The following is a 72,089-nucleotide window of genomic DNA, read 5'->3' on the forward strand; positions in this document are numbered from 1 at the left end:
TTTATATTTACCAATATATTACTTATACTTTTTTTTCAAATGCATGAATATATTTTATATGTATATATTTATATTTATTTTTATTTTCACAAATGCATTATATATTTTGTTTATATAAATTTTATAATCCAAAATTTTATATGTAAATTCATGTGTATGTCTTTCATTCTTCATAATTTTAATGTATATATTATGTATCTTTTATTCTTTATATTTTTTATTTCCTTCATTTTTTATTGATTTATGTTTTCATTTATATTTTAAAAGCATGTTTTTACTTTGCTCATTTATTTGATGCTTTGCATGTCATTGATTTATTTTATTTGTTTGTTTATTTATTTATTTATGTTATTTCTATACAATTGTCGTATTTATTATTGATATTTGTTATTGCGATATCTATACATGCATTCAATGTAACATTACATCACCCTTTTTACTCAAATTTAAAAATTGAAAATTTTCAAAATAAAGATAATACTCGTATTTAGGATTTTCAAGAAAGTTGAGCCCTAACGTATTGTGTTCCGATTTTCTTCGTTAAATCCAACAATCGAGAATTACTCTTTGATCAAACAAAACTTATCATCGAGAATTTAATATGTTGTGTCCTAACGTATTGGATGTGACACGTTGATTTCTTAAGAAAAGGATTTTTTTTAAATGATAAAGGAAATATTGAATGTTTGGGATTTTAGGAAATTGTACCCTAATGTATTGGGCCGTGATTTCTTCATAAATTTTAAACAATTAAATATTTTCTTAAGTTTTATTACACGAGTTTTTGGACCAACTCGTCTTGGAAAGAATAAAATATTGTGCCCTAACGCATTGGGTGTGATATTTTCTCTTTTCAAAATGAGGAAGTCTTAAGAAATAATTTAATTTAACTAAGGATAGTATTTTTTTAAAACTCTCGACTTTAAGACATTAATTAATCAATTTGGTATCAATTTTTGGGCGTTACGAGGGTGCTAATCCTTCCTCATACGTAACTGACTCCCGAATCTATTTTTCTGAAACTCGTAGACCAAAGCTATTTTTTAGGTAATCCAATCACACCTTAATAAAAGATTTGTGGCGACTCCCAAATTTTTTTTTAAAAGTCGACAACTAATTTTTGTTTTTTTCCAAAAATAAAAATGGTTTCGACAATTCTTACATAAATATTTAATAAATGTATTTTTTCCACATAAATTCTTTTATCCACATCATGGATATATATATATATATATATATATATATATATATATATAACAAATGAAATATTACATATTGTGGTTGTTATACCAACCCATCATTAAAGGCTAAAATTCAAAGTTTATGTGATCTAGCGGTGTAGCCTTAAAACATAGGGTTAGAGTTGTGTGACACAAATTTTAAGAGATTATTTGCAAGTCAAGTTAAATAAAAATATATTTTCTTTCTAGAAGATTTAGTATTTATTAGTATAATATATTTAGCATTTATTAGTATAGTTTATTTGACTTACTAATTTAGCCTATAAATAGGCTCTTTTACAATCTTAGAAAAAAATACCCATTAGATTAGAACTCATAACACATTCAGAGAATTTTGTATTTACGTTTTGAGAGTTCTTTGTTTTTCGGGTTTTCGGGGTTTAGTTTTATCTCAATCTTTTGTACTCTTCATTCTTTTGCCATTATAGTAAAATTATATTTGTCCGTGGTTTTTTATCCTCTTTGGAGGGGTTTTTCCACGTTAAATTTGCTTGTTCATCTTCTCAATTTCTTCTGCTATTTTTACTTGTTTGTTGCTTAATCGGGACAATCCTAACACATAGTTTTAAGGAAGTCGATTTTGTATCGCTATCACCTGTATTAGTCAGGATGCTCCATTTTAGACGCAAACTTGATAAGAAATTCGAGGTTCTATTTTGGCATAAATTTTGATCAATATTGATGTGTATTGATGGATTCTACAGATACTAGTTAAAATAGAGTATATCATTGGTACAAAAAATATATATTTAATTTAAATTTCTTCTTCTTATATCTTTCGTATTTTTAAACGATGAATTGTTATATGTTTAGTATGTGATTATCTTATTTTTAATACATGAAATGATCCTTTATCTTGCTTGTATATTTTAGATTTATTTAATGATGAATTATATTTGTAAAGTTTACTAAAAGAATTTTATATAATTGAATAGTATTTTATATTAAAGATTTATTGAATGTTATTATTTGATATTTATAAATTTTGTTATATGTAATATACAAATATTTTTAAAAAATAATGATTAATTTTAAATGGTACAGTAGACAAAAAGGTTATATCCACTAATATGTATTGACTACCTTGCATAAACTCTTGACAAACAATACAATAGGTAATGGCTATCACTGTCACGATACAGTAAACCTTGCACCCTTGCTAAAGTTCTCAGGTAAGGACAACGAGAATGGATTAATCGCTATGCACTCTAAGGCTACAAGCTAGATCCCCAAATGAGGCATAAGTCTAGGTATTTCGCTATTCCATCATTTATCTATCATCATCTCTACACATACTTGGCTTTTCCCTTTTCTTAAATTCTCTCTATTTCTCTTTGCGCACAAATTTCGATTCATAAATTGATTTGAAAATATTGGATTCAAATTTTATTTATTAATTTGGAAAGAGTTATAATTCTAGATTTTTTTTATTATAAAGAAAAATTCATTTGATTTTTCTCATCAATTAGGCTTTTTGATCTAGGGGTTGTTTGAACTTGATCTCGAATGAGTGCAAGTTGCTTCAATTGTTGTGGTGACTTGCTCTTGAAATGAGTTTAGAGAGATGTTTACTTGAGAATTTGACTTAATTTGGATTCAAGGGTCTTCGAGACTTATCTTGAATCAATGATGTCCACTTCAAGGGTCATAGAGACTTAATCTTGAAAACAGGTTTGGAAAGAGTTTGGATCCATGGGCCTTCATGACTTGATCTTGGTGGTTGAGTCCACTTCAAGGGTCTTCGAGACTTGATATTGAAAACAAACTTTGTCTTCTTTGTGTTGATGTAACTAGATTAGAGAGAGCTTAGATCCAAGGGTTGTGTAGACTTAATCTTGGACTAATGCAAATTGCTTCAAGTAACTTGGTGACTTACTCTTGAAACAGGTTTTGATCTCATTTCTTCAATTGAATCGAATCAAAAAGGGGCTTTATTCATAAACGACTTTTTACTTCCTCTCCTTAGTTGAATTGGACCCAAAGGCGGCTTTCTTCAAATGGCATTTGTCAGAACTTCTAAACTTGTGAATGTGTAAAATGACTTGAAAGTGACCCTCTTCTATAGTGTCAGTTCTTCAAGAAAGAATGAGTTTTCATGGAATGGAACTCTTCATTTGAAGTGATGCACAAGGATAAACTCTTTTATTTTAATTTAGTGATAAACTAATCATTAATTATTTTAATTTAATTAGTGAGATAATATAAAATTTCATTACTTACCTCTTAATTAAAATAATAATTATGATGTAATATATAATGTCATCATTTTTATACCCGTGACATTTTATAATTGATCTAAAATTTTTTTTTCATAAATTTCATTTATTTAAGCATTGGAGTGCAATTAGAGTGGAAGTAGCAACTCCAATGCCTCGTCACAAAACCATGAAAATCCCAATCCAAATCAAAAGCCCATTAATCACCTTCCCAAACCCAACTACTTTAAAAGACCCAAACAGTGAATTTTCTAAAAATATAATATGCTGCCATAAATTTATAGTTGGAAAAAGTTGATTTTTCTTAAATTATCCATAAGAGGGAAAAGGAAAAAGAAATCCATGGATGGTGATATTTAGATTATATATGCAAATGTTATTTGGTTTATGAAAACCTCCACAAATGTATGGTATTAGTGATAACAACAATTTTATTTAATTATGTCTCCTTTTGAGAATGACGTTTTACCTGTGCATAAATAATTGTCATAATCAAATATAAATGCTCCATAGGATTAGATTCTTTTATCTTCTTTTTGGTGGTCATACATTTTTTTTATTAACTTTAGAAGTGTTGAACGGTGGGACGAGTCGGAGTTTGCTTCCAGCTTATTATTATATATAATTATTTAAATTTCGGCTCTTTTTTTTGTCTAAATTTATTCATTTATTCATATTTTTAAATGTTTAATTCAAGTTCATCTATATTTGTTTGTATTATTTTTAATTTTTAAAATATAATTATTTTAATTTACCATTTAGTATTTACATATATTTTTCTATCATTATATATTTTTATTAAATTTCTGAATCTAAACAACTTAACATATAATATAGCATATTTAATTTTTATATGATATAAACAATATAATATATAAAAATAAAATAAAATAACATATTATAAATTTAAAAGCATGTTGGGTTGGGTTGCATTTGAGATTTAAAATTGGAGCTTAAACCTAAATCGTGTTTTAAATGAGTTTAATTTTCAACCAAGCTCATTTTTGAACATAATATTTTGGTTAAAATATACTATTAGTCCTTGTACTTTGATAAAATTTGAGATTAAGTCTTTGTGTTTAAAAGTTAGAAATTAAGTCCTACTTTTTTTATTTAAATCTCAATCCAGTCATTAAAATCATAAATATTTTCATCAAAATTTGTCAACTTAGAATTTTGATTAGATTGTCCTTATATGAAATAACATATGATTGCCAGAAAGCAAACACGTTAAGATGATGAATTTTAACAGAAATTACCAATGACATAACGATTGGACTCTGATTTTTAAATTAAAAAAGTAAGAAGGTTGAATTTTTAACTTTTAAAGTACAAGAACTAAGTCTCAAATTTTATACAAGTACAAGAACTACCAATATATTTTAACCTAAAATATTTTCCAAACCTTCTTAAATTTCAAGCTGATAAGAAAACTTGTAACCCCCCAAACCCGGCGTAGACGTTAAGACCAAATTCGAAAAATTACATTGGCCATCAAAATGGCCTGGCAGAATTATCGAAGTTTAAAAAAAATTGTTTAAAACGTTTACTTCAATTTTAGAGAAAAACTTAGTGTGTTTCAAAAGGGTAACAATTTAGTTTCAAAAATTGGCTGATCTTAATCATTATTTTCCAAAAGTTGAAATCTAGAATTATAAATGTATATATTTTTCAAACCTCATTTCCTTGGTCATATAATGAAAAAGTGATATCGAACATAGTTTTAATAAAAACCTTATTTCATGCATAATTAATTAAAACTCATATTCCTACCTCTTATAACCAAAGTAAATATCATGCATGCTATATAAATCCCAAAGCTTAAGTCCTATGCTACAGTTCAAATAAACTAATATACTCTTTCAATAGCAAAAATTGCAATCAATGAATTTAAAATATTTTTATTAAAAAACGATCCGTGTCGAGTCCTCCGGATGTCGAGTCCATGTCCTAGCCTGATGGGTTATCTGTAAAGATGAAAATTAAAAGAAAGCGAGCTTTAGAAGCTCAGTGCAAGTCCTCTCACAAGTAAACCAGTGCAAAATAGTAAACATACATACAACAAATAGTTTTCAGAACAAATGCAATCGTATAGCAAAGCATAAGCCAACAATTATTTTGAGCATTTATGCGAATGTTAATGTATGCAAGAATAACAGGAAAGAGCCTACCCATACTTCACTACACTCCACAGTAACAGCTCCCTAGAACTCTTCTAACCAATACATTCTAGTTTTTGGATAAACCACCAGTATTTTTAGATAAAACCATTTGCAGATAAACTACCACTTGTTATGGATGCAAAACATATTTACAGATAAAAGTTGCTAGTAATTTGTGGATGAACCACCAGTGTTGTAGGTTATTAAACTGCCAGTACTTCTTCCGTACAATCGTCTCACCCCATGCAATACGGTATGTGTAACACCTCAAATTCGATCTAAACGTTATGACCGAATCTGGCAATGTCACATTGTAACACCCCTTACCCGTATTCGACACCGGAATAGGGTACGAAACATTACCAGAATACATACACTTAAAAACATGTTAAACCGAGTTATAAAATTTCATTCAAATTTAAAATCTTCAAATTTTTAACATGCTTTTATAAATATTCACGTTATAACTTCCAAATACTATATTTGTAACAAATAGGCTTCTGAGACCTAATATATACTCATGCAATTCAATACTTCATTTCCATTTCATTTAATTCATGATTCTTATGTTCACGATTCAATTCAATTTCTCAATCTGATATACATTTCAATACCACAATAATTCATTTAATTCAAATCATATCATTTGCAATTTCCATTTAATTCACGTACAATTCAATTTCATTAAGTTCAATACCAATACATATTTATCGTTTAACTTAACGTCCCCCTTTTGCATCATTTTACACTTCAAGCATGAACCTAGTATTTCATTTCCTTTCCACTCCCGCTTCCTATGCATATCACACAAGATATAAACATTACACTTAACCATAGTCGCAAGCTAGTCTTTTTGAAGAATAACCACATGATAAACCATTTTAATAAAGATTACAAACTTTAAATCTTACCACCCTTTTATGATCACAAACATATTTCCATCTAGACATTTACCATCTCACTGCATAATTTTATAAATTTAATGTGGCGTAATCCAGCCACAACTTGGCCAAAGCCTAAGCATACACACTAAACATGCTAGCCAAATAAACATATAGTATAAGCATTATAAGCATGGATAAGCACCACATTTATTTATGTATCAAACTTATCAACATGAGTTAATTCATAAACCATTTCTGACATTACTACATACCAAATCATATACCAAGTATACCACATACACATACTATGAAACTTTATTTTCTCACATGAACTTTAACTATAACTAATAATGCATAATTATAAACATCATTTCTTTTCAATTGTTTATCGATTATAATCGAGCATATGGCCAATTATACACAAATCATTCATATGTTCTTCCAATTTTCCTCATCCTCCTCTCTATTCCATCTCCTTAATGTGTATAACACACTTAAACAACATTAACTACAATTTTACTATTCACTCACATGTATATTCAAAGCTGTCTATTCGAGTCACTAAATTATTTTTACCCGGAGCTATAGAACTTCAAATTAAGATCCGAAAATTTTCCCCGAAACTAGATTCACATATATTCTTACCATAAAATTTTCAGAATTTTTGGTTTAGCCAAATAGTACATTTTATTCTTTAAAGTTTTCCTTGTTTCACTGCTGACAATTCTGACCTCTCTTTACTAAAAATTAATTATCTCATTGTACAAAATTTGGATATTGTTTCTGTTTGTTTTTATTGAAAATAGATTCACTGAGGTATCTAAACATATAAACTTTATCCCATAATTATTTTTGTACAAATTTTTTAAAATTTTCCAAAGTCAGAACAGGGGATTCCAAACTCATTCTGACTCTGTCTAACTAAACTTCAAATATCTCAAAATATATAACTCTTTTGCTTGCTCTATTTCTTTTATGTGAAAATAGACTTATTCAGCTCCAATTTCATATATTTTTCAGCCTCTAATTCAATCTCCACCACTTTTGGTGATTTTTCAAAGTCACACAACTGTTGATGTCTAAACTGTTTTATTGCTAAATGTGCTCTTTCATAATTTCACTTTTTCACTTTCAATCACAATTCAATTCAAAATTCACTTTTCCATTTCTAAGTCGATATTCAATTCAATTCCACACCTATATTCATTATTCAATTACACTTAGTCAATTTCCGATGAACACTTGAATAATAATGATACTCGGTGGATTCAAAGACATAGCAACCACCTTATTAATCAATGATGTCCGGTGGAATCAGCACATAGCAACCACCTTACTAATCAATGATGTTCGGTTCACATAGTAGCCTGCACATAGTACTACACACGTGATCGAAACTATTCGGTACGCATAGTAGCCTGCACATAGTACTACACATGCGGCCTATCATTCCGGTACACGTAGTAGCCTGCACATAGTACTACACACATGACCATCACTTTCACTTTTACATAGTGGCCTACACACAATCCGTGCAACAGATGTGATCATTTATGTCACTTCATTCGTATCCCTTTTTATTCCAAATGTTTATTCGGGAATTTTTCACTTTTTCTCACTTTTCTTTTTATCGATCAATTTCAATTTATCGTCTTTCTTGATTTATAACAATACATTTAACTTATATAACCTTCACATTTTTCATTCCAGTCCAAAAATCATACTTTCAGAAAATTACATTTTTCCCCTAAAGTTTCATAAAATTATGATTTTGCCCCTAGGCTTGTAAAATAATTTTTATTCAATTTCCTTGCATTTTAGGCCTAGCTAAACCATTTTCATAACTATAGCAGTCCACAATACTCACTTATTCACACACTTGTGACATATTTTATAACCTTTACAAATTAATTCTTTTAGGTATTTTCATCGAAAATTACTTAGTACAAATCGTTTATCATACTCTAAACATTCATATTCTTCCATAAAACATAAAAATACATGCATATCATTCATGGGTAAATTTTTAAACACAAACCCTAGTTCAAAACAATGGTAAAAATAGGTAAATCTTGTTACGAGGATTTTAAGAACGTAAAAATCATTAAAAACGGGGATAGAACGGACTTACAATAGAGCTTGGAAGCTTGAAAAACCCTAGCCATGGTTTATCCATGCAATTTTCGGGCCTAGGGGTTGAAGATGGAAAAAATTGGCTTTTAATTTTGTTTTCAATTCATTTTAATAACTAAATAACTAAAATGCCCTTAATGAAAAAGTTTGGAAACATGCCTAACCATACCCATTTTTGTCCACCAACTTAGCCAATGGTCTAATTACCATATAAAGACCTCCAATTTAAAATTTCATAACAATTGGACACCTCTAACATATAGAACTCAACTTTTGCACTTTTTACAATTTAGTTCTTTTGACTAAATTGAGTGTCCAAACGTCAAAATTTTCGAACGAAATTTTCAGGAAATCATTTTGGGAAATTGTAGACCATAAAAATATAATAAAAATAATTTTTTTCTCGTAGAATTTGTGGTCCCGAAACCACTATTCCGACTAGCCCCAAATTCGGGCTGTTACAGTATGACATGCTTGTAACAATATCATGTAAAAACAATAGACATGCTTTATCATGTATTCAATTCACTCAGTAGTATTAGACATGCTTAACCTGTATTAGGTTCAATAGTAACATTAGGCATACTTAACATGTATTTGGTTCAACAACAGTAGGCATGCTACACATGCAATCAGTAATGCAATGGTAAAAATAACAATAACAATTCATCATAAATACAGTGCCAGTAAACATGTCAAGTTCACATATCATCATTATTACAGTAGCAATTCAATTATCAACTCACAGATTCTGGCATGTTCATAATATTAGGGACTCAATTGAGTGAATAAAAAATCTAGAAATAATTTGAGGGGTTATATAGGGACTAAACTGAACAATTCACAAAATATTGAGCAATACTATAAAACATGGGCCACATGGTCATGTGGCCAGACCGTGTAAGGACCTATAAGTTGCGTGGAAGGGTTACATAGTCATGTGGCCAAGCCGTGTAATAGACTGTAGCCATGTGACAAATGCAAAAGTTACCCTACAAGAGAGACAAGGTAGTGTGGGAGGTTTTGGCCCTATGGTCCACACGTCTATGTGAGAGATCGTGTGGCCCTTAACCTACACACAATTTGTCTTAATTCACTTGGTAAAGAACACACACATTTCACTAGGATTCCAATTGAGGTTCCTCATGATCAAATCCGATTCGATTCGCCTAAATTCGGTCCTTCAATGACATTTATACACGAGTTAACTATTGATTTCAAGATTTGTCAAGATAAACAAAAGATTTGGCAAGAACCGTAAAAAATTGAGTAATTGAACTGAAAGATTAACGTGGAACGATATTATTTCAGAATTATGTGTTCTACTTATCGAAACGAATGCACTTACCGAATTTTGATGAAAATACGAAGGCTATCGACGATGAATTCAACAATCGGTAGAAAAATGATTTAACGAGGATTGATTTGATATGGAAAAGAAAAATATTCAACAGTAAAAAGATGTGAAATGTGGTGCAAAGAAGAGGAAATAAAAGAAAATGAGAAGAGATAGAAAATATAAAGAGAAGTCTTACTAAGATTTGGAAAGAAACAAACCTAGTCCAATTGGGAAAAGAATGGTTAAATAGTTAGGGTTTGGAACCTTAGGGAAGGCAAGGGTAAATAACCCAAAATTTTGGGCCGAAATAAAAAGGAAATGGAAGGGAAGAGAGTGGCTCGAACCTAAAATCATTTAGGGGAAAGCTAACTCTTAACCATTAGGCCTGAAGCCTATTTTTTTATCTAGTTTTAACTCAGAACTGTATATATTTTAGTTGTGGCTTTTACCTTAGGTTATTGAAAATAAAAGGAAAAGAAATGGAAGGAAGGAAGTTCGAACCTAGGACCTCTAGGATAAGGGAGTAGCACTTAACCATCAAGCCTATTAAATTTTCTTGTCTATCCATTACAATTGACTCCCTATATTTTGGGGCATGAAAACTCTCCCCTCATTAAAGAAATTTCATCATCAAAATATACCTGGTTCGAATATATGATGACATTGTCGATGAAACATCTCTTCTAGTTCCCATTTGACCTCCTTCGTGCCATGGTTCCATCACAAAACCTTAACAAGTGGGATTTGTTTACTTCTCAGAACCTTTACCTTATAATCTATAATTTGGATGGGTTCCTCCTCAAAGAAAAAATCTAGTCTCACCTCATTCTCTTAAATTGGTAGAATATGAGAAGGATCAAAATGGTATTGTCTCAACATGGAGACATGAAAGACGTCATAGATGTGGTCTAGTTCAAGAGGTAGTTTTAATTGGCACGTCACTGGATTGATTCTCTTAAGGATTTTGTAAGGTCCGATGAACTTAGGACTTAACTTGCCCTTTCGTCCGAACCTCAACACTTTCTATCATGGGAACACTTTCAAAAAGAATTGGTCTCTAACACTGTGTTCAATGTCCTTCCTTTTGAGGTTTGCTTATGACTTCTGCCTATCTGAAGCCGCTTTCAGTCTATCCTAAATCAATCTAATTTTCCTTTCAAAATCTTATACCACTTTAAGACCCAAAATTTTTCTTTCACCCAGTTCGGTCCAACACAGTTAAGTTCGATAGTTATGACCATACAAGGCTTCATAAGGTACCATTTGTATACTTGATTAAACAAATTCAACTAGAGTCAAATGATCTTCCCAACTACCTCGAAATTCGATAATACAACCCCTTAGCATATCTTCTAAGATCTAAATAGCTCGCTCGGATTGTCCTTCAATTTGTGGATGGAAGACAATACTAAAATTCAAACGAGCACCTAGTGCCTCATTTAGCTTTTTCCAAAATCGAGATGTAAAAAGGGGATCTCGATTTGAATAATTGATACAGGTACACCATGCAACCTTACAATCTTCGAAATATATAACTTAGCCAGCTTTTGTAAAGAGTGATCCATACGGACAGGTAAGAAATAAGTTGACTTAGTTAATTGATCTACAATCACCCTAATTAAATCTTTCTTAGTGGGTGTTAAAGGCAACTTACTAACAAAGCCCATTGTTATTCACTCTCACTTTCAATAAGATATTTTAATCGGTTGTAAAATGCTTCAAGGCACTTAGCTACAAATGCTGCCACCTCTCATTAGATCCTTATCGTTTGGCACATAATACCTCCATTGGAAGTATAAGATTTCCTCATCATTAAACCTATAGTCCTCAATTTTTTTCATCCTCTACTTACTTAATCCATGGAATTAAGGACATATCTATTGATTGTTTAGCCTTAATGTAACACCCCTAACCCCTCTTTGTCGTCGGATTAGGGTCACGGGCATTACAACCAATCAGAACATTTAATTACATCATAAGCATTTGTGTAAGTTAACAATTAACATTATATTATACATGGGCAGATCATGCCAATCTATTACTTTCATATTAGTGCCTTATATAATCAAATAATGTATCATACTATGCAATGCTAAACTTGGTCTTCCACTGTCTACACTCTTATCACTATTTATCCCCTCTAAAAAGCTAAAAGTTGGATACATAACAAGACTATTCCAATTATTAAAATCGGAGTATTGAACCTTACTCCAACTACTACTACCTTTGATGATATTAGTAGAATAACCTACTTCACCTAGCTTAGGTTTTCTATTTCATTCTAAATCAGAGTAAAAATGGTCTTACAATCCTTAATACGAGTCTATAGGACTCTAAAAATAGTCTAAAAGCAACCAGGGACTAATTTGAAAAAAATCTAGAAGTTTAAGGAAAAATCACAAAATCCAAAAAAATAGGGGTCACACGACCGTGTGTCTAGGCCGTGTGGAACACCCCAGACCATTTGACTTTCGAAGTTAGGACACACGACCGTGTCCCAACCAGTGTAACTCACTAACTTGGGTCACACGGCAATGTCGCAGGCTATGTGCCAAACCGTGTGGCTCTTGACATGGGCATGTGACTACCCTACACAATCGTGTGCTATATCACACGTCCGTGTGTTTGGGCCATGTACCTATTGAATTAATCTCACACAACCGTGTCACAGGCTATGTAGAAACTGCACCTATACTGTTTTCAACACGTTCAAGGCGCACGCCCGTGTGTGACACATGACTGTGTGACAAACCGTGTCTCAAGTCGTGTGTACCTAAATGTGCCTTAAAACTCAATTTTACAATTTCATGCTTACTTGGACACTAAGAAACTCAATTACCAACCATTTAATCTATTCCAAACACCATTAAACATGCACAAAACAAGCCAAAACAACCATCTTAAGTGCCTAACCAATGTGCCCTAATTGGTACCACATTTTCTATCTTTAAACATATCAACAATACATCAACCATTCAAAAACTTTCATTCATACCAAATTAGTCAATATTGAACTAACATTTAGCTACTTAGGCTTCCAAGCTTTAAGCTAAAACACATATCAACACATTAACTAGACCACATACCAAAACATAGCTTCAACCACAACCATATATATATACAAGTAACCATAATTTCACTTTAAACCAAAATAACATCACATTAACAAACCAACTATCAACAAAAGACTTCCTAGGTACATGCCATTACAATTTAGAACATCACCACACTTGAGTCCGAGATTCGTTATTGGATGTTGAATCGACGATAGTTTGAAAAGTACCTAACCTGCGCACAGAAAACAAAATCGCACACTGAATATAACTTAGTTGTATTTTTATAATCCAAACAATTTAAACTTGATATAAGTATTTAAAAGGTAAGAATGCAACAAGTAATGTTATTAACATATGTTTCAATTCAATAATATAAATTTGCTCATTCTTTATTCACATCCACTAGATTCCACATGTTTTAGTACATGACAATGGAATTTCATATAGCATTTGATAAATTTGAACTTATGCAATGGCATGATTGATCTATTTGTTCAATACATGAATTCATTTCAATATTCATATCCCATTTCATCATTTCATATTCCATTTCCAATCTCATATCCATTTCTCATCCTTCTCATCTCAATATTAACACAAATTTTGTGATTTAATTTCCCCTATTAACACAACTCAGATTCGGACAGATACACGAATCCAACCAACACACCAGTTTGGTACCCAATGCCTCATCAGATAAATCTAAAGTAATAATTGTGCCCAACGCAATATAAGTTGACACCTAGTCTCATCGATTAAACCGAAGCAAATTGGCACCCAGTGCCTCATTGACTCGAGGCCGAAGAAATCCCTGAACTCTTCTTATCCTATGGTATGCCATCTATATCCGAATCATCCCAAAACAATTAATAGGGTTTCATTTCACTTTTCAATACAACCAATGTCTCAATTTCATATGTGTACATTATCATATATAAACATATATTCAATTTTGATAGCAAACACATTTTCTCAAATACACATATTCAAATCAACCCAAAATACAATAATACTCACCTTAATTACTAATCATATGCAAATAATTTAATATGTAACAATATGTTTTTTAATTCATATTATAGAAACACAAACTGTATATTTCGAGCAACTTGACGTCGACCTTGTCTTTCCCCTTCTTACTCGAAAATTTCGAAACGACTTTTATAATTTTAGATTTGAACTCCAAACCCATCTAAGTTGTGCATTCTTTCTCTTCTTCTCTTCTTTCTCTCTCCCTCCACTTACATTCTTATTTCATTTATTTGTTTTCATTTTAATTCATTATTATATAATATATATGCATTTCATGTTATTTATTATAACATATATATATTAAGTTATCATATATATAACACATATCATTAATGTTGTCCACTACTATTAATTAAATGCATATTTACTATTTTAGCCCCTTTAATTTATCTCAATCTATAATCCAACTTTTAACCCTTACGCGATTTAGTCCTTATTCCTTAATAGCTCCTAATTCATCATGCAAATCACATATTCAAAATTTAATTTGTCTCTAATATAACTCCATAAATATTTATAGTAAATATTTAAATATTTACAAGTCCGATTCATAGGAACGGAGTCTTGGAAATACATTTTTCGACACCTCTGGCTATCGGGTCGTTACACTTAATCTCACTAGCTAAGGTGGGTTTCGCTTGTAGTTAAGCTAGTAAGCCTCCATCATCCACTAGACTTAACCTAGCAAACATTGCTCTTAGATCGGTCATCTATTTTCTACTTAGAACATCTGCCACCACATTGGCTTTTTTGGGGTGGTATTTAATTACATAGTCATAACTATTTAACAGTTCTATCCACCTTTGTTGCCTCAAATTCAACTATTTTTAGGTGAGAAATACTTGAGACTCTTATGATCAGTATATATATAACACTTCTCACCATTCAAATAGTGCCTCTAAATTTTTAATATAAATACCACCATTGCCAACTCCAAGTCATAAGTCGGATAGTTGCACCATGTTGTTTCGACTGCCTCGACGCACAGGCAACTACTTTTCCACATTGCATCAATTCACATCTAAGGCCAGTATAGGATGCATCGCTGTACACCACATACTCTTTTTCTAACTTGGGCTCAATTAACACGGGAGCTTGTGTCAGCACCTCATTTAGCTTTTCAAAGCTAGCTTGTTGATCTTCTGTCCATTTAAACGGAACATTCTTCCTCAACAACTTATTCAATTGAGTAGAAATCAAAGAGAACTCTTCAACAAATCTACAATAGTATCCAACTAAACAAAGGAAACTTCGAATTTCAAAGACATTTTTAGGTTGTTTCCATTCTAGGATGACCTCTATCTTTTTCGAGTTTACACAAATACCCTTTATGGATACCACTTGACTTTTTTAAGCCAAAACTCGCACTTGCTCAACTTGATAGTTTTTTTTCGTGGAGGATTTGTAGAACTTTCTTAAGGTATTCATCATGTTCGGTTTTGATTTTTGAATAAACTAAGATATCGTCGATAAATACTACGATGAACTGATCAAGAAAGGGTTGGAACACTTGATTCATTAAGTTCATAAAAGTTGTCGGGGCATTGGTCAATTTGAAAGGCATTACAAGGAACTTGTAGTAACCATATCAAGTCTTAAATGTAGTTTAGGCAAATCCGCCTCTTTTACCTTTAGCTGATAGTACCCCGACTTTAAATCTGTCTTAGAAAACATCGGAGCACCACGAAATTGATCGAACAAATCATTGATCCTAGGCAGGGGATATTTATTCTTTACGGTCAATTTATTCAACTGTTGATAATCAATACATAGCCTCAAAGAGCCATATTTATTTTTAACAAAAAAGGTCAGAGCTTCCCACGGAGAAACATTAGGTCTAATAAACCCATGATCCAAAAGCTCCTAAAGTTGAATTTTTAATTCTTGAAGCTATTTAGGTGCCATGCTATAATGGACACTAGAGCAGTTCCAGACAATAGTTCAATTCTAAATTCTACTTCATGATCTGAAGGTAACCCTCACAGCTCTTCAAGAAATATATTCAGGAATTCCCTAACAGTTCGAATACTATCTATGACAAAGCTACTTGCATTCTCATCCATAACATAGGCTAAATGAGCTTCACACCCTTTCGGAACTAATTTTTCGGCAACCATAGTAGAGATTACATTCAATAAATAGTTTTGTTGCTCCCCAACCATAACAATCTCACTGCCCTTAGTCGTTTTCAAAGTTACTTTCTTAGAGGCATAATTTAGACTAACTTGATGTTCCACTAAATAATTCATACCCAAAATTAAATCAAACTCCCCAAAAGGTAATTCCTTAAAATCCATCGAAAAAAATACACCCTAAAATTTTAATGGACATCCCTTATAGATCTTATTCACAATAACCGATTGTCCTAAAGGGTTTACTACGATAACATCAATAGTGTTTTCTCTACCCCAACACTCAGTTTATCAAGCATATTATAAGTAACATATGAATGTGTAGATCCTATGTCAATTAAGGCAAAATATGGAACTGGATAAATGGTGAAAATACCTGCAATGATATTGGGTGCATCTCTATCCTCGAAACCTCTAATGGCAAATAAGGGCAGATTGTCTAGCCTCAGTTTGGTTCGTACTAGTTGCTACGGTATTTGTGGCCCTATTCTAGCCTCGACCTCTCAGAGGTAATTGACCCGCTCTCTGATTTTGGGTTGGAGCTTGCATTTTCCCATTTTGACGAGGACAATCTTTTACCAAATGCTCTACCGACCAACACCTCAGGCAAGCACCTAACTTTTTCCAGCACTCACCCACATGACGCTTATCACAGTATGAACAGTTGGGTGTACTACCCCCTGAGTTAGCCACAACAACCCTTTGCTACAGTCTTCCCTTTCTGGCCCATTTTAGGGGACGAGAATTCAAATCAGTGGAACCAGAATCTCTTTTATCTAGGACCTTACTTTTCTCTCATTTTCTGCGTTCCACCTATTTGATCTCCTCCATAATTTTGGTTTTCTCCACTAAGGTCTCAAACACTCATTCCTGGCGTGAAACAACCCGTATCTTGAAGTCAAAACGCAACCCATTTTTGAACTTCACACACTTATCCTGTTTTGTGGCAACCATACTCTGAGCATAACGGCTAAGTTTTAGGAATTCAGCTGCAGTTATATCTCCTTGTTTCAACTCGATAAACTCGAGTCTGTGGGCTTTCGTATATCTAGTTCCCACATACTTCTTTTGAAAGGCTTTCTAGAAATATTCCCAAGTTAAATGTTTAACATGTGTACTCTCCTTACAATAGACTGCCACTAATGATAAGTCTTTTCCTTAATAAAGACATAATGCCATTCAATTTTTATTCTGGATTACAATCTAGATCCTCCTGAATCCTCTTCGTCAACTCCATCCAATATTTTTGCCACAGTAGGAATCGTTCTAACAACACCTTTAAATATTTTCGCCCCATTTGATTAGAGTCACTCCAAAACAGATCCACGACTCCCTAATCCAAATTGGGCTCCAACAACCCGCAGAACCCTCAGCATTGCCTGTGACATTACGTCATCTCTATTTTCGTAACCTCCGCCACCATTGGCGGTACAATCCTCTATGTAATCCTTCCCAAAGATTAGGTTTTCTCCCTTAACAGTGAGTGGCTTTACGGGTGCAACTCTACGTGACATACCCTTACCACGTCTACCTTAAGTGTTCATATTGTATTCTTGCATGTTTAAATTCTAAAGTATATCTACAATTTTCAAACAAAAAAGTTCAAGCATTAGCTATTTGTCTTAAGTGTTTATAGTTTAAATATTACAATTTATCTAAAGTATCAATAACTAAAGTAGTACCGACATCGGAGTCTCAAATTTATCTTCTTGTAAAAAATCAACTTTTCAAAAACTTGTGGCATGGCTTTTCCCAAAAATACTCCTTTATGACATCCATGCAGACTCATTCAAAAATCTACAGTTTGAGTTTAGAAAACCTAGGCTCTGATACCACTACATGTAACCCCCCAAACCCAGCCTAGACGTTGAGACCAAATTCGAAAGATTATATTGGCCACCGAAATGGCCTAGCAGAATTATTAAAATTTAAAAACAATTGTTTAAAATGTTTACTTTAATTTTAGAGGAAAACTTAGTGTGTTTTAAAAGGGTTACATTTTAATTTCAAAAATTGGCTAACCTTAATGATTATTTTCTAAAAGTTGAATTCTAGAATTATAAATGTATATATTTTTCAAACCTCATTTCCTTAGTCATGCAGTGAAAAAGTGATATCAAACATAGTTTTAATAAAAACCTTATTTCAATCATAATTAATTAAAACTCATATTCCTACCTCTTATAATGAAAATCAATGTCATGCATGCTATATAAATCCCAAAACCTAAGCCCCTATACCACAGTTCAAGTAAACTAATACAGTTTTTCAATAACAGAAATTGCAATTAATGAATCTAAAATATTTTTTATAAAAAAATGACCCGTGCTGAGTCCTCCAGATGTCAAGTTTGTGTCCTAACTTGGTGAGTTATCTGTAAAGATGAAAATTAAAGGAGAGTGAGCTTAAGAAACTCAGTGCGAGTCCTATCACAAGTAAACTAGTGTAAAATAGCAAACATGCATACAACAAATAGTTTTCAGAACAAATGAACTCGTATAGCAAAGCATAAGCCAACAGTTATTTTGAGCATGTATGTGAATATTAATGCAATGCAAGAATAACAGGAAAGATTGTACCCATACTTCACTACACTCTACAGTAAGAGCTCCCTAGAAGTCTTCCAACCAATACACTCTAGTTTGTGGATGAATCACCAGTATTTGCAAATAAATTGCTAGTAGTAAAAATTATGGATTAACCACCAGTATTTTTAGATAAAAACATTTGCAAATAAATTGTCACCTTTTGTGGATGCACAACATATTTGCAGATAAAAGCTATCAATAATTTGTGGATGAGCCATCAGTGTTGCAGATTATCAAACTGTCAATACTTCCTCCGTACAATCATCTCACCCCATGCAATGTAATAAGACATGCTTGTAATAGTATTATGTAAAAATAATAGACATGCTTTATCGTGTATTCAATTTAATCAATAACATTAGATATGCTTAACCTGTATTAGGTTCAAAATTAATAGTAGGCATGCTTAACATGTATTTAGTTCAACAATAACAGTAGGCATGTTGAACAAGTAATTAATAATATAATGGTAAAAATAATAGTAACAATTCATCAGAATTACAGAGACAATAAACATGTAATGTTAGCACATCATTATTATTACTGTAGCAATTCAATCACCAAATCATAGATTCTAGCATGTTCATTATATCAGGGACTCAATCGAGTGAATAAAAACTCTAGAAATATTTCGGGAGTTATACAAGGACTAAACTAAACAATTCATAGAATTTGGGGCAATATTGTAAAACAAGGGTTACACGGCCATGTGGCCAGGTCATGTGAGGATCTATAAGCCGTGTGGAAGGGTTACATGGCCATGTAACAAACTTTGTTAATGCGGCAAACGTACAAATTACCTTATAGGAGAGACACGACCGTGTAGGAGGTTCTTAGCCGTGTGATAGTTGAAGGTACCCTAACATAACAAAAGAACGTGATCATGTGATGGTCGTGTGGTCCATCCGTGTAGTCCACATGCCCGTGTAAGAGACCATGTGGCCTTATATCTACACACGGTTTGCTCTGATTCACTTGGTAAAGAAGACACACCTTTCACCGGGAGTTCGATCAACGTTCCTCACGATCAAATCCAATCCGATTTTGCTAAATTCGGTCATTCAATGACATTTATACACGAGTTATCAATTGATTTCAAGATTCGTCAAGATTAACAAAAGATTTGGCAAGAACCGTAAAAGATTGAGTAGTTGTTGTTGAATTGAAAGATTAAAAAGGAACGATACTATTCCAGAATTACGAGTTCCACTTATCGAAACGAATGCACTTACTGAACTTTAATGAAAATATGAAGGCTATCAACCAGTAGAAAAACGATTTAACGAGGATTGATTTGATAGAAAAAAAATTTCAACAGCAAAAAGATGTAAAATATAGTGCAAAGAAGAGGAAAGAAAAGAAAAAGAGAAGAAATAAAAGATGAAGTGAAGTCTTACTAGGATTTGAAAAGAGGCAAATCTAGTCCAATTGGGAAAATAATGGTTAAATAGTTAGGGTTTGAAACCCTAGGGGCGACAAGCGTAAAATTTTAGGCCGAAATAAAAGGAAAATAAAAGGGAAGAGAATGGCTCAAACCTAAAATCACTTAAGGGGAAAGTTAACTTTTAAGCATTAGAACCTAAAACCTCTAGTATGAGGAAGTAGCACTTAACCATCAAGCCTATTAAATTTTCTTATTTATTTATTACAATTGATTCCCTATATTTTATGTCGTGACATAACTCAACTTTAAACAACTCTCATCAACTTCTTAATTATTTAGAGTTAGATTTTTCAGTTGCTAACAATTTTTTAGCCATTTTCTAAAAAAAAAAAAAGAACATTTTTTTTCTCCATTATCCCTACGGTGGTTGTTGGCCGACAGTTTTCTTGCAAGAGTACATATACGATTTTGATTAATAATGCAGCAATTCTTGCTATTAGTTATAAGGTACACATTATAAATTTTTTTAAAGTGTCATTATCCATTTTAACATATGAAACTAGTTTTATTTAAGTTGATTTTCACTTTCTCTAATCAGATGTTAATATTATAAATAATTCTTTGAACTAAAAAGTTTGGTAAAAGAACCTAACGATGAGCTTAAAATGATAGAAAGAAAAATAATGATAATAATACAACTATGTAACTTGAATGTTTTTCTTTTTCCTTTTTTTTTTCTTGAAAAATCTAAAAAAGAAAAAAGAAAAACAAGCTATTTGAAGAATCAATGATGTGGGTGTTTTTTTATCCCTAGGAAACTAAGCAGCTGCCATATAATGTGGGTCCATATAACAAAAGACAAGTGCTAGCTATTAAGGGAATCAATCATAAAGAAAGTCATAAAAACACATTTATTATATAAAGAGAATAAAACGGATATATAGGTTATGAGAAGTAATATAACCTAGGTAGGAAGAGGGGGGATAAGCATGGAGAAATTCATATTTTCATAAGTAGGGCCCCTTGTCATGTTGTTGGGGGTCACTATTCACACATATATTTTGTCTTTTCTCTCTTGCAACTCTTTGTAGTGCTTTACTTTGAGCTACCCTTCTTTTTTTCTTTTTTATTTTCCTTTACCCAATAGTATCCAGGAGATTGCCAAAATGGCATTGGTTGGAAAAAAGGGAATTTAAAGCATAAGAAAAAAATAGTCAAAAGCTCTCATCAATTTTTCCTTATCTAAGATTCTGTTTTTCGTGGTGGTGTGTGATAGGGTAAGTGGGAATCAAAAAGGTTTGAACTTAAAGCTGCTTTGGTTCATTATGATTAACTTTTCTCAATATCATTTTCAGTTAGATGTATATGTGCACCAGCAAGCACCTTTCAGTTCTCCACAAAGTATATTCAACAAAAGCAATGTGAAATAGTGATTTCTCAGCAAATGGAAGCGGTTGAAACTAAAAGAGGGTATGGACCCTCTGGTATCATATGTGAGAGGGGAATGGGATTGAAAACCACAGTATCTTCATGCCTACTTAATTTTGCTTTCTTATACTAACCACTTCATAATCAAGGATCTAAAAGCCCTAAATCCCAAAAAATACAAAGATGGCATTATATTGATGGATAATAATAGATAGTTGTCGAAATCCAGCAATTAATAAGGAGACTAGAGACACAATCTCATTTAACTAATGACGCATGCTCAACACGTTGATACTTGTGTACTCTCAAGAACGATGATTTTAAGAGTGTGCTTTGTGTAAAAAAGTAGAAGGTTGGGAGGAGAGTAGAAGAGTGAAAAAGAAATTAAAATGAATTTTTAATATGATTTGTTAAGAAAAAAAGTGAGAGGAAAGAAAATAAAAAAAATATTTTTTATTTTAATGTATAAAAATTAATTCTTTCAAATTAGAATGATGAGAGAGAGATGTATTTAATTTAATATTATATATTTTAAAATGTTTTATTTTTTTTCTTCCATTTTTCAAGTTTATGACAAAAATAGAAAAACAATTTTCTTTTTAGTTTTTCCTTCTCCCCTACAAATATACCTATGAAATGAAATCTTATATTTTTCATCCTACCAAGCAAAGCAAGAGAGGGAGGGAGCACAGACATCATCATTACTCAGGCTAAATATTCTCTTAAGCTCTCAACACCTTTCTCTTACCGACTTAAAGCATCAGAGACGCTTCATGGTTCTTCCTTGCAGGTCCTAAGCTCTCACAAGCCCAAACCCATCTTCAATCCATCTTCTTCCCAAGAAAACTCTAACATGCTTCTTAGAATATGCTTTTGGATTGAGGTTGGAAAGGGAATCAATTAAAGGGGTATATAATGAGACTTTGTTTCCAACCAAAAGTAGATCATTAATGAACCTTCATGGTCAAGAATCTGAGAGTATATATATAAACAGTTTACACCCACTATAGATATCAGCTTTTTTATCAGTTAAAGGTGTTGACTCTTTTTATCACTAAAAGTTGAAAGTGTAACAAAGTTAAAATTTAGAAAGTAAGGCCGCCACTTGCTTCATTTCAATTAGATCAAGGGTTATTACATTACATGATTACAACTTACAGGCTGGGGGGTTACAATGCAATAGAAGAAGTTCCATCCAGATTATTTAATTTCCCTAACAAATGTGAGCAGTAAGCTTTTTCCGACACCGATACAAAGGGGTAGAGTTACAGAATCTGATCTGAGTACCAAGTACCAAGTACCAAGTACCAATTGCATGCGAAAGAATCACTAATGAAAACATAAAACCCAAGTCTGTTCTTTTAAGCTGGCCTGTTTCTTTTATGGCCACCTTTGCTGCCATCTGAATATTTCATAGCACCACCACCACCACTGGAGTCACCACCCTCAGAGGAGGCAATATCCGTGGATTTGGTGAAGGAAGTTGAAAGATCTGCGTAAAGGTCAACCACTCTCCTTATGTTGTTGTTGAGCTCCTTAATCAGACCAACATTCCTTCCCAAGTTGTCAGGGATCTTGGACTCATGGTTCTGGTTTATCTCATTGATTAGCAGCCTATTTTGGTCCAATATATTCTGAACCTGAACAAAGCTCTTCTGAAATGTCTGCACCACCTTCCCATCTATCTGACCACCACCTTTGCCAAGCCTCAATGTGTCACCCTCCATTTTATTTTTTTATTTTTGGGCCTTACTTTGTGGAAACTCGCAGTTCTATCAAATCGAAAACCAGTAATGAATCCAAAAATACAACAAAGAAAGGAAAGAATATGATAGGGAAACAATATATGAGACGGCAGTAGTTAGAAACTTAATATACATCGATGATGTATTGTTTTTACTAATAAAATAGCCATAATCATACATAGTTAAATATAGCAAAAAGAAAAAGAAAAAAACAAGAATTGTTTAAGGTGTAAGAGACAAAGGCCTGCTGTAGAAATCATGTCCATCACCATGCATGCTACTTTCAGTTCTTTCATAGAAAGATCAATAAACAAAACATGAAAAATAATAGTTGATATTATTGTTTATCTTTTTTACTATTATTATTACTTATGATGAGATGTGAAAAAGCAGATCCATTTCCATAAAAGGGAAACTTTTTTTAATGTACTCAGAAAATACCCAACTCAAACTTGGAGTAGCAAGGAAGCATCTCAAACACACCCAAAATTTGTTATTAAAAAAGAAAACTAGTCAATGATGCAGATAAGATTACTCTCATAGTTAGTACTATGCTGCAGAGAGACAGCATTATTAATGTTTTTAACAGCAAAAATGACAATGAGAAATATATATAGATATATAAAACAAATACAGAAAAAATTAAATTTATTTATAAAAAGTAAATTAAAATTAAGAAAAAAGAGAGAAAAAAGGATTTTGCATCAAATTCAAGGAATAAGAAGCATAAAACCCCATCACTCACTCAGCTAAACAAGATTTTTTTAAAAAGAAAAAGAAAAAAAGTGTTAAATAAAAAACAAGAAGTTATATTGGTAAGATCCAAGTGTTTTACAAAGAAATATAATAAATTAAGAAAACCCATCAGCTGAAAATGAAAAGAAGAAATCAATAAATTAACTACACAAGACAAAGATAGAAATATTATTACATGTTTTTATTTTCTTTGAAATCATTTGCTATAGAAGACATAAATAAAAATTCAAGTACATCAATGATATAGTAATTACTTTTGCATATACACGTACCTTGTTGGAGCATTATATTCTGGGAAGCAGACACAGGTTGAATGAAGGAAAAAAGATGGGCGATTAAACCGTACTCAGGAGGAAGCAAGAAGGAAAATGAATTATTTGAGAGAGAGAGAGGGGGGGGGGGATATGTAGCTTAAATATTTTTAGTTCCATATTTGCTATATGTAGAAGGTACAGTATTCTTGGAATAAAAATTAAAATAATGACGAGATAGTAAGTAATTATTAAGAAGAGTTTAGGGGATGAGATTGGATTGGATTGGATTGGATTGGATTGGTGTTTGGGTGTAATACTCAGATCCGGGGGCATGATGAGTGGTTCGAGCTGGTGTTCATGAGTCGCCACGTGGCATATGGACATTGATGGAAAATCCCAATCTACCGATGAACGGGGGTCCCTCAATCCAAGATATCTTATAACATTCAGGTTTCTGCTGGAAAAAATAAAATAAAAATAAGAGCTTGATGTTGATTATTATTTTTATGTAGTATTGCAGAAGGAATATTTTGAATGTCATTTTCAGCTTTTAATAAATAAAATGGATTGGTGACAATCATCAATTTAGTTTTTGATTTTTGTGAAGAATGTTACTACTACCATGTTTTTAAACCAAAACTGGAAATCTTATCAATTACCCACTTTCGGTTTTCCATCTTTTTAATTACCATGATTATAGTTTTATTGTTTGTTTAAATGTGTTCTTTGTCTGCTAATTTGGGTCTTTTGTTTTGTAAATTACAACCTTAGCCTCTACTTCTTCCAAACAGGATTGCTAAAAAAGATTGAGCTATTTAATAACTAATCAGTCAACATGAGTGAAATTTTAATCGATTTGATTTAAACCAAATTTTATCTTAACATCTCAATTTTGTTATTCATTTTTATTTTTAATTTCTTCTTCAAAACTCATGTTCCATACACAATTATTATTATTATTTACCTTCAACACAAATTTATGATGTGTGTTGAAGGACATGTTAACTCTGGTTTTTTTTTTTAATGTTGGATGAGAATGAAAATCAGATTAAAATGATTAATATTGTATTGATGGGTGCATCATTTTCAACCCAATTTTGTACTATTTCGATGTACTATTTTGAATTTATTATAAATACAAATTAAATTATTAATTACTAGAAATGGTAAAAGAATAATTTAATATATTTTAAACATGAATTCATGCATTAGTTAATGCATAATATTTCAAATGATGTGATCAGAATTAAACCGATACAATCAATACAAATACTTTTTTTTAAATAATTGACTCTTAATTTAAGATAAATTATAAAAATAGTCATTTTTGTTTGTCTCATATTACATTTTAGTCACTTACGCTATTGTTTTGTTACGAAGTTGTCACTCTACCGTTAAGTTTTGTTACCTCCCTAATGGCAGTCTTACGTGGCAGTCTAATTGAGTTTTAAATACCAACTTAGATGTCCTATGTGACAGTCTAAATAAAATTTATTTAATTAAAAACCTATTTTCATATTAGTAACTAGACATTTAAAATCTATTTGGATTGCCACTGAAAACTACCGTTAGAGAGATAACGAAACTTAACGATAAAGTGACCGTTTCGTAACAAAATGATAACGTAAATAACTAAAACATAACATTTTAAACATAAATAAATAAAAATAAAAATCACCATTTTTATAATTTACTATTTAATTTATTACTAAAACTAATCGCATAAGCTAATTCCACCTAAACAGCAGAAGCCATCACTCAATATCCAAATTAAAATCCTGTCACAGTAAAATCTTGGGAACAGCTGTTTGGAGCGAATCAAAGATAAGACACGTGTTGGTTAAAGGTGGGGAGATGTAGAGGTTCGGGTGTGATTGCCGAGCCACGAGCTGATAAGATTAAGAACAGGAGGAGATCACGCCTCAGTAGGGAGCTGTAGGTAAAAGAGAAAATGAGGGTGAGACAGTGTAGAAACGAAATCCGAGGCTGATATTTTTTGGCCACAATTACTCCCTCTTCTTACCTACATGTATTTCAACTTTTTCTTTATAATAATCTTAACAGAGGAGATGAAATCATTGGTAGTAGATACTGTTTTGGAATCATTCGTATTAATGGGAATAATAAATTTTAGATTTTATTTTAGTACAAATTTTGATCGATGTTGATTGTATAGATTGATTTTATCCGTACAAATCAAAATATAATATACCAATCGATACCAAAAAAAATGTTAATTTCAAAATATATTTTAAATTTTATTATTTATTTGTAAAAAAATTTAAATTTAAATTTTCTATTTTTGTTTTGAATTTATTGATTTATGAATTATTATATGCATAGTATGCGATGATACTGATGAGTTGTATTTTGAAACTTATTAAAATATTTTATATAATTGATAAGTATTTTTATCTTAAATTTAGCTATTGTGAGATTTGAACTCATGCCATTAATATTTTTTTTAAAATTCTTTACCACTTCAACCAATATTTTATTTTGATTAGTACTATTTTAGATTTATTTAACTTCATTATTTGATATTTGTAAATACTTTTTATATACATATATAAAATATTTTTAAAAATTGTGATAAACCTGAAATTATACATCGAAATAGATTGATATCAATACTAATACGTACTAATACTAGTAGGAAAATGGTACATTCATTGATACGATCTTGACTAGCTTTCATGAAACACTCGAGACTTTAAACTAAATTCATTTAATTGAGGTTGGGTTAGAAACTAATTAAAAGGATTCAAATCTTAAATTAATTCAATTGTGTTGTTGGATTTTTAAATAAATTTAAATAAGTAATTTAGTTTTTATAATTCAATTTGAATTAAATTTTTACTACTTAGTAAATGTCCCTTATATTTATTACTATTTTGAAAATAAGCAATTTGATTATTTTAAAAAATTATAAAAATTCAAAATAATCTTAAAAAATAATAAAAACCCCAAGTTTTTTTTATACAAAAACCTTATAAAAATTCAAACAAAGAATTATTTGAAATTCTATAAAAAAAATGAAGTTTTAAATTTATGTGCTCTAATTTGACTTAGTCATATTGTCATTAAGTTTTATTTTCACATGTTTAAATTATTTTAATTTAACTTTGAAAATATTATTTGAATCAAATCTATTCAAATTTCATTTCACTCAATTCAATTCATAAAAAAAATCAAATTGAGCTACACTATCATACTATATCTCATCAACCCGACTAAGTGTAACTTCTTTCACTCGATTCAATCAAATACTTACCCTTAACTGAAATTTCCAATCCAATTCTATTTTAACAACCTTGGGTGCAATGTATTATTCTAAAGAACAATTAAATCAAAAGGAAATTTTATCGTAAATTTGCAAAGCATAGTGTTCAACTTTAGGGCTTAGGAGTTTATAAGTAGTTTGTAAAGAAAATATTTACCATTGTGGATCAAATTTCAAAGAAAAATTATATAAATCAACATATCTACTATATATCTAGTTCACAAAGATACTTGTTATAACAATTAAGTTATATAAGGTTTTGGAGTAAACTACGGTGCTATTACAAAACATGTGTGGTGTGGAGAGCCACTAAGGATGAAGATTTACGGTGGTGTTTTAACAAAGTGATGGCTAATGGTTTTGTTTGTGTTCCCTTTAATCTTGGAAGAATGAGGGTTTGGAGTAAGTCCCTCATATCATGATTTCCTTCTTAGTAGAGTCCAATTTAGACCCAAATTAGGTTATGGTCTAGATGTACTCTGATGTGAGGCTGGTGAGCTTGAGAAGTTAGAAACATTAATGAGATTTGATTTGAAGTGACAGGTAACCTTGATGGCATCGTAGTGAGGCTCTCCCGGTGGTGTAAGGTGTCCAAGCAATGAGTATAGCAATAGTCCCTCCTCCAGTTAATGATAATTTTATAAAGTGATTTTTTTAAACAATAATTTTTGGGTGATGGGGTACTTTATAGACAAAGGTAAAGTTTATAACCATGATCATCTATTGTTTATGTTTACCGTAGTGAGGTTAATGATTACTTTACGATTGTTTTGAGATGGAAAATAAAGTTTTTAAAGGGTATGATTGTTTGCTTTTAGCGCAACGTTGGTTCATTAGCCAACAACTACTTCACTTGGAAACACATTTTTCTTCACTTTGTTTACGTTTTAGAGCTTAAACCCTTTCATTATAAATAAGAGTCTTAGGTGTTTTGAAATGGACTTCACTTTTATTTTTTTGAGTAACCTTTCTTATGTATTTGAGTTTCTTACTTTTGATGCTCGTTTTATCTTTTCTTTCAAAGTATGTCAAATTCTTTATTTCCTTCCTTAGTAAGTGTCAATTTCTTTATTTCCTTCCTTAGTAAGTCTTTTTGCTACATTAATGCCACCTTTGTAATTTTTGTTAAGTTTTTGCCTTTTCGTATATTTGTTTCTTTTTTCTTCTGTTCTTTTGTTTTATAATCAATTAGTGGTAGGTTCATAAAAAAAGGTCAATAAAGGGAAATTAGAAATCTAATAAGATGATTTCCTTACTACTGGTGATTAACTTTCTAATGTGGCCTCCACGGAGGATATGTTGTGTGTTATTTAGTTTAGTGGAATTAGGGATCCCCATAATAAGAATAAATTCATAGATAATGTTAACGTTCATTAATTGAGTGATGTTGTTGACAATGTGAAGGGTATTTTTTTCCCATATATTTTCGAACTAGGTTTCCATATGCCTTTGCATCCTTGGTTCGTGGAGGTATTTAATTCTTTTAACGTGGCCCCAAGGCATTTGGCTAAAGGTTCATGGTTCCACTTGGTGGCCTACTTCTTAGATTTTCATAAAAGGGGGAAATGTCAAGATCTAGTGCTCTTGGTGTAATTTTTCGTCATATGTAATTGTAAATTTTTGAACAAATTGATTTAATAAAATTCTATCATTCAAATTAATATCTTTTGTATTTGTCCTCAATAATTTTTGCATGCAAAGGAAAATGAAAAAAACAAATATTGACTCATTGATTTCCTAATGATGTTTAACTAATATTAAGTTGCACTATGTGGTTGAATCATAATGTGATAAAACAACTTATATTAGTACGTAATCTAAATGGTCTATAGTCTAATCAGAGTTGAACAAAATCAATTAAAAGAGTATTATGTTGTCTATCAAGTCAAGTGGGAGATACCTTTTCTTGGGTATCAGAGTGGATAACTCCCAAAAGATAGAGGCATAGGTGTGATTGTCTAGATTGACAATAAAATGAACATGACCCAAGTAGAATAAATCCTAGGCTCGTTTATGAATTATTCACTTATGACATTTATAGTTGACTTACCTTAATCCTGAGTTAGAGACATTTATAGTTTGGTGTATTAAAAAGGTTGAGTTCAATTGGTAATAAACCCAAAAGTTGGTGTTGGGTATACGACTTCTACATGGCATAACTTCCCTTACAATAGTAGAATTCATAGCCCCTAATAAATGATAGGTCATGTCCTCTCATTGGTATTACATTATAGATGGAAAACTAAAATGACTACAAGTCATTTGTCTGGTACAAAAGATCTAATTACTATGTGTTAATAATTAACTTTTTCATGAAGGAAGACTTAATGGTTACCATGAGATAAAATAGGATTAGATTGGGTGAATTAATTTAATCTAAATAGATTAAGAATATCCTATGAGGGTAACACACATATGATAAGGCTATTGGACGAGCACTTCGTAAGTAACTTTCATAATGGTCTATAATAGAGAGAGCTTTGTCATGATACTTTAGTGGAATGACAGCATGACTAAATAATGTTAATTAATAGATGAGAGTTGTAACTTAATTACAAATTATTTGAGCCCTAATTATAAATGTCCAATCAGTTCCTTTGCTAGCTCAGAACAACCTTGATGACTTGCATTTGAATCGATGAAATGAATAAATGAAAAAGCTGAATTAGAGAAATAGATCGCATGTATCATTATTTGCAGTGAATACATTTTCTCACTATAAACAAGGGATGGCTTAATGATTAAATTAATTTCTTCTAATTATTATTTATTTGATTGTAATTAAATAATTGACTAGTCATCACACCTTGTTGAAGAAGGTAATTAAATTTATTTACTCATATATTCTAGTATGGTAAAGTCGTTAACCGGTTGCAATTCGTTGTGGCAAATTAAGGTCTTTCTGACACTTAACGAGCTTGTTTTATAGCATTTTTATATGTTTTTATTTTGTTTACAGTTTTTATTACCTTGTGTTTAATTTATGCAAAATAAGCGTTTTTACGCAATTTTGAGGTATGTTACAACCTAATGGGCCACTATGGGCTAAGGATGATCTAATGGCTTTATCTAGTTTGTGAGACACTATTTTTGGGCTTAGAAGGCAACGGACGACTGCAACGTCATGGCCCCAAGAAATGGTGTTGCAACATCGAACTTTGAAGATAAAATACCCAGAAAATGAAGGCAGTGTTGCGACACCAAGTGACGAATAGGAAAAATGGATTAGGGGTATTGTAGTCATCACAATGAACCTTAATCAGATTTTTGGGTTATTTAGAAACCTTAATTAGCTTTGAGCATAAAATCTATAAATAGACATGTTAAGTCTCATTTTGGGAGGCTTGGCCAAGTGAGCCGTTTTAATATTTTTAGATTTTTAGTATAGTGTTTTTTTCTTTTCAGTTTAGTCTTTTATTATACTTTTGTTACTATTTTAACTTGGAATCAATTTTGATCCAAGAATCTAATATATTAGTTCTTCATTATTTTTTTGTGGATTCCAATTGCAATTTAGGTGATCTTCGCAACTGTTAAAGGAGATTTCACTTCCGAGCTTCAATCGATATCGAAAAAATGAATTTCTTTGTCTACTTCTTACTTTTATTTAATTTGTTGTTTTGCATGTTAGATATGAGTTTAGGAATTTTTGTATTTCGATCTATGAGTAGCTAATTTCTTTAGGGAGTTTCACGAAAGGATGTGTGAATAATTAACTAATGAATGAGGGTTGAGATCCGGGTTAGTTAGTTTAAATTATTAGTGATTAAACCCTAGAGAGTGCACCCCTAGGAAGTAAGTTAGGATAAACGAGATCAAGAGATAAATTTACCGAGTATTTCATAATTTATCCCGGTCAAGAAAGTGAGGCTGAGAATTAAGCGTGTATTGTTTGATTAGTTAATTAGTAGCTAACTCGATAAACCTGAGTTCTGAAGTTAATTAGGATCACTACAGTGAGTTAAGCTCCGGCCTGTGTTAATGGATTACTTTCATTTGGTAATTGGTTGATTTTTAATTTAATTAATTTTTAGGTTAATTATTTTAATTGGTGTTTATTTTATTTTTTGAAATATAATTTTAAATCAGTACTATTTAGACTTATTAGTGTAGAGAATTAATTTCGTTTTAATTCAACCTCCCTTGGGTACGATCCTCAGAATACTTCTAAGAGTGTTTTGTTGTAACATTCTTCTATATTACAACTTGACCCATATATTTGCGGACACTACTGTTTAGTTGATTATTTATTTTCCTGCCGTATTTCTAATTAAGACATTTGCCTCTTCTGACGGTAGTTAGTTGTCATGACTATAACAAAATTAGAATTGAGGTTGATATTATTTTTAGGACAATTAGGACAACACCAACTCCTACTCCTTTAGCTATTACTGTGTCAACTGTTGCAATTCCTTATATCCTACCTACGTTGACTCTTGATACTCCACCTTCGACCATACTTCTCAATCATTTCCCTTGGTGATCATCATTGCACTAATTCAATTTGAAGGCATTGCTAGGGATAATTTTTGCTTCAGAGGCCTTTCTAATGTTAGAAGGGTCACAACAACAGAAAAAGAAAAAAATTTTGAGAAAGAGAAACTTTGAGATGTCTCTTTTATGGGTATTACTAAAGTGAAACAATTTGCCTACAAAAAGGGATTCCCATGCATCCTTCATACTGTAACATCCCAAAAATTGGGGGCTAGTAGAATCAGATTTAGGAATCGAGAGAGAGTGGTCATGCCTTAAATTTTGAGGTTATCTATGAGTTTTTAGGAATAAATGAGGTATTGGTTTGTTGGATAAGTGTTAGTGAAACAATTCTTGAAACCCAAGTTCAAATTCCTTCTCTTTCACCATTTTTATTATTTTTGCTAACTTTGCCTGAAACCCTACTATGTGACACACCTTGTTTTGAAAATAAATATTGAAAAATTATTTCAAAAATAAGGAAATAGCCTAGTGGTTAATTGATAAATGCAAAAACATGAAAATTAAATTGAGGTCCCAAGTTTGAATACTTTCCCATGCAAAATAACTATTTTCTTTATACAAAATCCCTTGTTTTTAATGTGTGTGACATCCATACCCTTGTAACCCTGTATAAATGTTAATTTTACATAAAATAATCAAAATTTATTCTATTTCTACTCACCCTAGTCGTTCCTCCCCTCTTCTATCCTTATTGATCTTCATTTTTTTTCTTTCTTCCTCCATTGTTGTCATCGCCTACACCTAATTTTACCATCTCCTTCTTTTTCTTTTTGTCTCAAGATTTGTTAACATCTTCTCCACCATCTTTCTGATATTTTTCCTTATTAAAATCAGCCTCAAATCTGAAATCTTGAACTCCAAGATTGATCCCAAACATTACCAAGAAAGTGCCATTGCCGTTTCTCTCAACTAGCTTGTGTAAGATCTCTTATTTCTTCAATTTGTTGATTAATCTTGTCAATTAAAAACCTAAATTTCTATATTTTTAATTTAGGGGAATTTTAAATATTTTAAAGGTATTTTTCCATATTTTTAATGGATCTTTAAATCAACTTTAAATTAGCCCCGAATTTGGCCACCGCGGTGGTGGTGCGTGTGCCTATATGCAAGAAAGGGGGTTGTTTTGTTTCTTGGTTCTTGACCATTTTGTCCCAGTATTAATTTGAGTTATTGAACCCTCCTAATCAGCCTTTAATCACATGTTAATTAGGGAAAGATGTTCTTGATCAATTAGCCATCCGAATCTCACAATTCGGGAAGTGTAAGTGTGGTTAATTGTAAAATAGTTTGTTGTTTCGACAAAGTTGTTAGGAAAATATTATGGATTGATTAAATGATAGATTTTAATAAATATTAGCTAATTATTTTCCGGTATTTAGTTGTGTTAGGTGCTGACCGGAACACCCCAAATCAACCGTAAAGCCGAAAGATGATCGTGCACATGATTCACAACAAAATAGTGTAAGAAATCTAACTAGTTTGGATTCGTAAAATAGTAGTAATTTTGACGATTGGTCGAAACCCATAAATGGGTGTTTAAGGGCTGATTAAGAGATTAATTGATGAATTTTATACTGATTTTTGACTTAGGTTTGTTTTAAGGTTTATTAAGGAAAATTGGAAGATTCACTAGTGTGCTGTGAGAAAGTGAAAAATAAGGTGTGGGTCCTAAACTGAAAAACTTAATTAAAAATGATAACTTTTTTGATATACTTGATGATTTAGCTTGTTTATTGGATTGAATTAATAGCCAAATAATTAAATTTGTAAGTGGCCAAACCAGGTATGTTTCGAGCCCTAAAAGATTGATATGTTAGCAAAGTTGCTACTTTAACAGTGTGACTGTGTGAATGGTATTGTGGTGCATGATTGTGTTTTTGGTATGATATTGATTATATATATAGCATGTTTTTCTGAGTTACGAGTTTATGAATTATATAATTGCATGGATAGTTTGCTATGTTATATTGGAAAGGTTGTTATACATGCACATTGGAAAATCATAAAAGTATGTGAAATTGTGTAATGTTGAATGCTATCATCTTAATGGTAATTTGAAAGTTGGAACACTGTTTCCATTTACTGAAAGTATGTGATTATTGAGGGCATGTTGAACAGGCCAAATAAATGTGAAAATTATTGAGATATGATTATGTATGAGTTTGTCTAACATATTTCCTTCGCATTGGGATGAGATGTCTTGTGGTTGACGGAAGAGTTTCGTGGAGTACCAGGGGCATATTAAGTCCGAATTTATATGTAGCCAGTGCAGTGCAGTACCGAGGGGATTGGCGATTTTATCACATATTATATGTTATTGGTGATTGTATTGCACTATTTGATATCCGATAGATTTTTTGCATCATTGATTATTTGGCGGTTTTGCCACACCGAGCTATGCTCTCATTTTTTGGAGTTTGGTAGATGGGTTCTAGAGAACTTGTGGTGTGTAACGGATGATATAAATAGGAACCTTTTTACATTGCATCATGCTTACGACATATTCGGATATTATTAATTTATGCTACGTATTGTGTTGTGTTATGTTGTGTTGTATTGAATGGTTTCGAAATTAATGATTGTTACTCGAATGAATGATGATCCATGCTTATACACTGTTTGACATCAATTTGATAATGGCTATGTAATGATATGAAATTCCAATGATGGTGTTGTGTTCTTCTGTTAAAGCTAATATGTTTCATTGTATTCGATATTTATGTTTGTTTAAATAATTTTTCCACTCACACTGAGCTTTCGTAAGCTCACCCCCAGTAATGTTTAACTTTTCAGGTATAACTCGAAATTAGGATCGAACTCGGCATTCAGAGAATTACCTTGGACCTCAGACTATTCTTGATAAGTATTATTAAGTCTTTATTGGTTTTGATTTGTAATTTTTAATTATTTCTGGTTTGTATCTTGGCAACTTTTCTTTTGGGGATTTTTGCATGCATGGATTACTTAAGAATAATAATAAAAAAATGCATGATATCGGGCTTAAGTAAAATTTGACATTGTTCCCTAATTTTCGCTGCATTGTAAATGAACCGTTTTTGAAAAACACATTGATAAGGCAACTAAGTTTTCAGAATGACTTGAAAAATGATTTTTCTGCTGCATTAGTTTAACATCAAGTTTTTTCAAAGAATAGTGACAAGCAAATGATTTTTTCTTAAACAACACTATCAATAATACAATCAGTCTTAAGTATAGATTATCAAATAAATGAACTCTTTTAAACTAACCCAAAGTGAAAATACGATTTTTCTCTAAAATGAGTTTATTTAAAGTATTCAAAGGTAACGTAAGTTAGCTTAGCCATTTCGGTGACTAATGTAGCCTTCTCAATCTAGCCATAACGTCTAGGCTAGGTTAGGGAGGTTACACATACATCCTATACTTTCATCATAAATCCATATTAAAGATTTTCTTGAAGAAATTCTTAAACATTCTAATGAAACATTGGTCTAGAAAAAGGCATCCTTAATAGCAAAAAGGGTTGATAATGCTTGTAATAATGAAACATCATAAAAAAGTTGAAGCTACTATCACATAGCAAGAAAAGGTGTAACGCCTCAAAAATCCTTTATATATCTATTTTTGTATGTTTGTGACACAAATATATGTCTGCTTCAGTGGTTATGTGTTCTGGGAGTGTCTGATAAGTCTTGGGTTCAAGCATTGACTTGGGAAAATTTTTGTTTTAATTGAATAAACCTCTATCCCTAACCAGTAGGCTTATAAATAAATATTGGTCAAATATGTCAGAATAGGCCTACTGGTCTAGTGGTTAAGTGAAGTGCTAATGTTGCAAGAGGTCTAAAGTTCGAGTCCCTGCATAGGCAAAGGGGATAATTTTTGCTCTTTGTTTCGGCAAGAGGTTTTTTTGACTGGGTTTCTGAGTAGTAGTGGCGTGGTGGGGGAGTGTTGGAGTGATTTTAGGAGGAAAATATGGGATTGAGGAGTTATCCCGATTTGGTGGACTGATAATTTCAGCTCTCACATCTCTTTCTGTCAGTTTTTTTCTTCTGCTTCTTTATTTTCTCTACAGAGTGTTTTTCCCAAATCGTTTCCACCGTTTTCTTTTGTTTTTCTTTCCCATTTTTTTGTTGTTTTTCCTCCATCAACTCCTCATTGTTTCTTCCAAAATTTCAATTGGTATTCTTTCTTCCTCTTTCACTTGCGTTTTTCTATTTAATTGTTCGGGATTGCATATCGTTGTGTTGTGCGTGGTGTTAATCGAGAGGCTAAACAGTGGTCTTCAACAATTTAAGTGCTTAGGATCTCTATTGATTAACCGAAGTAAGAAATTGGGTGGACTGGGGCTGTTATAGCATTGGTTTGTAGTTGGATCGTTGAAGTGTTGAGGGGTGCTGGAGTGATCGTGGTGGTGTGTAATCACATCACTAAAAATGCTAGTCGACGAAAAGTCGAATAATGGGACTATCTACGCCACACAAGCGTGGGACCACTCATGTGGTAGGCCGTGTAACCGAACACGAGGGTGAGATCGATGAGGCTGGCTATGTGCGATTCATGGGCCGGGTCGAGTTGGACCGTGTAGGCCTCATGGGTGCGTGGGCCCACACGGGTGAAACACATATGCGTTTGGAATATATCGTGTCAGACCACACGGCCAAGGCCATTTTAAGCCGTGTGGGGCACACGAACGTGTGGGCCTACATGGGCCTATGGGCCCATTTTCACTATTTGACTGCTAAGGTTGCACGGGTCGCCCAAGTCGACTGTGAACCTACTGTAGGGTCGGTAAGGTTACCTAGACTCCTAATTGACTAAAACAATTGAAAGACTATTATATGCCTATATGTGATAGATAGGTATGTCTATATGTTGAACATGCTATATACACTTTATTGATTATACATGATACCATGACATGACTGTATGATGCATTGCATTGGGTTGGGGATTGATATTGATTGGAGGAAGTGTAGTGAAAGGCTTCAAGCCTAACTTACTGGCAGCTCAGCTGCAACTACTGTCTAGTGCCGCATTCGGTACTATTTAGAGTGTAGGGTTGGGTGGGTTGATTATATCCCCACATAGAGTGTATGGTTGGACAGAGATGGAGTGTAGAGGTTGGTTTGGTAGGATTTTATAATTGCATAACTATCATTGTTACTGTATTGTGATGGGCTAAGGCCCTAATGCTTACTGATACTAAAAAGGGCTTAGGTCCAAACGGAGAATATCTATTATTGTCTATTTGTTTTCATGGGGATTACACACTGAGTTCTCGCAAACTCACCCCTTCTATTTAATCTGTACAGGTAATCCCTAGAAATAGGCGGATCGGTGCGACAGAGAATTCAGCGGTGGCCATACGACCTATTTTATTTTATTTAGTACTTAATTATGATTTGATTTTATTTTGGGGTATTTTACTTTATCATGGCCTCTTTGGATTTTTATTTTTAATTTGGGATTTTTATCATTTTAGTTTATAACTGTTAGTGGTAGGAATAATTGTGTTTTCAAAATAAATCAAACGTTTTAACAAAATATACACAAATACGCAAACTGTTTTAAAAGGTTCCGCATAGAATAAACGTTTTGAAAACTTTCGACTGATTAATTAACACGACTTTAGAATTAATAAGTAATAACGAAATTTTTCTAAGTGGAAATTGCTTTAAGCAAAGTTATATTTTTCCAGCACAACCTACAGTTTTGAAACACACTACCATGCGACATTTCCAGATTTGGCTATAACGTCTAGGTCGGGTTTGCGGTGTTACAAAAGGCATTCGCTAAACTCAAGAAGCTGGTAGATAAAAAGGTAGTGGTAAAGTTAGAAATGAAGCTGGTTACTACGTATAAGAAGGTTGAGTTTACAAGTAGAGAAGGTAGTTTATCACAAACAATAGTAGACTTGAAGGGTAAGGTTGTCACTTCTTCTTTGGAGTCTGAGGACTTGAAGAAGAACGTTGATGCATTATTGAAGGATGTGGAGGATCTTTCAAATGAGTTAACTTATATGTTTAAAGAAAAAAAAAGAGTCAACTTACTTTAAGGTGAAAAACAACATATGTTAGGGGAATATCACAAGCCCTTGATGCTTATTCTTGTGAGGCCTAAGAAAGTTCCAATAGGAACATTATAAATATTTGGCATCAAATTTAGCAAGCATCCAACTGTTGCATAACCTTTTTGATTTTTTCAAGTCCATACTATTGTTGTTTGAGATTGTTAGATCTGGTGCCCTAAGTGTAGTATTTTTGTCAATATTCACTTGTAAATTTTCGAATAGATTAGTTAATAGAACAAATTTATTTATTACGATTAATATACTTTGTATTATTTTCCTCAAATAGTTCTTGTACGCAAAGAAAAATAGAAGCAAATGTTGCTCATTGGTTGTCTAAATGTTTAACTAATGCTAAGTGGTATTACATGGTCAGATCATAGTATAGAAAGACAACTTATATTAGTATATGAACCTAAACATGTCTTTAGCCTACTTAGAAATCAACAAACTGATTGAAAGACTAATATTTCACCTATCCAGTCCAATTGGGGAGATGCATTGTCTTGGGCATCGGAGCGGATGACTTCCAAAAAATAGGGATATAAATGTGACTGACTGGACTAATAGTACATCGGAACTGGCCCAAGCAGAATAGATATTGAATCTATTTATGGATTTATCCACTTGTGATGCTCATAATGTAGCATGCCTAAATCCTGAGTGGATGGCGGACTATGTATGTGTGAGTCGTCAACTTTGGTGTAACTAAAAGCCTGAGCTCAAATAAATAAGGAATCAAAAGTTAGTGCGTTGGGTGTACAACTTCTGTATTATGTAGCGTTATTCACAACAGTGGAATTCATAGCCCAAAACATGAGTAAATGATATCCTCTCATTGACATTATATGGTTGACGGAAAGTAAACGTGGCCATAGGTCATCCTTTTTTGTGATGGATGACTTGATCATTATTTGATAGTGATTTACTTTTCATGAACAATGATGTAACGGTTATCATGAGATAAAATAGGATCATATTGGGAGAACGAATATTATCCCAAAGAGATTAAGGATATCCTATGAGGGTAACACACTTATGACAATATCATTTGACAAGTACTGAGTAGTTGCTTTCGTAAAGGTATGTTGTTGAGGAGAGCTCAATCATGATAGTATAGTGGAATGAATTCATGACTAAATGAGTTTCTAATTAATAAGTGAAAATCTAGAACTTAATTATAAATCATTTGAGTCTCAACTACATATGCCCAATCGGTCCCTCCCCTAGCTCATTGAAACCAGAAATGAATTGCTTGTTTGAATAGAAATGAACGGAATGAATAGAAAAAGAGAAATGAGAAACATTCATGAATGGCTATGGTTTTCTCTGAAAGGGAGAACTGAAATCGTTTGTAAATGAATGTAGGTTTCCAAAAATGGAAATAAAAATGAAAATGAAAATTTTGCAATCCTATATCAGATTAATTAAAAAATGATGGAAGAATGAGTTTATGTTTTTGGACTAATTTGAAGCCCGAAAATGAAAATAAACCGTTCGGTCATACTGGACATGTTGAGTTGTGACATATTACCAGGAGTAAAATTGTCAAAAAATTAAACCCAATATTAAAGTTTATTTTGAGAAATAGAAAAACTAAATCGGGTTAGATCACATTACAAAGTACTGGGTCAAAAAGTATGAGGAAGTACTTGTAAATTGAACCCGATGTGAGAAAGGCCCAAAACCCCTAATGTAAGGGGGTGGGATGACAAAACCCTAGTATCGTTAAGTAGGGTTGCCGACCTTATATCCTAGTTAAACTAGGATATCATTTTTCTAGTGGAAATAAACATTTACAATTCTAAAAGGGTTTTACCTTCCCTTCCTTTAAATAGATGGCACCAGTAGAGCTATGTAAATAACTTTTGAGAGATTTTTATTTTGCCGAAAAATAGAGAGAGCTTATTCTCAACTTATAAACACTCGAAGCAGTTTGTGGTACGAGAGTAGTGAAAAAGATCGTTTGATTAAAAGCCGAAAAACATCAATGATCCTCTTATCCAAAAACACAAGTACGAATTTAGTTAAGGTTTATTGCTATAAATATCACAAACCGAGTCAGTTTTCAAAATTTTAATTTTTTGCTATTCAAGAAAATTGTTTTCAAATCAGATTTTTTTCCAATATAGTCATTCCAAGTTTCATTAACATAAGGATCCTATCTAGTGTTGAGTAGGAATCCTTGAGGCATGAAATGTTAAAATCAAGAGCTAATATCCTTTTCCTTCCTCTTTTTGTTCCCGAGGTGACTACACCTGCTAGCGGAGAAGACCTTGTTAGTCTTGCCTTCACCATCACTATTGATGCCTTTCACATTCCTCTTACACCAATGATGGATACTCTTGCTTCTCATCAATATATTTATTTGAGTCTTTTGCTTTAGTCCCTTTATTTTTTCACCTCTTATGTTACTAAACTCAATTACAAAAAAAAAAAAAATTATTTTTATACTTTTTCTTCAACACCTTATGTTGGATCATTGCCTTATTCTTTTACTCTTATCTATATAGTTTTACATTTATTCACATATATACAGTTATATCAATAGCATGTGTTTCTTTAAGAAAGTTCGAGTATGAGATACCACATTCGTTGTTGGAGCAACTCAGACTAACTCGTGGTTGAATTCAACAAGATAAACAGACCTTTATCCATTCTTTCAATCCATTTGCTTCGATTTAAAGATTTTAAGTTATTTAAAACCATTTAATGACATTTTAAAATAACTTTTAGGTGATCAAAGGTATTCGGGACAAAGTTCGGGTTTACAAAGGGCAAAATAAGTCAAAGCAAGAGAGGAGCCCTGTTATGCCACACTTGTATTCGTAGAAGTTTGGACTTCTACTCCTTGCCGCTATTCATTTTTGGCTACTTAATTGTTCCAGTACATCTGGCCACTTGTATTTGTAGAAGCTTGTCAAGACCTAAAAATGACCCCAAAATACACCTAGTTTGATACAAAACAATACCTATTCAATCCAAAACATTATGCAAAAAGAAAATCATATTCTAAACACCATCTAAGCACAGTTTAACACATTCAATCATAAACTCAACATTTCATATTTCATGCATCATTTTCCCTATCATGGTAAGCAAAACCCTTGATTATGGCACATTACATTAGGATCATTCATTTCATCATATTTATATAACTATTCTTTTACACTTCTTTAAACATGTATGATCACACTTAAATTACAAATCCATAACATTCCAATTACCAAAATATCAAGAAAGTCTCTAAGCTAAGTTTTGACACTAGATACATGCCAACTTAAACAATACTTTCAAATGGCTTTATCAACTTTGTTGAGCTAAGAAATGATTCCTGGATGCTACCAAGCTTCTTCAATCCTCAAGATCTAGTCGTTACCTAGAAACGCTGATGAACAAATCCGCACGTTGAGCAAGGAAACTCAGTGGTGTTATCATGATTTGAATTAAAGCATATAATTATAGAACAATGAAGTTTACCAATAATATTAAATTTTAATTATCAAATTAATTCAACAACTATATAACACATTATAATTCCTAATTCAGATATTAGCTTATCAATGTGCCCCTCTGGCTTTGTATCTTCATATCATATTTAAAGTAATTTGAAATGTTCAATGACGTTGTTCATATTTCATTTCCATTCTTTCATGATATCAAGCATTCTTAAAGTCATTAACTTAAATCAACATTATTGCGTTTCTATCATAACTTCATATAATTTATTTAACCAAATATAGAACTAGTAATCATTTTAATTCCAACATAGCATAAAGCATAGTTGCTTGCCTTATTCACTTATCATACCTTGAATTGCCATTAGCTTTCAAACTACTTTGTGACCATAAATAAACATAAGATATAGGTCATGCTTGTAACAACCCATTTTTCAATGGTGTCAAAAATGGTAGTGTTGGAACCCCATTTTTGATGTTCGAGTTCGTAAATATTATTATTTAATATTTATGAGGTTAGTATAAAATTTAATTGAAGTTTATTCCTTTAATTTTTTTCAATTGGATAGTTAATTAAAGTACAAAGACTAAATTGTAAAAGTGGTAAAAATTTATCGCTATAGATTTTTAATTAATCAGAGGACCAATTTAGCAATTGGTCTATTTTTAAATGGCTGTTCTGTGGTGGATGATTAGAAGTTCTACAAACATGGCTTAATTAAGTTTAAAGTATTGTTAATTAAGTTTAAATTAATTAATTATAAAAGTTTAGTTTAATTAAAAGTATAAAAGGCAACAAATGTTTATCATCTTTATTTTTCTCCAACTGGTATTTGTTGTGGGTGATACTTAATCTTCCAGAGTGATGGGAAAACTTAACTAGTTACCCCAGAGGATGGGATGACGGTAAGTCCTTCGGGACTAGGGAAATGAAAATAGTTTGCCATAGGCTAATTAGATTTGGAAAGGTTGCTTCCGGGTAGATACCCAAAGGAATTTAGAAAGTTAGACCGTGAAACTAACTTATAAGAATAGGGTGGAAAGAAGATTTCCACTCCAAGAATAAATAGGAGGAATACAAGTAAGGGTAAAGATGGAGTCTCTGAAAGTGCAACACGTCCGAGGAATTTTTAGAACTGATAGTGTGTTGATAGGATTGCTCAAGCGTAATTCACTTAATTAATTTTCCGCAAATGGATAAGATTGGGAATAAATTAGAGGTTGCTATGACAAGTTTAAGGGAATTTACTCGCGCTAGTAGGGAGTTTATTTGCATTTACCCTTAATTATTTATACATCTGAAAGATGGGGCTTCTATTCGTAGAAACCTACTAAGTTCATTCGAACTTACAAGGGTTTGACTTGTGTTGCAGGATTTGAGTGCCAAAGGTACTCGGGAAGGGACTAAGCCAGACTGAGTTAATTCAAGGATTTGATGTTGTAGAGGTGTTGTGCACATAAGAAGTGGGTACCATGAGAGACTTTGCCTCGGAGTCAATTATGTATAGCTAAGTAGTTTCTTAAGAATTCTGAATTTCTGAGATAGTAATCTTTTATTTGAATATTAAGGAGTTTTTTTGTAAGGTATACATATTATTTAAAAAAAAGTATGTAATATGGTATTTACTTTGAGTCAGGTTCAATTGTGACACTCCATACCCGAATCTGGAAGTCGGGTTGGGTGAAGGTGTTACATCAGAAGCATTTCTCAGAGGCTTCCAATTCAAAATTGCAAATATCTTACTCAGATCAACCCTTATGCCTTTCGTTGAAATCACATGACCAAGAAACCTAACTTCTCTGAGCCAGAACTCGCATTTACTAAACTTTGTGTATAGTTGTTTCTCACGTAACTTCTGCACTATAGTTCTCAAATGTTGAGCATGCTCAAACTCATTCTTTTAGTAGATCAAAATATCATCAATGAATAAAAGTACAAATTTGTCTAGATGTGGCTAAAAAACCCAATTCATTAAGTCCATAAATACAGCAAGGACGTTGGTCAATCCAAAATGCATCACAAGAAACTCATAATGATCGTAATGAGTTATGAATGCGGTTTAGCTACCCGTAATCAATACACAACCTCATCGACCCATCCTTTTTTTTCACGAATAGTATTGGTGCACCCAAAGGTGACAAGCTAGACCGTATGAAACCTTTTCTAGTCAAGTCCTGTAACCACGCTTTAAGTTATTTTAGTTCTATTGGTGTAATTCTATACGGTGCAATAGATAACAGAGCAATCTCTGGCACTAAATTAATCACGAATTCAACTTCCAGTTCTGGCAGTAATCTAGGTAATTCTTCTGGGAATACATCTGTAAACTCTTTAACAGTCGGTACTTGATCAACCTTCAATCCCGATTCTTGAGTATCAAGAATGTAAGCAAAAATGCTTCACGTCCCTTTCTAACCAATTTCTAAACGGAGATTACTAATATAACATTAGTAGCACAGTAACAATTCCGACGAATGAGTTCATAAATATTATTACTAAATATTTATGAAATTTTTCTAAATGAGAATTGAATTATAGTTTGAAAATTTTAGTGGTATGATAGTTAATTAAGGTATAATGACTAAATCATAAAAATCGTAAAAGTTAATCGATATTGATTTTTATTAGTTAAAATGATTAATAGATAAATCATTGAAGGTTTATGTGGAAAATTGACCCATTGTAAATGTCATGGACGTTTAATGCTTGCATTTTCATTAAAATTAGATGTTAATTAGTTATTAAATAAATGGCATAATTAGTTTAATTAAAAGGAAACAAAAGTGTGTGGAAATATAATTTTTCATTCTCTTCTTCCCCCGCCGTTCAAACTCCATGGAAGCAAAGAAATGAAAGCTTCAAACTCTCTTGAATAATCGAATTTTCATGGTAAGTCCTTCTAGGTCGATTTTTCATAATTTTTATGTTTTTAAGATTATTGTAGCTTAATCTAACTAACCTGGTGTTAAATAAAAAAAGTTAAATGTTTAAATGTTGTCCATTGATGATTTTGAGAGCTTTTAGTGTTAAATTGTTATATTTAGTGCTTGGATATGAATAGGGATGAATTTGTAAAGTAAAATTTGTTAGTTTTGATTATAGGGACTAAAGTGTAATTATTTCAAAATTAGCTTGAAATTTCTGTAAATATATATGTTTGAGGGTTGTGGAAGGATGAAATTGAAAAAGATTGAAAAATGAAGCTTAAATTTGGAAGTTATAATTATTTCGTTTTAGGGATTAAATTGAATAAAATGTAAGATTTTAGGGAGCACTCAAAAAATGAAAGTGAGATGCTACACGTTTCTAGTTGGATGAAATTAGAAGGTTGGAGTTGATAAATTGAATTTAATAATTGTATAGATCAAGAATTGGACCAAATCAAAGTTAATTGAGGAAAAAGGTAAATTTACTGATTAGTCCTTAAAGAATTGACTGTATGCTATTTTTCTAGGTAAGCTCACACAGTATGATTGTATTTAAATTGTTTTACGTTTGATGTGTGAATTTTTACTTGTTCGATAGTAGTTTGAATTGTTCACAATTTAGTACAACGAGTGAGTTATGGACTAAATCGTAGAGAAATGATAAACTAACAGATAAATTTGAATATGATGAATTGAATCTGAGATAAAAATGAATTGATAGTAGGTTATAATTTATCAAATTGTACAGGTATGAAATTGATTGATTGTTTACAGTAATGACTAAATTGAATTAAATAGATATTTTTGTATATTGATGTAAGTGCAAAATTGATTATGTATTGAGAAGAATTATGTTGATATATTGATATGTATTGATGATTGGCTATTGAACAAATATATTGAATTGAGAAATTGACATAAAATGGAAATTGAGAATGGTTACCCAATTAACTGTTCGGGCAGAGTCGAAGATAGTAGGCATGCCATAACATTTTGATCTACACGATTCTTGATTGTTACACGACCTGACCATATGGCCATGTGACTATTGGAAGGCATGGTCGTTTTTATGCCAGACAGTTATAAAGAGTTACACGACCTAACCACACGTTCGTGTGACCACTATTTTGCGTACTTACATTTAGCTTTTAAAAATGTTTCAATTTGATCCTTATTTGTGCTCGAGTCAAATTAAAAGCTTTCATATGCTTGATTATGACTCAAATCTAATTATATATTATAATACTTGAGTTTTTATGTCATGAATGATTATTTTGAAGGATTTATTTATGATATGATTGATCTGTAATTTTGGAAATATTGCAAATTAGTCCTAGTTAAATTTCAAGTGATACTAGAGTATATTTAAGCTCGTATAAAGCCTAATAAATGATATATTTGGTGATTATAAATTGAATTGGTTATGATTTTATGACTTCTATCTAATTTCTAATTGTGTATTTATGAAGTATTTCATGTTTATTTGAAATAATCGATGTGAATTGAATACGTTTTGTTCTGGTTACGACAGTAGCATTTCGTAGCTCGGGTCCGATGATCGGACCGGGTAATAGGTGTTACAAGCACAGTCTGATCTATCAAACTCAATAGTAATCAATTCTCCACTTTGACATCTCAGATCAATCCGTTTCATTTTATAGTTCACTAGTACGTCATGTAAAGTCAATCACTCCATACCCAGAATAACATCAAATTCATGAAAAGGCAATAGCATCATATCAACAGGAAAGTCAAAGTCCTCAATTCTCAGCGGACGCTTTCTACATATCAAATTAGCTATAACACTTTGACCTAGAGGATTTGTAACTCTAACATCAAATTTAGTTGACTCAATAGGTATGTTCGTATCTATTACTAACAATGCAAATATACGAATGTGTTAACCCAGGGTTAATTAGTGCATATACAGTAAGATCAAAGAGAGAGAAGATACCAACAATAACATCAGGTGCAAAAGCTTTCTCTCTAGCTCGAATAACGTAGGCTCGGGCAGGCAACCTAGCTTCAAATCTAACTGTCATGTCCTAAGTTCCATTACGTTTTTGTAACACCCCTAACCCATATCCGTCGCTGAAATAGGGTTACGGAGTATTACCGATCAAACAGACATAATTTCAAGCATTTCATATCATATAACATTAAAGAAAAAACTAATCAAACTCATACATATTGTCCCTTATTCGAGCCATCGAGGCCCAAATTATGTATTAGAAACAAGTCGGCACTAATTCTGAAACTCAGAGAATTTTTCAAAAAATAATAAAAATTTTCTAAGCTGCAGGGTTCACACGGCCATGTGGCCAGAATGTACCTTAAATAATAAGTTTACTATTCCCTGCAAGCTTACACACTAAGTAACTCAAAAATCATTCATTTAACCAAATTAAAATACGATCAAACACATCCAAATCATGTCAAAACATTCATCCTAGGTACCTAACCAATGTACCCTCATAGGTATCACAATTATATCATCAAAAACATCATTCTAATCCAATTTGTAAACATGTCAAATTCAATCTATTTTACCTAAATCATGTTCATTTTAGTATTAACTTAAAAAATGTCATAATATGACCTCAAAAATAGACATATGTTTATATGTATATATATTCTCAACCAATATTAACTTATAATCTTATTTACAATCAATCCACAAAATAGTTAACATTTCAACGTCCTAGGTACATGCCACCACAAAAAGGAATAACATCACCACGTTTGAGTTCCAAATCGTTGTTGGATGCTAAATCGGCGATCAAAACTTAGTACCTAACCTGTATACGGAAAACAAAACCGTACGTGGAGTAAAACTCAGTGATATTTCTATAATCCGAATAATTAAAACAAGAAATTACAATTATACATTTGAAATATAAATACTTATTAATATTTAAATACTATAACAATCATATCATATTCCATTTGTTTCACAATATCTCAATTCTCATACTTGATAAATAAATAACTTTTCACAATTTATTTCACATTTCATTATACATTTGCAATATCCATTCCACATTCAACTCATGAGTATATAACTCATATATTCCATGTATTTGCATCATATTTCATAATCTATTTTCAATTCACTATTTCACTTCCATTTATCATAACATTCCATTTCAATACCAATTATAAAATTTTATTATTCATTTACCCCTATTAACACGACTCAGACTCGGACGGATACACGGATCCAACCAAAACACACCAGTTTGGCACCCATTGCCTTATCGGATAATTCGAACTAATAAGTTGACACCCAGTGTCTCATCGGCTAAACATAAGTAAATTGGCACCCAGTGCGTCATCAAATTAATCTGAAGTAGTAAATTGACGACCAGTGTCTCATCGACTCGAAGTCAAAGTAACCCCTGAACTCTTCCGATCCTATGGCATGCCATCTATATCCAACTCAGCCCGATACAGTTCATAGGGTTTAATTTCGCATTTCAGATATAATTAATATCCAATACTGATTTTTCATATAATCACATAATTACGCACATAATCATTTCAATTCAAAAATCAATCCATTCAATATATATATCTACCAATTCAATTCATTCAATCAATTATCAAAATATCAATTACTTACCTTAACACTTACCATATACATTAAATAAAAATTACAACAATTAATAACTAGTTTCGGATTATAGAAATACGAACCAGAAATTTCGAGCAATTTCTTGTCAACTTTATCTTTCCCCTTTTTAGTTGAGGGTTCTGGTACGACGTTAGCTGCGGAATTAAAACAATTAAAATTCATCAATACAACACAATTCAATCTCATATTTACAATTTAGTCCCTGAACCGAGACTAATTTTATTTCTTCACAATCAATCTTATATTTTCATACAAATTCAACTTTAGACTAGATTTAACTCCCTAATTTCACTTAAATCCCTAATTTCAAATTTTCACAATTTAGTCCCTATTACTCAAAATTTACAATTTATTCTACAATTCAATCCTTTTCATTTCTAACTTAAAATCTATCAATTTAATCCATAATACTAAAATTATTCAACATAGACAACACTTAAAAACTCAATAATTTCTAAAATTTTGACATGAGTCGGGTAGTATTTAATATCGGGATTCCATAAACATAAAAATTACAAGAAAATGGACTAAATTGACTAACCAATTGAGCTTGGAACTTTGAAACCTTAATTTTTCCTTCCTTCTTTCTTTTTCTCCCTGTTTCATTTCGCTTTCTCTATTTCTATCTTTCTTTCTTTCTCTATTTCCTTTTTATTTTTACTTATTTATTTTATTATAATACTATAATATATTATTATATAATAATATAATATATTTACTTAACATTTAAGGTTTTTTTAATATATATAATAAAATTTTCACATGTTTTAAATCTTATGCTGCCTCATTTAGCGCTAATGGCATAATTGCTTCTTTAATCCCTTAAATTTTTCTTTAATCTATAATTCAACTTTCATCCTTCATGCAATTTAGACATTTTACCTAATTACTCTTAATTTAAGCAAATGCACCTAACCAAAACGTAATTAACTACACAACTAGCTTCGTAAATATTTATTGTCCAATTTACGGTAACAGAGTCTTGAAAATACACTTTTCGACACCCGTCACTATTGGATCGTCTACCCCTCTGAGAAGTTAACACAGGCTTAATGCTCTAATCTTCAGTAACACCAATCTTTCTTCGGCATGTTATCAAGAAATGCTCTGTAGAACCACATCGAAAAAATGCACCTATTGTAATTCTGCATTCACGAACGTGTGATTTCCCACAATGCTCGCAAATAGGTCCAGGAACATTACGAACACTACCAACATTGTCCACTGAAGTAGTTTCAAATATCGAATAAATCAGTCTCGGCTTATTTCTTCCCGAGAATTTTGATGGTAAGGTGTGGCGACGAAAAGCTTCCCTCAATTTCTTTGATGGAGGAGCTAAAAGCGGTCTAGATACACTTCATTTACCCTAGTCAATCAATCTCATTTCTGCCTATTTCTTCTCATTTCAAATTTCCTCCAAATTTTGAGCTCTTTCTGATAAAAACTACAAATTCTCATAGCTCTAATGCCTTGACTAACATTCAGATCTCATAATTCAATCCAGATTCAAAATGGACATATATTTCATCCTCTATCGGTACGATTTCACGTGCATATTTACTTAGTCACACAAATTCTCTCTCATATTCGAACACAGATCAATTTCTCTGCTCCAATTTGAGTAATTCTTTATTGTTCTTGTCTAATTATCATTTGCTAATATATTTCTTCCAGAATTCATGTCGAAAAAAGTCATAGTTAACTCTTTCCTACAGTACCATAGCTGCCAACGTCGACCACAAATGGTAAGCTTTATCTTTTTATAGTGATATAACACACTTCAAATAATCATCAAGTAAACATGCCATCTTATCAAAAACCCTCTGAGTGTTTTCAAGACAATATTCAGCCCTAGCTGGATTATCGTCCATCTTACCTCTGAATTCTTTGGCCCCATATTTCTAAATCTTATCTATTAAAAGTCTATGCACATGTACAAGAGTTGAACTCTGAGGACTAAGAGGAGCTGGGAAAGGCATAGTAGGGGAAAGAGGTAGCGGAGACATAGGATTGGCTAGCATAAACTCTGAAAACCACTAACTCTTTATGTTGAAAAAAGAATTTTTTACATCATTTTCAAACATTTGCGGGATCGGCATACTGTGACTCACTTCTTGCTCAGAATTTGATACATTATTGTCAACCTTGTCAGTGACAGCACGGTTTAACTCTGCCGATAACTTTGAATATATAAGAAACAAGGTCAGACCGGATCAAATAGCATCATACTATCATAGGTTAAAGTGGCATGTATTTTCTAAACTCAATCCTAGAATCAACTCAACTGTAGCTTTGATACCTCTAAATTTAACACCCCTTACCAGGTCCAGTCGTTGGACCTGAGTTATAGTGTAACAACCCAATTTTGACCCTAATCAGACATAGTGGTTTCGAGACCACGAATCTGAGTTAGGAAAATATTTTAATATTATTTTTAGTGTCTATTGCATGTTAAGTTATATGTAAGGAAATTTCGTGTGAAAATTTGATCGTTTGAAGGTTCAATTTGATAAAAACGGCTTAATCGCGTAAAATAAAATTTAGAGGTTAAAATTTGAAAGCATCTATTTGTTGTTGTCTTTTTAGTTAGGAGGTCTAAAGATGCAATTAGACCAAGATATAGTTAGTGAGTGGCATATGACAACATTGTCCTTAATATATATGTTATATATTTATTATAATAAGGTTAATTTAGTAATTTAGTAATTATAATGTATATATGTTAAAATAAGTTGAGAAAAGATGATTTTTATCATCTTTGAAAGCCGAATGTGGAAGAGAACTCATCCATGGTTTCTTTTTGAATGTATATATGTTAAAATAAATTAAGGTATGGTTTGGTTTCGGTTTTTGATAATTTTTACGTTTTTGAGATCGTTGTTTTGTCTACTACAAGCCCATGCTTGAACTTTTGAAATTTTTGATTATTTTGTGTTTTTCCATTGATGATAGCTTGTGATTTTTGATGTTTGATGATGAATAATGAAAGATAGGGGAAAGATTAACATGTTTTATCTTGGGATTTTTGGTGAAATTGAGTAATTAGGACTAAATTGTGAAAATTAAATTCTTGAGGGACTAAAATGTGAAATAAATGAAATATATGGACTTGTTTGAGCATTAGGGATATTCGGCCCTTGTATGATGTGAACAAATTTTGTGTATTTTGTGTTTTATGCAATAGGGACTAAATTGCAAAAAGTGTAAATGTCTGGGGAAAAATGGTAATTTCACCATTTATGTGTTTTTGGATTAAATTGAATGTGATAATATTTAAATTAGCTCATTTTGGATATATTTAGATCAAGAACTAAAGAAATCGGAGTTAGATCAGGGGAAAGCTAAAATCGTCGAATAATCGTCCGATTTTGATTTTTCATCGTCCGAGGTAAGTCTACTAGCAATTTAATGTTATTAAATTAATATATATATATATACATGTATATCTATTGTATTTTGATGAGCTGAAATTGAAAGTATATAGGTTGAATTTAGTCAAAGTATAAATGATATGTATATATATAAATATATGTTTAATGTTCGAATATATGTAATAGCCCGATTTTAGGCTTAGTCGAACAAGTGGTTTCGGGACCACAACCGAAAAAAAAAATGTAATGGCTTGAATTTTCAGAGGTGTCGAACGGTGATTCGAGATCACTAAATTCGACAAATGGGTAGAAAATATTATTAATTTAGTAAGTATAAGTTAAATATGAAGTTAGGAAAATTTTTGAAATAGTGAATAGTGCACTAGAAATAAATATTAAAATAATTAGAATCAAAATGAGGTATCAAGACCTCGAGGATTTTAAACTGAGCCATAAATATTTTATAAATATTTATGGAGTGTTAAAAGTTAGTATTAAAGTTTCGTTAAGAAATTTTAAAGTTCGATAATTAATTGAACAAAAAGGACTAAATTGTAACAAATGCAAAATTTTGGGAAATGATTAAATAGCTTAAATGATAAAAGGAAGAGGGCTTAAAAGGCAAATAGACCCAAGGTCTATTTGGGCTGGACGGCAGAGGCATGAAATCAGCAAGAAAGTAAGGAGAATTAAGGGCAAAATTGGAAAATTGCAAAATTTGCTTAATAAAGTTAGGACCCAAGTGGAATTATCTAGATTTCTCTTCATTTTTCTGAATTCTCATCAGCTAAAACACCATGGAAGGGCTTCTTCAAGCTGGTTCTTCATATTTTTATTACAAGTAAGTTCAATTCTTGACTATTTCTTGAAATTTTGTATTTTATGACTTTTACAACTAGGCCCACTTGTTAAATTCATTAGTTTTTGATTTTATGAAAGAAGTTGAAAGTTGATATGAATATGTGCTGGAAGTATATGATGATTTAGCATGAAATTAGAGCTTTAAATTGTTCATATGCTGATTTTATTGAAAGAATTGAATAGAAAGTGAATGTTTGGGACCTAATAGTAAAAGAGTTTGAAGATAGAGTTATATGTGGAAATTCTAAATTTCAATAGTTGTGTAACAACTTATAATGTCTAGTAAAGTACTAATTGAGAAAATTAGATTAATTGAGGGGTTAATTGTGAAAGGACCGAATTGTATAAACTGTGAAATTTGGGGCAAAATGGAAATCAACATTTTGCACTAAAGCAGTTTTGGACAGCAGCAGTAGTGTAACTTTGAAAAATCACCAAAAATTGTAGAGATTGAATTAGAGGATGAATAAAATATGAAACTAAATCTTATTGAGTCTAGTTTCAGGGAAAATTAACGGATCTTAATTTGGAGCTCTGTAGCTCCGGATAAAAATAATTTAGTGACTCTGACTCGGATAAACAGCTTTGAATATACATGTTAGTGAATATTGAAATTATGGTTAATGTTGTTTAAGTGTGTTATACACATTAAGGATGTGGAATGGAGAGGAGGAGGAGGAAAATTGGGAAATATATGAATGATTCGTGTATAAATGGTCATATGTTTGATTATAACTCATAAACGATGAAATATGAATGATGCTTATTTTTGTGCATTATTGGTCATGGTTTAAGCTCATGTGTGAAAATAAAGTTTCATAGTATGTGTGTATGGTATATTCAATATATGATTTGGCATGAAAGAATACCATGAATGGTTTATGAATTAACACATGTTGGTAAGCCTGATATATGAATAAATGATCAAATTGAGCGGAATGCCGGATTTGAGTACTTCTGATCAAGTGACAAAGTGATAAGTGGTAGCTTTAGCTACACTTATCTGATCAAGTGACAAGTGGGAAGTGATAAGTAATAGCTTCGGGTATACTTATCTGATCAAGTGACAAAGTGATAAGTGATAGCTTGGCTATACTTATCGATCAAGTGACAAAGTGATAAGTGATAGCTTTATACTTATCCGATCAAGTGACAAAGTGATAAGTGATAGCCGATACACTTATCCGATCAACAAGTGAAAGTGATAAGTGATAGCTTGGCTACACTTATCGATCAAGTGACAAAGTGATAAGTGATAGCTTTAGCTATACTTATCGATCAAAGACAAAGTGATAAGTGATAGCTTTAGCTACACTTATCTAATCAAGAAACAAAGTGATAAGTGGCTACACTTATCTGATCAAGAAACAAAGTGATAAGTGGCTACACTTATCTGATCAAGAAACAAAGTGATAGGTGGCTACACTTATCTGATCAGGGACAAGTGATAAGTGATCATACGTAAGACCATAGTTATACTATGGCAAAGTGAAAGTGAAGTACTCAATTTTTCCGTGACCGTTCCCTAATTTGATTAAGGATGGTAAGTGACAAATGGGCCCAAAAGAATTAAAGTAAATGGATAAGTGGTAGTGTATTTATATCAGGACGATGTTGTTATTCAAACTAAAGTGATATTTTCATTGCTAAATTGAGAATTTCATAAATGTGTTATTGAATGGTATAATCAATAAACATTGAGTTAAATGGTAAATACGTATTAGTTTTGAATTTGATGTCATTGAATTGTACGTGAATTAAATGGAAATTGCTAGTGATATGATTTAAATTATGAGCATGAGAAATTGCGAATTGAATGAAATGGAAATGAAGCATTAAATTGCATGAGTATGTATCGGGTCTCGCAGAGCCCTAATTATTATGATTATAATATTTTGAGGATATATTGTGAAAAGTTATAGAAACATGTTAATTATTTTGAAAGTTTTAATATTGATGAAATTTTATAACACATAAGGTTCAAGGTTAAATACGTACAAATTGTTGGATTGATTAAAATATATATGTTTACAAGTGTATGTGTTTTGAAATTTATATGTAATGCCTCGTATATGTTCCTATTGAGTTTGGGTATGTGTGGATACAAATATAATTGTATATGTTATTGTTTTGAGTTTAGGTATGACTTTTATATAAGTTTATATAGCTTTTGGATGGAATTCAAGGTACAAAATTGTTAGCTTGGATTACTTTAAGATGTTCGAATGTATGGTATTAATAGTAGGCCATAATGTATTAAGTTATATATATATATGATCATATGTATAATTAAGTTATTGAGTTGGATCCAATATCTGAACTTTATATACCTATGTGGTTTAAAGGTATAGTTTATATATATTGAGTTAAATCTTTATACATGGAATCTTTTATACATATACATTTCGAAAGTGATTCGTATTTATGTGAATTGAGTGTTCGGGCTCAGTGCCTAGCAGGCTTGATGCCAATGATATGTTTCAGACTTTATGTCTAGCAGGCTTGATGCCGGTGAAATATCTCAGACTATACGTCTAGTAGGCTAATTGCCGGTGTACTGAATCAGGTTTTAAACCTAGCAGGCTAAGTGCCGGTGAATTTGTTTAGACTATACAAATGTTCGGATTTATGTGTTTGAAAAAGTAATGTATATAATCAGCATATCCGGTTAGTAATTATATATATATATATTTATAAACGGATATGAAATGTGGTTGATATATTTGTACATGATCGAATATATGTACATAATAAGTACATATATGCATTCGGCTATTATGTTTAATATGTATGTACATTCGGTGCAAATGGAAATTAAGTGTTAATAATTATGTATGCATTTGAATATAAGTAATTATTAACATATATGGTATTTGCAATTTCATTAAGGATACCAAGAAATTTATAATCATTTTTATATTTTGGTTATATTATAGACTTACTAAGATATTAAGCTTACTTTGTTTGTTTATGTCATTCATTTTATAGACTTAAAGATCAAGCTTCAAGATCGGGATCATCACTAGTTCATCACCTTGGAAAGTAGTACTTGATATATATTATGTATATATATATTAATAGCCATACGTAAATGGCTTATATTTTTTTATGTGTTAGTGGAATGTGATATTTTCGTTTTATTATAAATGATTAAATGTGTAGTTTTAAAAAAATTTGCATGGTTAATTTTAGATCTAGCTAATTATTTGTAATGGTTAAAATTTTTGAGTTATATTGAATGTCTGTTCTAAGTTGTGTTTTATTTAGTAATGCCTTGTAACCTTAATTCGGGGACGGATTCAGGTTAAGGGTGTTACATATAGGATGCTACAACAATTAACGGAACAGTTACATCCAATTCTAAAATAAAAAATTCATTTAAAAATTGAATTATCTCACACAAACACACAAATCATGATTTACAAGCAAAACCAAGTCTAAATTGAGCTTATGAAAGCTCTAAAGTTGACCTAAAATCAAATCAAGACTAATTCGAAACTGTTATGAAAAGAAAGACAATTCTGCAAAACAAGGGTCACACAGCCGTATGTCCAGGCCACGTAACTCATTGAAGTCGTGTGGATCAAATTGCAAAATTATATCAAAACTCACATGGTCGTGTGGCTGGACCATGTAAAAAACTGAGGCCTTGTGAAAAACGAAATGACAAAAACTACAATACTCACACGGTTATGTCACCAGCCCGTGTGTGACACATGGTCATCTAGACAAGTTGTGTGGTGCAAATTATGCCATTTGATGCCTGCTTCAAAACCTATCTTAAAAATATATCCCCAAAATGCATCTTAGTAACCTAAAAACCTATCCAAACATACCAAGTCATTCCCAAAACATATCATAAAAAATCCCTAAGCATCTAATCAATATGCCTCAATGGCACAATTTCACAACAAGTTTATATAAACATTACCAACCATTCAAGTCAATTGATAAAATTCTATACCATTTATAACAAACTAATCCAAAGCTTTCACAGTCAAATATGACCATTTTAGAGCATCAACCATTGTGAACCATAATACCATTTTGTACATTTTAAGAAATCTAATGAGGCATCCAAAAATTAACCACATTCTTATCTCAAACACATGAAAACTTCCATTTACACTCATATACAAATCAACCCTGTATATATATTATATGCACATTCAAAACAAACATTATATAGGGATCATTTCATCATCTTTTAGAATCAACACTTAACGATATTGAAACTTATTTACATTCCAGATAACTCGATAAAAACCGGTTTAATAGTCTATTGAAACTGAAGCTGGATAGTGTGAGCTCCGAGTTGATCTGATCTTCACATTCCGCAAAAGAGAATTACAAGATAGGAAAACATAACAATCTAAGCATTATATATGCTTTGTAAGCTCATATGTGTTAAAACAGTAAACTTACCTCATTTCATAATTAAACATTTCAAAATAACAAGTTTAACTATGTTTCCTGTCACGACATATCACAACCGTAAGGTGAGTATTTTCTATACAACCCCATAATCCGTCAAATTTTTTGTACAATTCAATTCAATATTATTTCATCATAACTATCAAACAATACATTTCTTCTTAAAATCATTATACCATTTATTACTTTTTCTTTACCATTTTAGCTCGATCAACTATAATAAATTGATATGGATACGCGGGTAACCACCAAAACACACTTAATTGCTCAAACGAGCTAAACCACTAATACACACTTGGGCATTGATCGCCTCCGTACATACTAACATCTAAAGTGTGAAACTACAACCAAATATAAGAGTTACGTGAAACTAAACTAATCCTAATCTCTACGCTAATAAGTCTAATTGGTAATTTATTAAACTATATTACGATTAAACCTAAAGCGATGGAAAATATTAATCTATTAAAATAATAATTGAACATATGAATAAACAGGGAAAACAATTTGTAAATTTTATCAGATCTATGACAAAAGACTAGCTCGTTTTGGTGTTCATAACTACTATTTCAGAATCTATCCATTTAAGTAGTCATTAACCTAACAGGGCTTTCCGACCTTCCACTAACCTAATGAGTCACCAATAACTACTTATCTCTCGATCTCACAGTCTAGAATGGATTTAGGTAAGGTGTTCACGAATAGGCAATACCAATTTTGGGTTCTTTTCTACCTATATGACTTCCTATGGTTTTAAGCTCTTTCTATCCCAATCAGTTGATCCACTAAGAGACCCTACATAGAAGTCAATTACTCCCACTTCTACTTGTTAATCTCCCATTACTGGATCAGTTTTCCATGGATCTAGTAAACATCATAAACTTGATTAAAACAACAGACATAAAGAATAGATTAAGAGAATAGTTTAATAAAAATAATGATATATTCATAATCGTGCGAACAATAATCCATGGAGAGTTGATTTATCCACCAATTGAGTTTCGCAAAGAATAAAATAAAAACTAAAGTAAAATTACATTATGACAAGAAACCTAAGTACAAAATCAACTAAATAGAAACTAGAAATAAAACTATTTGAAATTCGTAAACTAAAACTTGAATCAAAACTCTCTATAAAGTGTTTAGAGTTGTCTATTTATAAGCTTAGGTGTTGTCGTCGTCAATTGACCTAATTCGACTTCTGTTTTTACATTAAATTTTGTTGCGTAGACCAAAATGCCCTTGGTTCATTAATTCATCTCGTCGTGTTAGTGTTGTGACACACTCTAGCCTCTGTTACGACACTGTAGTTTTCAACTTAAGGCTTGATTACAGAGCTCTGTCACAACATTGAAGGCAGTTTGCTCCTTTTGAGTGCTCTATTCACTATGTTGCGACATCGACACTCTGTGTTGCAACATCGTGGCCAGACCCGTGTTCCTATACCTCCGGATGTCCTGCACACTCACCGAATACATTAGGCTACCTTTAGGCCTACTTTGGCCCCCTAAGGTCATATAAATGCCTCAAATTACACTTCTTATGATCTATGAAGTAAAACAAAAACTAAATAAAAACATAACTAAATTGCTTCTATACGAGCTCCTTAAGTACGAAAAATAGTTTAATCTGCTACACTAAATTGCAGTAGATCAAACTCCCTCACACTTAAGTCATTACTTGTCCTCAAGCAAGAAAGCTTAAAAACGGAAAACATAGAATACTACCCTTGAGCAAATATGATACAAAGATGAGTTTCAGAAGAACGTAAATAGGAGTAATCATAAAAACGCATAATTCTGGCATGATATGTAAATGACTTAGCACCCTCAACTCTAAACACCTAAGTTTAATATATTACAAAGCATATAAGCAACAAGGATTTCAAACAAATTGATCCATCAAGAAATTATATAGGTAATTTCATTATACTAGCAGAATGTAAACAATTAGTGTTATAATTACTTAATACAATGTCCGTGCACAAATATATTTACCTAGGTCATATAGACTTTTCTGCTTGTAACATTTTAAGGCTTAAGGACGGAATGAAATTCAAGAACAAAGAGGACCACAACAATTTCAAGTACGAAATTAGTTTGGCACATCGTATTGTCCCATATTCTCCCCATTTAGTAACCCTTTCCTGCTCACCTTCCTTATTTCTCCATATAGGAAGCCACAATGTAATACTAGTGACTATGGTTTGTTTATGAGGTTTTGTGCACTTATGACTAAGTTTTCTAGTTTTGTAACATTGCTTTTGGGTCACTTTTGACTATTTTAGTACCTTCTCACTCATAATGTTTTTTCATTGTTCTAGTACTTTTTCAACTCGTACTGACTATTATGAATTTTTTGGCGCACTTTTAGCTTAACCTATAAACATTAGATTACACTATTTCTCCCTATTTCACTCTGATTTTACACAACCACCGTTGTCTCTACCATCCCTTAATATGTATGGCTCGACATCTAAGTTTATGCAATTCAAGGACCAAAGAAAAAAGGTAAGTACAATATACGTTTTGGTTTCAGATTTTGTATGAAGATTCATCAAGAAGGGTTTTCTGGCTCAAATATAGGTACTAAAGTTTGACTAATAAGGTTGGCTTTTTAGCTGCAGGTTGTACCAAATAATGCCTTAGGTCATACCTAGGTATCTTAATATTCATGAACTTAATCAATTAAGCAATCACAATTCTAACCATTTATTATTCATACGAGCATGCTCGTTTCCCTATATTCTCTTTGTCATTCAGTATATTCAATTATATAATGCCTATTTCTAGTGTAATATATCAAACTTAGTATTCTAATTGTAATGCCCTCAACCTGACCCAATTCACCAGGTTTGGATCTCAGGTGTTATTACACACAATACTTAATAAAATATTGAAACAAATGACAAATTCTCCTTACAGAAAACATTTTTCTTATTATTGTAGCTAAAATATTTAATATCTAAGAACAAATGAGAATAAAATATCATATCAGACCTTTCATTAAACCTTTACAATATAATACTTACTAAGGACAGACTCTTATGATGTATGTAACAACCCACTTTTCAGTGGTGTCAAAAATAATGGTTTTGGGCGCACCAAATCCGACGAGTAAGTTGGTACATATTATCATTTCATATTTATGAGTCATACATGGTTTTAAAAAGGTTTTTAATGTAGTGATTTTTGTTATATAAGAGATTTATTAACTTCAAGTGGTATGACCCTAAGTCAAGTGGTTTAGAAAATAAGGTTTCGAGATCTTTTTTCTATAAATTAAGGCATAAATATTTTTATAAATATTTACGGAATGTCATTAAGGTGGTATTAAAGTTTCGTTGAAAATTTTAACGTTTCGATAGTCAATCGCTATTAGTTTAAAGGTGTTAATTTGAGTAAAGAATTATAATTGGATGACCTTAATGGGTATATTACCCATTCTTAAGTTGGTGGATGGTTGGTGGGGTTGTTTAGTTAAAAATAATTATGTGTATTTATTTATAAAAACATTATATTATGTTATAATGTTATTATTATAAGAAAAAGAAATTAAAAGATGATTCTTTCATATTCTTCACCATTTTAGTTGAAACAAAAAGGGGGAGAAGCTTCAAGCTTCGGCTAGTCATGGATGCATGTAAGTCTATTTTTCACCCGTTTCTTTTACTTTTTATGTTTTTGAGATCATTGGAACTAGGTCCAGTTAGTTCGTACCGTCAATCTTGAAACTGTTAAAGATATTGAATGTTGTCATTGATGAATTTATGTGATTTTAGATGTTAAATGATGAATGTGAAATGTTAGTTGATATTTAAAAGTATTTTGTTAAGTGATTTTGATGAATTTATGTATATTGTTGATTAAATTGAAGGTTATTATATGAATTTTATTGAAAATGAATCGATATATATGTGTTATTATACTATTTATCTTGTAATGAAACAAGGGAAATTCAACGACGTACGACAACCATCGAGTCCCGTTTGAACCTTAGGAATATATATGATACAAATGACATATCATTAGGGTTACCGTGTTTCGGGTGCTGGTCCTAAACGTCGTACTAGTGGCTAAGTTTTCGGTATATGTTGCTACATTCCGTGTAGCTACATTCCGACCGACAGCTTATGTAAGCAGACCCAAGTTATCATGTTTCAGGTGCTGGTTTAGAATGTCTTACCGATGGCTGAGGTTCGGTATTAGTTGCAGATACTCGACAGCTTGTGTGTGCAGCATCATGTAGCTTCCATTCTGACCGACAGCTTGCATAAGCAGACCCATTTAACAGCTCGTGTGACCTACGACTATGTTTAGCACACTTTATGTGAGCTTTCTCACGTATCCGATATTATTCTAAGTGGTTAAATGAGTATGAAAAAGGATGAACCGGTAAGGGTTCCGGTTGATTTCACTACGACAATTATAGAAAGGCATGATGTATTGATGATTCAAGTAAGAACATTCATGATTATGAAAAGTATGGTTTAAGTGATGCTTGTTTATGTCTAATGTGTTATGCAAATGAAATGGTAAAGAAAACGATATGACTTAAGACATGAAACTATATGAATATCCTTGATATGGTGATGCATGGAAATTATGTAAGTTAAGATGAGTAATAGATTCAAGTGATACATGTTGAGATTAAATGACTATTCATGCTAATGTGCCTATGATTTGTATCATGTATGATAAAATGTTTGGTGTGAATGATTAGGCTTTGGCCAAGCATTGGTTGGATTATGCCATGTTAATTTATAGGTTATGCATTGTAATGGTAAGTGCCCAAATGGAAATATGCTTGTGTTTATGAAAGAGTGGTATGGTTTAAATTATGTAATTTCTTATGAAATGGTTTATCATGTGATTAATTCCAAAAGAGCTATGTTTAAATGCACTAGCTTGTGGCTATGGTTTATGATATGCTTATGCCTTGTGTGTTATGCATACGAAACGAGTGTGGAGAGGTAATGAAATAGTAAGTTCATACTTGAAGTGTAAATTGATGAAAAAGGGAATGATGAGTTGAAGTGATATTGTTTTTTAAGCTAAAGAAAGTAAATATAATGGAAAGTAATTAAATGTAAATGAAAGTAGGAAATTTTGAAAGGGTTTAAAATCCTACTATCTTAGGGATGATACGTATATGTGATGCAGTGAAGTTATTCATTTTGAGAGTTATTGAATATGGTTTCATGAATCTTGCGGTATCTGTATAGGATTATTCTTGATGTGTATAAATTTCATATTTGAAATGGATTGATATGATTAAAGTTTATACGAGCTTACTAAGCATTCATTGCTTACGTAATTGTTGTTCCCTTACTTTTTAGATTACCGGAAGCTCAATCGGTTTGGAAGCTTATTGGAGATCTATCACACTGTCCAACGGTTATATCGGTAGATTTTGATGTCTTGGTTAAGGTTATAATGGCATATGTAGGTGTTTTTGGCTATTGTTGGCATATGTGTTTTGGTTGTTGATATGGCCATTTGGTTTGGCTTAAGTTATGGCATTTTGGTAGTGTAATGAATTTAGTTTTGACATGTAAATATTAGCTTAAAAATGGTGAATGTTTGGTTTGCTATGTTTGAATGATGGAAAATGAAATGAAAGTCTAAATATGCATATTGTAAATGTCTTGTGGCATATGTAAATATGGCGAATTGGTACTTTGTTATGACTAACTTATATGACTATTGATGCTAGTGGTTGAATGGTATACTTAGTACCATTTGGTATGTTTTGGTAAGTAAATTCAATGGTATGTAATGATTCAAACTTAGTTAGAAGTTAATTGATTAATTTGGCCAAATTGAGTACATGGTTATACATGTTTTACTATTGTCATTTGAGGTGCCTTTGGGTATAATGGTTGGATGTTATTAAACTATATGTGTATAGCTTGATGATGCATGATTTTGGTGCCTTTTTATGGTTGTCTATATTTACAAAAGGGATTATAGGTACATGTTGATTGGATGAGAAAATTGGCTTGTAAAAAGACCTATTTTTCGTCCCCCATGGCCTTAGACATAGGCATGTGTCTCAGCCGTGTGTGACACACAGCTAGACAACACGGTCGTGTGTGCCCTGTAGCTTACTAAGAGTTGCAAGTCAAGCAGTTACACACCTTAGCACACGGGTGTGTGAGGTCATTTCGAAGGGTACACAACTTGGCACACAAGTGTGTGGCTTGGCCGTGTGACCCAAGTTAGAGAGTTAAACGGGCACGGACATGGGCTGGGACACATCCGTGTGTCCCTACTTCGAATGCCCACACGACTTGAGACACGGGCGTGTGTCTCATACGTGTGACCCCTGTAGTTTGAAAAAAATTTATATTTTTCTTAAAAGTTCTATATGTTTTCTGATTTAGTCCCAATTCGTTTCTAATGTGTTTTAGGGCCTCGAGGGCTCGTATAAGGGACAATGTGCATGTGCTTGAAAGGAATATGATGTATTTTAGATATGTTTGTAATTGAATGTTTTAAGTTGAAAGTTTCGGGTAATGCTCCTTAACATTATTCCAGTGACGGATACAGGTTAGAGGTGTTACAGCGTAACTCTACAATGTCACATTTCCATAGTATGCATAATAACCCACTTCGCCGGTACCTTGGCACACTTCTGGCGCATAATCTTATCATTACACCTGAAATAACATATGCTTACACGCCAACTACCATACTATTAGTTTACTAATTCTTCATAACTGACTATGTAACAACCCGTTTGTAGTGAATTTGAAACAGTGATTTTGGGACCACAATTTTGAGTCCGGAAGAAAATTTATTTTAATATTATTTCATGGTCTGCATTATGATAAGAATATCGTAAGAAACTTTTGTTAAGAAATTTTACTAATGTCTACTTTGATAAAAAGGACCAAATTACATAAAGTGCAAAAGTTAAATTCTAGTAGCTAAAGGGATCAAATAGGTATAGAATTCAAAATTTGAGGTCCTTATATGGAAAATAGACCAATTAGTGGTGTTAGTAGATAAGCATGATTATTTATCATTGGAAAATTCATTAAAGAATAGGACTAAATTGGAAAGTAAATAAATAAAAGATGATAAATTAATTAAATAAGAAAAATATCATCATTTTATATCATATTTCCTAAAAATAAGACATGGAAACCCTAGCCATGGTTATGATGTTCAAGAAAGCTTATTTTTCTTAATTAGGTGAGTATCATTGTCTCGTTTTTAATAATTTTCATGTTTTTAAGATCGTAATAGCTTAATCTAGCTATCTCGGAGATTAATTTCAAAAGTTATCAAAGTACTAAGGTTTTGCCATGGATGAGTATACATGAATTATGAAGTTTTATGGTAGAAAATGAAAGGTTGTTGATAGATAAACAACTTTTGTAAAGGGAATTTTGATGAAATTAAGATTTTGGACTAAATTGAAAAGATGTAAAATTCATAAAAAATTTTGAATTTAATGAAATACATGGGCTGCTAATGTTACATGTAAAAATCGGCTAGGCTTGGTATAAGGATTAAATTGTATGAATTTTATTTTCCGAGCCTAGGGATGAAATTGTAATTAATCAAAAATATAAGGGCAAAATAGTAATTTTCTAAAGATTTTTATTGGATTGAATTGAATATGAATTGTGTTAAATTGATTTTATGTTCATTCGTATAGATTCGGATAGATCAAATACGGAGTTAGATCGTGGAAAAGAGAAAATAACGGATTAGTAGCTTTTGTATGCACGAACATTGTCGAGGTAAGTTCGTGTAGCTAAATTGAGAATTTATATGTGTTAATTGAATTGTATGAATGTGATTGTATTTTTTCCATGTATATGATAGTAATCACATATCCGATGATGATCGACAAGTATTAGATCCCGTTTGAACAAATTAAATTCGATAGAAATAGGGTTCCTGAATTGGTTGTGGTCCTACATATGTTGCAGACACAGCAAAGCTTGCAAGAGCGTCTCGTTATTAGCTCTCATGAGCATCTCGATATTGGCTCTCTTGAGCTTCCTGATATATGGCTCTCATGAGTTTCCCGTTAATAACTCTTATGAGCATCTCGATTGATTGTGATCCTGCAAGTGTTGTGGACATACCGCAACACTTATGAGCGTCCCGATATATGGTTCTCCGGAGCTTTCTGATATTGGCTTGCAAGAGCTTCCCGTTATATGGCTCACATAAGCTTCCTGTTACATAGCTCACATAAGCTTCCCGTTACATGGCTTAGAAGAGCTTCCCGTTTATATGCTCGAATGAGCATTTTTGACTATGAATTGACGGATAATATATGAATTGATGGATTATAGAATTGTACACTTTGTGTGTACCACCCGTGTATCCAACGATATTTAAATGGTTCAACGGGTAATATTCTGATATAAGAAAATGTGAATCCGATACGAATTGTTACCAGTATGTACATGAAATTATCTGGAAATTGTGAGATGAGTGATACATGCATGGAACTTGTTTGGTGAACTTATTCATCCATGATTATGGATATTTATATGTGATTACTTGGCTAACATGTTGAGGATATGTGCTTAGGCTTTTGGCCAAGTTTTTGGAATATCTTTTGTATGCTTACCTTATATGTGAAATAATGGTAAGTTAAATTCTATGTTATACGAACTTACTAAGCATTAAATGTTTACTCTGTTTTATTTTCCTGTTTTGTTAGGTTGGAAGCTTGGCGGAGATCACTCACACTAACCATTGGCCCATTTTGGTATAAATAGAAAATTAATTTTTGTTATAATGGCATGTATAGGTTAATTAGCCAATGTTGGCATTTAAATGTTTTGGTTGTAACTAGACATTGGAATGGCCTGTGATGAATATGTTTTTGATGTATATATAAGAGGCTATATCATGTTTGATGTGAGTGTTTGGTATGGTTGAGAGATGAAAAACATATACGTTATTGATAATTGATTTGAGATAGATATATGGTAATATGTCATGCATAAAACTTTGTTTTGGCTTGAATTAATTGTCTTGTATTGGCTTGTGAATGTGTTTAAGTGTTAATGTAAGTGGAAGACAAGTTTGGGTGAGAAATATGGCTTGGAAATGGCCTTATTTTGTCCACACGAGCGTGTGTCTCAACCGTGTGTCACATGGGTGTGTGTTTTCACAGTGTGTCCCCTGCATCCTTTAAATTGCAAAATAGAATGTTCAAAATTATTCACACGGCCTGACACATGGGCATGTGGCATGGTTGTGTGACCCCTGCACCTATTTAATGCAAGTCAGTATGCTCACACGGCCTAGCACACGGGCATGTGGCTTGGCCGGGTGACCTAAGTCAATATGCTCCCAAGTTTGAACATGGGCTAGGACACGACTGTGTGTCCCTATTTCGAATTCCCACACGGGCTAAGACATGGGCGTGTCTCTTCACCGTGTGAGACACACGGCCTGGTCACACGGGCTTGTGTCCCCGGCACTTAGGCAAAATATTTGATATTTTCTGAAAAATTTTCCGAGTGCCTAGTTTAGTCTCGACTTGATTCTAATGTGTATTTTAGGCCTCAAGGGCTCGTATAAGGGAAAATATGTTTTATTTTCATTAGTTTCTGATATAAATATTAAATGAGATGAAATGTATGTAATTGATTTGTAAATTTTGGTAATACTCTGTAACCCTGTTTCGACGACAAATATGGGTTAGGGGTGTTACAGACTAACTTATGATCTTTCCAGACATTTCAGTAGTCTCTTCTTTCACTTAACCACAAATATATTATTTCAAAGAATATACCTTTAGAGACGTCTTTATATAGACCATATCTTCACCCTTACCCTTAACCTAATACAGTTATTCACAGACATTACACACTAGCAGATACATAACTCTTATCAGATATTTATCTAGATTTTAATACCATTTGTTTACTAATCAAATCATATTCTTGTTTAATACCCTACAAGCTCACATTAATAATGAGTTATACAGATAATTCAAATGAATCCCACAAATTTTATTACAGAATCCCAAATACCCAGATATACGATGACTCAGATTCCTTGAGGTTTCAAAAGAAGACATGATACTGTTCAGACATTGTGGATATTAGATACTCATATTTCAACACTATATAACACAGACGAACTCAAATTGACATTTCCTTATGTTTTACATAAACACGACTATGTCCGTATTCAACACAACTAGATTACAATGGCGGATACCCTTCTCAACATACAAATACTCACTTCCTCTCCATAAATTTCCTTTAAAACTCATTTGACTACATAACACATCTATTTCAACCATATTAACCTCGGACGTACCATAACCTTATCATGGAAATATCTATCATAGAAAACTTGGGACTTACATAGAACTTACCATTAAGGCAAATAATCTTATTCTACCATATAGACTACAGTGTACGCGATAAGGGCCAAACAGAATACATCATAAAGGCATCATAAAGAATCAAAAGTTTATTGTCCTGGCGAACTTTTACAAAAGGTGTCATATGTTTCTCCCTCATGAACTTATACATAAATTTCATGTATCATGATCTACCAATTCGATCTACACATTATAAAATGTCATACCTTGATATGGGTCTTAACCACATGGACTTACAAACTTTCATGTATTGTGATCTGTCAATCCAATCTTTCTCTTACTAAAGGCTACACCATTAGTGTCTTCATATCATAACAAGATGCCATGGGTCTCAACCTCATGGTCTTACTCTTGTTCTCATATTGTGACTTGCCAATCTGGTTAGCAATATAACTACCCTACCAAAGGCAACACAAAGGGACATTTACTCAGAATTCACTTACCCAGTTCTATACACATTTTGGTTAGTTCATACAACTCATATATCATACCTTACCTGTATGCTTACCAATCATCATTGTTTTAAATAAAGCTTTATACATGTCATCACTGCACACATTTCATCTTTATTATATTCATACTCTTACCAATTACTATAGACATCATCATCCCATATATCTATATATCTATATGTTTCTACTTGAACATTTCACATAAAAGAGTCAAGATAGAGACTCACCTGATACTCACAATAGTTTGAAACTCCAGACTCAAACATCGCTCTCAATTAAGCAGCAACAACTGCTTCAATAACATAAATCCACCATTACAACTCTTATACATGCAATTTACTTATCATCTCAATCACTAACGACCTTATACAAATCCTTTTACTTAAATTTTTATTGTTCACATACCACATACAGACTTACTCTTTCAAAACACCCAACATGCAGAGCTGTAATACTTACTTGAAGATTGAATGACCACTGATTAAACCAAGAACCTTAGCTTCTAGCTTAAGGAGGAAAATAAGTTATTAGACTAAAGAAAAAGAATCAGATAGTAGCATTTTCAAGAGAGAAAAACCTTTTTACAGAACCCTTCCCACACATATAAATATGATCTATCCTACTTAGTGGAAGTTAACAAGTGTCACAAACTCTAGAATTTGTCCTTCTTAATGGCCTACATTTTTAGAGAGAAACATAAATGAGAATCCTGCATTATAGATATCAAACTAGTCTATCTTATTGGTTCCTAACTAGGTTACTTTACAACCTACTTAGCACAGTACTTCAGACAAACAAGTCGTATTATACCTTTGGTGTTAACTCGTACCATAATTCCCTTTTCACTTAACAAAATATTTATCACAAATAGTAGGATAATCAGAAATAGTAAATTCACTTACTTATACGATGATTACTATGCACCCATACCTATGCGCCAAAAGAAACATATAGGCGGATTACACTTCACCAAACGGATTATTTTACTAGAATACACCTAAATCTCAGACTCGCTAGACATGGGATGTGACACTAATAATTGAAATTTTAAAATCATTCACTATCTTGCCAAATTTAAGTAAACACAATCAACCTATATACATGCTCCTAACCAATCACTTGTAATTCTACAAGTTCAAGTACACTTTTGACAAGAAAAATTAAAATAGACATAAAACATAAATTTCCTAAGAATATAAAATTTCTATGTTACCTCCCACACTTTAGATAGCACATTGTCTCGAGTCCCTACAAAACAAATCAAAACATAATATATATAGTGTTAGTCTACTCCTAATCTGAAACAAAAAAAAAATCATCCAAGTTAAATATTTTACAATCCGAAAAATTAAAAATGGTTTATAATCATCAAAATGTGGAGGTTGCCCCCACTCCATTAAAGCTTTCCCTTTTCCCGAGACATGGCCTCAAGAGGAGCCTCCACCCGATGAATGTACATGTCAGGTGAGGCTACGAATGACTAGCCCTTTTTTGTGTAGATCATTGCAATTGAAATGCCACCTCATAGTCGTCATCATCCTCCTCTTGATAGTCTCGCTCCATGTCCTCATATTCCTCATCGTCATCACTCACATCTTCTTCGCTTCCCTGCTCCTTGGATCGGTGATGGTATTGAATTGGCTCGTATTTATTTGGTGGCAAATTTGGTATGCACATACCATTTTGCCTTGCGATTTCCTGTCCAATTGGGCCAATCTCTTGCATCCATCTTATCATCTATTCTATGTTTCAGATGTCGTTTCTCATAGTTCCTTCTTGAGTTGTTAATGTCTTTTTCCTTTTCATGGATGTCGAGACATTCATCTTCTATTTTCTACGTTAGTTTCAATCTTCTATTTGCTTTCCTTGGAGCTCGACGTATTGGGTGTATATTGAGTCTTCTATCAAGCTCCTTGATGGCCTCATGTATTGTTCATTTGCTGTCATTAGAACCCTGGCCTTTGTCACATCTCGAAAGCCAAGTTAATAAAACTGGGTATTAGGTTGTAGGCTCGAGAGAAAATTGGGTTTCATTTAATAGAAATTAAAATAGGATAAAATAATCAATTAAATACTAATGGTAATAATAAAATATTAAAATAATTATTGGGTCTAAAATTAGGTGGTGAAAATTAGGATTAGGTGGTCGGATATTAAATAATTTAAAACGGGTTTGAAAATAATTGAGAAAAATGTGTTTTAATTAAACTAAAGGCTGATTTGAAAAACAAGGGAAAATAGGAAGTCTTTAAAATGCAATTTTTGCTTAATTTAAAAAAAAATGTTCATTTTCCTTCCTGCTTTAAGAACTTGACGTCCCTCCCTCCCATTTAGCTTCACATTCAAAATTTTCCCAAAGTTCAAATTTGATATTTTCTCTTAAAATTAATTCGTCCTTAGTGATTTTTGAGCTATCCAAACACCTAAGAACCTTCAAATTTTAAAGACAAATCATTAAATCATCATCAAATTTGTCATTATTCTTCTCATGATCAACTTCGAATAGCTTCACAACTTGTTTTTCTTCAAATTGAGGTAATGTCTTGATTTTATTACGATTAGATTAAGGTAGCTACTTTTCTAATTCGGAATTTTGGTTCAACAATGGTGAAATCTGAAATAATAAGTAAACCTACTATTTTTATTGATTTCTAATTTATTTTTAACTAAATAGAATGTGTAACATCCCGTTTTTCAGTGGTGTCAGAAACAGTGATTTTGGGGCCACCAAATCAGATGAGTAAAATTGTAAATATTATCATTTAATATTTACTAGTCAAATATGGTTTTAAAAAGTTTTTTGACTTGATAATTTATGTTATATAAGCAAGTTATTAAGTTCAAGTGGTATGACCCTAAGGTCAAGTAGTTTTAAAAAGTGAGGTATCGGGACCTCATTTCTATAAACTAAGTCGTAAATATTTTTATAAATATTTACGAAGTGTCATTAAGGTGCTATTAAAGTTTCGTTGAAAAATTTTAACATTTTGATAGTTAATTAATTAAAAGAATTAAATTGTAAAAGTTGAAAATGTCAATCACTATTAGTTTAAATGTGTTAAATTGATTAAAAATTATAATTGGGTGGCCTTAATGTGTAAATTACCCATTCTTTAGTTGGTGGGCCGTTAAAGCTTCATTTTCTTCTACTTTTATGTGTTTTATATGTTATTTATTATTATTAAATGATAAAAATAAAATAAAGGTTAATAAAATAAGAAAACATAATAGTTTTCTTCCCCAATTGGTTTTTTTTCATCACCGAACCACCATGGGAGAGTTTGAAGTTCGGCCAACCATGTTTCTTTGCTTGTAAGTCCCTAAGCTACCCGTTTCAAATAATTTTAATGTTTTTGAGGTTGTTACACCTAGGTCCAGCTAGCCCGTATCTTCAATTTTGAAACTGTTAAAGATTTTGAATGTTTCCATAGATGAATCTTGTGATTTTTTATGTTAAACGATGAATTTAAAATGATGATTGATAATTAAAAGTATTTTGTTAAATGATTTTTGATGAATTTATCGATTAGGGATTTGATGTGAAATTAATTCAAATGTGGGCTATTTTGCGTGCCATGAACATTCGACTAAGCTTAAATTTGGAAAAAAAAATGGTTAATTTGCATGTTTTAGGTTCAGGGACTAAATTGAATAAAAGTAAAACTTTAGGGGCAATTTTTAAAAATGTCAAAATGACTAAAATGCATAAAACATATTGTTTTACTATCTACATTAATAAATTGAATAAAATTATTAATTTACATCAAGATCGGGTGAAAAATCGAGGAGAATAAAAAATTACCAAAATGCCTCTGTACTTTGTCATTTCTGCAATTTAGCCAGGTAAGTTCGTATGAACTATAAACACTTAAATGTGAGTTAAATTGACTATTTAATGTGCTATTCTATTCTACATGAATTAATTTATAGATGTTATTATGCAATTTATTATGTCCTGAAACGATAGAAATTCAACAACATACGACGATTACCGAGCCCCGTTTGAACCTTAAGAATTTGTAGGGTACAAATGACATGTCATTAAGGTTTACATGATTCAGGTGCTAGTCTTGAATGTTCTACTGATAGATGAGGTCCGGCATGTGTTACGAATACTCCACAGCTCGTGTGAGCAAGCCCATTTTCACAGCTCGTGTGAGCAAGCCTATTTTCACAGCTCGTGTGAGCATATATGTACATAAATTGACGGATTACGATTATATGAGTTAGCACACCTTGTGTGAGCTATCCCGAGTATCCAACGATATTCTATTCGGTTCAACGGGTATGAATTAGATAGGAAACGATAAATGTTCAATATGAGCAAATATAGGTATACATGAAATACATTGAAATGATGAGATGCATGGAAAGCATGTTATGTTATGAAGGATTTTA

At 32.0% G+C, this 72,089-nt stretch overlaps 1 protein-coding gene across 1 annotated transcript; it reads right to left on the reverse strand.

Annotated features, from left to right (window-relative positions):
• Nucleotides 1-22,679: 22,679 nt before the first annotated feature.
• LOC105774406 (protein ELF4-LIKE 3) lies at nt 22,680-24,547 on the reverse strand. The gene is made up of 2 exons (XM_012596895.2): nt 24,369-24,547; nt 22,680-23,367 (listed from the first exon to the last, which is right to left on the reverse strand). The coding sequence occupies exon 2, from the start codon at nt 23,320-23,322 to the stop codon at nt 22,957-22,959; it is 366 nt and encodes a 121-aa protein (XP_012452349.1). The 5' UTR covers nt 23,323-23,367; nt 24,369-24,547; the 3' UTR covers nt 22,680-22,956.
• Between the last annotated feature and the right edge of the window lie 47,542 nt (nt 24,548-72,089).

The sequence above is a fragment of the Gossypium raimondii genome, chromosome 6, assembly GCF_025698545.1.
Source record: "Gossypium raimondii isolate GPD5lz chromosome 6, ASM2569854v1, whole genome shotgun sequence".
Lineage (NCBI taxonomy): Eukaryota > Viridiplantae > Streptophyta > Magnoliopsida > Malvales > Malvaceae > Gossypium > Gossypium raimondii.

Bases quoted from the DNA above. Each gene is read 5' to 3' on its own strand.
- LOC105774406 (XM_012596895.2), bottom strand. From the start codon at position 23,322: ATGGAGGGTGACACATTGAGGCTTGGCAAAGGTGGTGGTCAGATAGAT.